Source organism: Salvia hispanica, chromosome 3 (assembly GCF_023119035.1).
Source record: "Salvia hispanica cultivar TCC Black 2014 chromosome 3, UniMelb_Shisp_WGS_1.0, whole genome shotgun sequence".
Lineage (NCBI taxonomy): Eukaryota > Viridiplantae > Streptophyta > Magnoliopsida > Lamiales > Lamiaceae > Salvia > Salvia hispanica.
The window spans coordinates 54,934,465-55,005,088 of NC_062967.1; the positions used below are offsets into that span (position 1 = coordinate 54,934,465).

Genomic DNA, 70,624 nt, shown 5'->3' on the forward strand with positions numbered 1-70,624 from the left:
AGAAGATATGTAAAATAAGATAAGAAATACGGGCTTCATGTCAAGATATGCAAAGATATGATTTTTTCCGCTGTTGTTTGATAGAAAAAAAATTATCTAAATTTGTTTTGTATATTAAATAACATGGCTTAACTTGACAAATTGGTGAGATACATAAACAAGGTTAATGTTATAATTTTGGTAAGATTAGATAGGGCCCTGGTCTTATATTGGACTTTGAGTTAAGCTTAACTATGATATCAAACAATTAGAAATGTCCATATATAATTCTATATCTTGGTATTACTAACTTATGGTGTTACGTCAAGCACTACTACGACTCAGAAAATATCCACTTAGTTAAGCAATTATGATTCGTAATAGACAAAGTATTCACAGAAGAGCAATAAAGCAATGTGCTAAAGTATATTATTCGCGTGGCTTAAAATATTTAGTGCTAAAGTATATTATTCGCGTGGCTTAAAATATTTAATTCCAAGCTCCACGAGATATTTAATAGCAGGTGTTACATTCTATCCAAATTAACAGCTCCGGTTAATTAGAATGGAGAGAGAGAGTAACGTTTGTATTCTCTCTCTTTCCACCCTAATCATACGTCCCAAAAGAATATGAACTTTGGATTCAGCGCGAGTTTTAATGCAAAATTGGTAAAGTAAGAGAGATGTAGAGAGAAAAAATAATTAAAGTATTATTAGTAGAGAATGAGTCTCACCTCACTGGAAGAAAAGAGTTTCCAAAATTAGAAAATGTATATTCTTGTGGAACGGACTAGAATGGAAAGAGTGCATATTCTTATGGGACGGAGGAATTATGATTTTCCAAAACGAGTGCAGAAAAGAAGTGACTCAAGTAATGTAGGACATGGGGAGTATAATTTTTCCAAAATGAGTATAGAAAAAAAAAGTGACTCAAGTAACGTAGGACAGATGGAATACAATGCAAAATCATATGGCATTATTGATACAACATTCTTGCTCAAATAAAAGCCACAACTCCAGAAACTCACAAGCTCATGTTTAAGAAATAGAGTTGGTTCATTACAATTCACATCGAGTTTGCAGAAGATATATCAATCATCGAACCATATTTATCAAAGAAATTTCACTTGAATTGCCCCAACAATTTTGAGAAATTAATCAACACAGGAGCAATGTGCCCATAAACTCTTAGTTCCAACATGTGGAGTAAGCACCACACCATTCAAATGAAACTTGTGAAAAACAACAAATATCATAAGATTCTTATAAAAATAGCACCATGCAATTGTTCCAATAATTTAAAAACAAGACCACAAGTCTTTGTGCCCGAAGCCATTTGGCTGAGGGCATATCTGCTGCCTAGGCGTCACACCTTATCCCGCGCTTAGCGGCTGACCGGATACCTGTTGAGTTTAAGCATATCAATAAGCGGATAAAAAAAACTTACAAGGATTCCTCTAGTAACGACGAGCGAACAGGAAAAAACCTAACTTAAAAATCAAACGGTCATGCCGTCCGAATTGTAGTGTAGAGAAGCATCCTCAGCTACGGACTGGAAAGGGGCATCAGAGAGGGTAAGAGCTTCGTTGGGCCCAGACCCCTATCGTATCACGAGGCATTGTCAAAGAGTCGGGTTGGAATTTAACCCCATTTAAGCGATAAATTCGGTCCAAAGCTATGTGCCAGAGAACTATAAGAGCATCTCCAATGCAAATAGCCCAGCCATAGGTCATAAAAAAATATTAAAAAAATACATTATATAGTTTTTCAAATATAAAAAAAAATTAAAAAATAGCGCTGGCCGATCGGCACGCCACAATGGCGGCCAGCGCATCGGCCAACACACCCGAATCGGCTAGCCCATGCTGCTTTTCTCGCCGATTCTCGGCTAGCCTGCTGCAATAGTTCGGCTAGCCGACTGGCTAGCTACGCGAATCGGCTAGCCGGTTGGTTAGCCGGCATTGGAGATGCTCCATCTCTAACATAAAAGAAAATATGGTCGCAATGTTATTAAATAATAAAAAAAATGTAATTTTAATAGGCGAAAAAAATAGTGCTAGGTTGTAGACTATCTAGGAAGAAAAAAAAAAAAATCCCTAGATTGACATTTCTGACTAAATTTGGCCATGGAACTCCAGTTTGCGGCTGATTCTCCGCCGCTCCATGCTATCGCCGCTGCCAAAATTGCCGGCATTTCTGTCAACGTTAAACCATCTCTCCCCTCTGGCTCGCCGCCAACTCTTTTACTAGAGACTGGGTATTTCCTCTCACAACGCAGCTGCTACTTAACATTAGTTTTGGAAGTTGTTAACAACGAACAACCATCTATCCTACACAATCTGGTTTTTGAGCTTTTACTAAGTATGTCGAGGATCTGGAAAATTGAACCACTGGCGTTAATCGAAGAGAAATTTAAATAGGGTTTTGGAGTTAGAATCATACTGCTATAGCATTAGATATTACTATAATTGAAGCTTTCTATTTGGATTGTGGATGCTGTCTGTGAAAGATAGATGAATCTCTTGTTTGCTTCTCTTCTTTTTAGCACTCACTTTATCTTTTCTCAATTTTCAGGAAGAGACTGTATGGAGCTAATGTGATTATTAGGTATATTGGTAGGATATCAAGCTTACCAGGTTTCTATGGACGAGATGCTTATCAGACGAGCCAGGTGCGTTTCTTCTGCAATCTAAACATGACTATTAGTAATTTATACTTATGATATTACTTATTTCAATTATCTTGGCTGCTGCTGATTTTATTTATTCATGAACCTTTTTATAATGTATATTTGGGTCATGTAGATCGATGAATGGATTGATTACGCCCCCACCTTTTCATCTGGATCCGAATTCGAAGGAGCATGCAGCTTTGTGGATGAGTATCTACTACTCAATACATTTCTCGCTGGTTTTAGCTTGTCAGTTGCAGATATTGCTGTCTGGACTGCTCTTGCTGGTAAAATTTAGGCATTTTTGTTATTCACTTTCTGTTTACCAATGATACATGTTTTGCTCTCTGAAAATTTATTTTTACAAACTTTTCCTGAAATTGATTACAAATGTTTTCGGTTTGCTATGGTTTTTTTCTTTTGTATATTTGCTTCATGGGACGCAAGTGCTTTACTTCTTAAAAAAATTGAAGTTCTTGTATACGTCCATGACAGGAGCTGGTTTGAGATGGGAAAGTTTAAGGAAATCTAAGAAGTACCAAAATTTGGTTCGGTGGTTCAACTCAATATCTTCTGAATATGATGCACAGCTGAGTGACTTTTCCTCTACATATCTTGGGAAAAGAGGTTCTGCAAAGGTAGCAGCTTCCAAGTCGAAGGAATCTCAAGCCTCTAATTCTCGGTCGAATGCAGTGGAGAATGGTGTGCATGCCAATGAAACTGCTGGCACACGAGCCTTTGAGGTTGATCTTCCAGATGCTGAGGTAGGAAAGGTGAAATTGCGGTTTGCACCAGAACCCAGTGGTTATCTCCATATAGGTCATTCGAAAGCTGCATTGTTAAACCAGTATTTTGCTGAGCGCTACAAAGGACAGGTTATTATACGTTTTGATGACACAAATCCAGACAAAGAAAGTAGTGAGTTTGTCGATAATCTGCTCAAAGATATTGAGACTCTTGGGATCAAGTACAGTGCTATAACATACACGTCAAACTACTTTCCCCAGATCATGGAAATGGCTGAAAAATTGATTCGTGAAGGTAAGGCCTATGTTGATGATACTCCACGCGAGAAAATGCAACAGGAAAGGATGGATGGCATAGAGTCGAGGTGCAGGAATAACAGTGTGGAGGAGAACTTGAAGTTGTGGAAGGAAATGATTAATGGTACAGAGAGGGGTTTGACTTGTTGTCTCCGTGGGAAATTGGACATGCAGGACCTGAACAAATCACTTAGGGATCCCGTGTATTACCGCTGCAATTTGACCCCTCACCACAGGATTGGAGCTAAATATAAGGTATACCCAACATATGATTTCTGCTGTCCCTTTGTTGATGCTGTGGAGGGTATCACACATGCTCTTAGATCAAGTGAGTACCATGACCGAAATGATCAGTATTACAGAATTCAGACTGATATGGGATTCAGAAAGGTCCATCTCTATGAATTTAGTCGACTGAATATGGTTTATACACTTCTTAGCAAGCGCAAGCTTCTTTGGTTTGTCCAAAACGGAAAGGTTGAAAGTTGGGATGACCCTCGCTTTCCTACTGTTCAAGGAATAGTGCGAAGAGGTCTGAAAATTGAAGCACTAATACAGTTTATTCTGGAACAAGTAAGTTGCAATTTGTACTATGTTAATAAGTATGTGATAGCACACTTTTGTGAATAAAGAATAGCTTACTCTTTTCTTGTTACTTTATATTTTGATTTCTTTGCAATGCTTGTGCGTAAGTTCGAGTTTTGTTTCCTCTTTCCTTTTTTCTCTGTGCTATGATGAATGAATCTAATATTTGATTTGCTTAACTCATTAGGGTGCATCGAAGAATCTGAATCTTATGGAGTGGGACAAACTCTGGGCAATTAATAAAAAGATAATTGATCCTGTGTGCCCTAGGCATACTGCTGTTATTGAGGAACGTCGTGTACTACTGATCCTAACTGATGGCCCCAAAGATCCTTTTGTACGCATTTTACCAAAACATAAAAAGTATGAAGGTGCTGGAGAGAAAGCCGTGACTTATTCAAATAGGTTATGGGTAGATTATGCAGATGCGGAAGCAATCTCTATGAATGAGGAAGTAACTCTAAAGGATTGGGGCAATGCAATTGTGAAGGAAATCAAGAAAGATGAAAATGGGATTGTGACTCAGCTGGTTGGAGTGTTGCATCTTGATGGTAGTGTTAAGAAGACAAAGTTGAAGCTCACCTGGCTATCAGATGGCAATGAACTAGTTAAACTCACTTTGGTTGACTTTGATTATCTTATTACAAAGAAGAAGGTAATTCTCAATATTTAGTACTCCATTTGTTAAGCTATATCTTTTAGTTGATTGGTTTTAATCTTATGTAAAATGTTTGATAACTAAAGCTTGAGGAAGATGAAGATTTCACGGATGTGGTCAATCCCTGTACGAGAACAGAGACATCAGCTCTTGGGGAGTCTGATATGCGGAACTTGAGGCGTGGCGATGTTATACAATTGGAGAGGAAAGGGTATTACAGATGTGATGTTCCTCTGATTCGACCTTCAAAGCCTATAGTCCTCTTCGCCATTCCAGATGGCAAGCAGCAAACTGTAGCGAAGTAAGAATAATCCCGGAATATCTCTTGGCATGAAGAAAATCAACGTTGATTACATGTCAAACACACTCGACTTGCTTAATCTTTGGTTATGTCTGATTTAACTGTTGAATGTTTTCCTCTTTTATCTGAACAATGATGCTTGTAGCTTGGCTGTGATGCCCTCATCTTTTTGAACAATTCACACTTCGACTCCTCTCATCGGTTGGAGGATTTGTTTTACCAATTAAGTTGCATTTCGTATGTAATCCTCTTTTGAGTGCATTAATTCAAATGAAAACATAATTCTGATCTTGTAAATTCGTGAATGGATAGAATAATAATTTATCCCTAAAGATAATCATTCGAAGAAACGATTCAAATTTTATTAGTAGAATTTATTATTTGGTTACAACAAAAAATAAAAAGGATGCAAGAAGGGTTGGAAATAATGAAATTAGTTGATCAGTTTTTAGGAGCAAATCTGGATTTGATCTTTTGCACTTCCTTGGTTCCAACCATGAAGGCCTTGGTCAAGACATTGTCAGGCACAGGCGGCGTTGCAGCGAAGAGCGTGGCGGCGATGGACTGAGTGCCGGGAAGCTGGCTGTTGAAGGCGGAGAGGACGGCCGCGGGGTTCTTGCCATTGTTCTTCTGGAAGTGGACGAGTCCCTTCGGAAAGGCGAACACATCGCCCTGCTTGATCGTCTTTGAGATGAGGACGTTTGCGGTGGTTATGAATCCGACGTCCAGCTCTCCCTCGAGCACGAACACCACTTCGGTGGCGCGTGGGTGCGTGTGCGGGGGATTCAGTCCCCCTGGCGCGTAGTCAATACGCGCCAGGGAGACTCCGAGGGTGTTGAGCCCTGGGATCTTCTGCACGTTGGCGCCGGTCACCAATGCCCCCATCGAGTTGTTGGTGGCGCCGGGCTTTCCTATTCCGGCGAAGAAGAAGTCCTCCGCCGTCACGTTTGACTTGCAAGGGTATCCGTTTACTTTCACACCTGTTTTTTAATCATTAATATAAATCACACATTGGCATCTAAATTCAATTCCAAAATCAATAGATTAATTTACCAGATTTGAGATCAGCAACACAGAGATCTTGAAGCATATCTGGATCGGCAGAAACGGAGTTGGTGAAGAGGAATAGAGCCATAATTAGAAGCAGCCTGCAAACAGCCATACCTCAGATTTCAAACCACAACTACACCTCTCTACTGTATCTGTGTGTTTGTAGTCTGTAGAAAAGTATGTAATAATGAGTAACAAGTTGAGACAAAAGTTATGAAGATAGGTGCTGTTTATATGCTTCAATTTCAATAATACTCTGAATAAAGGGTTTGGGGTGTTTGCTAAAGCACGAAACTAGGCTTCGTAGACAGAAAGTGATGAGGTCGATGGTATATCACAATATTTGTTTTTTTTATTTAGGTTTATTTGACTATAAATAATACCTCCTTCCGTAAAAATAGAAACTCTTCTATTTTAGAAAACATTTTTCTACCTTTTCTATTATTTTTTTTTTCTTTCTATCTCTCTTATTTTACAAAATTCCTACTCCTATCATTTCAATAGTTTTTATTTTCAAAAAAATGGAGGATTTTTACAAACTAACTTTATTTTGAATTTTTTCTATAAACTATTTTAATTCAAATACGATTTTGGTGTTAATTTGATTTTTTTTTCTTTAACATATTTGATTTTTAATTGATAGTGATGAGGATATAAGTTTTGATACTTTGGGGTGTATTGAGTTTTGACCAAGAAATAGATGAGAGCTTCGTGCCTTGCACGTGATTAAATTCTAATTATAGTAGTGTACTATACTCACATTTTTCACCAATAGATGCACACGACTTTCTATGTTTAAAATAATATTAATACGTAAAGCATAGCACATGAACGGCCTGACGCAGGCCTCGCTTTCATAAACTTTACGAAATGAAAATGTCTTCCAATTATGTTTCAAAATTTATAACTGAATATAGTCGATGGATATTGCATAAACATGTCATTGTGATTATCCGACCTACATATTAGTCTGTTTTGTGTCTTCCATATAAATAAATAAATAAATAATCCTAAACTTCGCCAAACATTTTAGTACTCAGTCCCGTCCTATAAAACTATGTCCGCTTTTCATTTTCTTCCGTCCTAAAAAAATGTGCATTCCATTGTTGCCTCTATCCCATAAAAAAGATGTGCATTCTATTTTTAGAAAATAATCTCAATTTATTATTCCTATAAATAAATTTATTTATAACTTATACCACCATTAAACATTATAATATGGGTGTTCCACTATCCACTAACACAACTGTAAATAACATTTTCTTAATTCTCTTATTTTATTAATTTTGTCTTATTTCTTGTGCTATATTAATTGTTCATATTTTTATGAGACGAGACGAAAGAAGTATTACCAGATTAATTGAAATTTAGTGTAAAGCTGCAAGTTCATGTTATTTTTGGACAAGACAACAAACACGATACTTATTTTTGTATAATTTTTGTAAGGCTACAAAGCGAGACACAGGTAGTTATAGGAGAGTGATCAATTGCTAATTCATCATTTAATTGCTAACTACAATTAAATTAAGGCCACATGATTTTAAAAAACGTGTGGTCTACAATTTGCCACGTGTAATTTTCGTTTTTATTAATTAAATCGAAAAAGATAAAAAAAACGCCAAATTAGGGTTTTGGATGAAAATGTCAATATAGTGTTTCAAAAATATCAACACAATGCTTTGAGAATGTCAACACAAATTTAGGATTGACATTGTATATGCTTCATATTGACATATTATCTTAGCTGCATTGACATTAACCTGTGTACGAAAAATACGAAAATTCTAGATTTTTTTTTCAAATTTTGACGTCGGAACATATGCATGTAGTATATCATTGGAATCCTTATAAAATTATCTTTAATTTGATATATGTTATATGAATTTAAAGTTTTGATATTTCTTTTAAAAGTTAGTCATAATTAACTTGACACTAATACCCCTATTGATATTTTTTCGAATTAATCGGCCTTATTGACGTTTTTTGTTGATCGTATTGACATTTCGTGGTTGATGATCTAGGCCTTTAATTTGAATATCTAATGACTATTATTGAGTTGTAGTTAGCAATTAAGCATTGAGTTAGCAATATAACACTCTCCGGTAGTTATAATGGTTGCATCAAAATGTAATTCATGAGTCTATTTAAATCGAAACTTGATTAAAGGTTGTCTTTCATTTTTCGAACTATTTTAACAAAGTGGAATAAATGCGCTTACAATCAACTTGTCAACATACAATTGTCAAGACTCAAGATTATGATGCATAAGCCTCCCCCTCCAAATCTCCAATATGAAAATAATAAACATCTCATTTTTTAATGTAAGTGTCAATTCCAGTGATATTCTCCGAAAAATAAAATGCATGTCCTTCAATTCTTCCCAACACCTGAGTTGGCCATTAAACATATTGAGCCCTAACATGAATATACTATTTCATTCGTCCCATTATAAATATAACAATTTCTTTTTTAGTTTATCCCACAAAAATAATAAGTAATAGTTTTTTCACAATTTAATATAAATATATTATTTTTTCTATTCACTTAACACATAAAATAACAACTCCTAAAATCTTGTGTCATTATGAAGTATGTCATATTATGGTATAAAAAGATTATTAAAGTTTATTGCAAGTTTAATAATGATTAGTTTGGCTTGGTTTAACGTGTAGAGATATTTTTTACTCCCTCCATCTCACAATAGGAGTTACATTTGGTGTGTGAAGAGTTTTAAGAAATGTAAAGGATAGTGAGTTGGAGAAGTTAGTGGAATATGAGGTCCACTTTTTTATATTGGTTTTATAATAGAATGCGAGTGATGTAGGACCTACTTTCCATTTATGGTAAAAGTGAATTGTAACTCTTATTGTGAGACGAACAAAATTAACAAAATGTGACTCTTATTGTGAGACGTAGAGAGTACTTTCTAAGAGCATCCCCAACAGTGCTCGTTGGCAAGAGCAGCCGTCGTGCCGTAAGCGCGACGAGTACCATGCTCGCCGCTGTGCTCTTGCCGACAGCACAGACATGCTCATTGGCAAGAGCACGGCCGTGCCAAAGAGCACACTGGCGTGGCGCATCCCCATTGGCCAACGGAAATTTCGTTGGAATTTCTTCTTTCTTTTTTTCTTTATCTCATGAGCAAGTTTGATATCAATCCCCATTCATAGAATAATTTTAGAAAATAAATTGGAATAAAATCAGCTCCAAGAGTCTACTATGAAATACTATGATTATGCACTATTTTGAGTAAGTAGGATTTGGAGGGATTTAAATAAATTAGATAAGAATGATTTGAATCAATTAGGTGCAGGTTTGGTGGGGTTATTACTTATTATATTGTAAACTACTATATATACTCTCGAGGTTTTGGATAAATGAATCCAAAAAAGATAAATTGTTATCGATCAGGCCTCGGTGAGAGGATTAATTGGCCTCCTAGAAGGATTGTCTCTTTCTTTTGTTTCAGTATTTCGAGTCATTAGAGCATCCACTATAGCACCGCTGCGCCGGCCGCCCCCTTCCCGGCTTAGCTGCGGCGATCTATAGGGTCGAAGGCATCCGCCCCGGGGGCGGACAAATTGGGTGGGGCGGACGGAAGTTCGCCGGCTTTGCGGCGAGGACGGGGCGTTGGAGAGAGAAAAGCGGCGGCCGCCGCGCCTACCTATTGCGCGGCGAACACCGCCGCGGCGGTCCGCCGGATTTTCCTTTTTTTTTTTTTTTAAATTCGAATTTGTTGGTTTTTTTATAAATATTCCTCCCATTTTCATCTTCTCTCCACACACTTCTTCAATCTCTATCCAAATTTTCTATCTCTAAAAACTTTTCAATTATGGATGATTTGTGGAATCAAGCATGGGATTCTTTGATTCAAGAGGTGCAGAGGGAGGCCGACGAGGAGGCGGCGGCGGCGATCCCTCGTGAGATTCGTCATCGTCGGACAATCCCACGAGACCATGTTGGAGCGGCTAAGCGGCTTATGGCCGACTACTTTAGCGATGAGCCTCGTTACCCGGCTGAGATTTTTCGTCGGCGTTTCAGAATGTCGCGACCGCTATTTACCCATATAGCGACGACATTGGCGGACCGGTTCGAGTGCTTCACACTCCGGAGTGATTGCACTGGCCGGATCGGACTGTCTACTTTGCAGAAATGCACCTCTGCAATTAGGCAGCTTGCCTATGCCGGACCGGCTGATATGTTCGACGAATACCTACAGATGGGTGAGACGACTAGTCTAAATGTGCTCCGGCAGTTTTGTAAGGGCATTCGGCAAGTCTTTGGTCCGGAGTTCCTACGAAAGCCAACCCCTGATGAGTGCCAGAGACTGCTAGATATGCACGGTGCGGTGCACAGTTTCCCAGGGATGATGGGCAGCATTGATTGCATGCATTGGGAGTGGAAAAATTGCCCGGTGGCGTGGAAAGGCCAGTTCACTACCGGTTTCAAGCAGAAAACATCCGTCGATGATCCTCGAAGCCGTTGCTGACTACCGTTTGCGGATCTGGCATGCATATTTTGGTGTTGCAGGTTCGAACAACGACATCAACGTTCTGCAGTCGTCGCCTATCTTCAATGATGAGTGCCGGGGAGAGGGTCCAGAGATCAGTTTTGTAGCAAACGGCACGCAGTATCGCAGGGGATACTATTTGGCAGATGGAATATACCCTCGTTGGCCCGTATTCGTCAAGACACTTCGCCAACCGGCTGGAGCGAAGAGACAATATTTTGCGCGCAAACAAGAGGCCGCTAGGAAAGATGTTGAGCGAGCTTTTGGTGTGCTCCAAGCGCGATGGGTCATTCTACGCTGCCCGGCACGAGTGTGGCACGAAGATGATGTCGCGGATATTATGGTAGCATGTATCATATTGCACAATATGATAATAGAAGATGAAGGATTTACGACAGAACGTTGGGCGCCAGAAGATGGTGCAAGTACAAGTCACGGCGTTGCCTCCGCGCCGATACAGATGGGTGTACCACGTAGTAATGAATATCTGATCCAACGTTTCGCTGATATACGCAGGAGCACAACACATGACCAACTCCAAGTCGATTTGATTGAAGAGATCTGGGCACGTAGGGGAGGCGGCGTAGCGTGAAGAACATTGTGTGATTTTCCGTAGATCAAATTTTCGTTGTAATTTTCCCCTCATTTTAATCCGACGAAAATTTAGTTTTCTATTTTAATTTTATTGAACTAGCCGTTTTTGCCTAATTATTTATAGTCCGATAATTTTAATTGTATTGAATTAAAATATACAACAAAAACAATAAAGTGAAATTTGTCCACTAAAAAGTGTCATCTATTGCTGCGAACACTTTTTTTTGTGGCTGTGGACAAATAAAATAGGGCTATGGACAAAAAAAAAAGTTGTCCACCAAAAAGTGTCCACCAACAGTGGATGCTCTTATATATCCCAATCTAGTTTCTATTCAAACATATTTTCCTCCTTCCTTTACTCTATATCAAAGTTTACCAAAATTAAAGCAGACATGCCATCTGAAGGTTTCGCGGAAATCATCCAAATAAGCCCAGTGTTCTCTTCACCAAGATAAACAGAACGTGAATGAGTACAAGTACTTGAAATTGAACAAATAGATGTGGTAATATCAAAGACATCACTGCCAAAAGAAACCTTACCCAAAACTAGAGAATCGATATTCCTCAGAAATGCGGTTACATACAAGAAATGATAGGATAAAGATCATATAAGAAGTATTTTGTCCTTCCAAATACATGTACTGCATAAGGAAATATCTAGTGAACATGAGAGCATTAGAACCTTACTCTGGTAGCATGATTAGGGGCGGATTTAGTAAAGGCATAGGATAGGAGGGGCATTTGAGTCACCTTATATTTTCTATTCCATGTATATATTACCAATTGTAAAATTTATTTCTTTAAATTTCTAAAATTTTCTTTATAGATAAATTGGCCCCCCTCCCTCCTGGCTCCACCCTGAGCATGATGGATTGTAAAAACATGAAATTATCCACTTGCATTTACAAGGAAAAAGTTAGCTGAAGCAATACCAAAGATAAATAAGATGCTACAGGATAGGAAATAACAATCTAGTAGAAAGACATTCCCTTCGCCCACAAAGAAAATGATCCTTTGAGGAGATTAGCAACCAATGTAAAATGACATATTAGCCTTACGCAAGCAATGTTTTGAACATTAGACAGCAATCCAGACTCTATTTCTATAAATCAATCTGATGCGTCCATTGAGATATCCAAGAGATGAAATTAGAGGTATGTTGGCACCCTAAATAAGGATGTGCCCTAGTGCTAACCTATTAATAAACTATATTTTGATTTAAGAGATTTTCATACTTTTGTAATTATTTGTTTGGATTTATATTTAATCGATTTTAGATTTTAATTAACTTTTCTCGTGTTAATTAAAGTTATTTATTTTTGTTTTTTTCTTATTTATTTTGAGATTAATTTAGTTGCAATATCGACTCAAGAATCACTCACAAAATGAAAAATTGGGTTATGGAGTGTATGAACGTACTTTTGTTGCAATATCAACTCAACAATCAAGGATGTTTTGCCTGGAGAAATTTCGTTCCACCCCGAGCACGATTCCTTTCGTGGTTTATTCTACAAGGCAAGCTCACTACTAACGATAGTGTTTCAAGAGTTGGTGTGAGTGGAATTGGGGATGATCGGTGTTATCTTTAAAGTTTGTCTGTGTGAATGGAATAAAGGGGTGATTGATGTGTTCTTTGCAAGATGAAGCAAGAAACAAAGGAGCACGTTATGTTTAGATGCAGGGTGTTAAGCAGTTTATGTGCTATCACTGTTGAAAGCAATGGCATATTAATATGAGTGTTCACAAAGAATAGATTGTATGCTTCTAAGCATGGAAAGGGTCTCCATTTGAAAGTTTGATAAGAAGCTTTGGATAACAATGTTCTATGTGATTACGTGGACTTTTTGGGACATAAGAAACAAAATCACATTTTAAGAGTCTCAACCTAATTGAGAGTTGAGAAGATATGCTTATTCCGGAGACTTGCCACTTGGACTTGAGGTTGATGTCTAAAATTTTCATTCTCACTTAGAAGAATGAATGAAAGTGAAAAGAAATTAGAGCATCGAAGAACCCAAGAATCCACGAAGGGACAAGAGCTCCTGACGGGAGCTGGAAAGCCAAAGCTGAACTCAAGAAAATGACGAGGGGTAAGCAAAGCTGTTTGATCTTACTTTTTGTGTCTGCTCGTGTCTTGATCATCGGATCTCTCTATTGGTGACTTAAGCCTTGAGTGTTCCTCTTGGGTAATTCTCTCTGCTAGTTCTTCTTTTTTTTCTCTTGTTGGTTTTGGGCTCAACGTCTCTATGCTTGCAGTTTTGGGTAGGATGGTGGTTAGTTTTTTGCGTTAGCTGTTTTATTAGTGTTTTTTGTTTGACTTTAGGGTTGTTGAATATAATTCGCTGCAACTGCAAGCTTGAGCATGTATTTTCTCTCATAAGAAAATAAAATAGTTACGATGACATTCATAATTTTTAGAAAATTATATAGATAGATTATGGATAAATCTATGTGACCACATATATTTACTAATTTGTGCATTAATTATTATGTCATCCCAAATATTTATATTTTTATGGGACGGATGAAATAAGTAATAACAACTATCCATGTTTATTTCCTATATTCTAGGATTCAATTTGTAAACAATATTATATTATTCATTTATAAATATAATATAAAAAGATTAGCATTCTTTTCTGTTATCGCGTTCTATAGGCATTGTCGCCTTTATGAATTTTAAGATTTATTTTTTTGTCTGTTCTATGCTACAAATTTTAAGATTGAATTTTGTTTCAAATTTTTATCCATTGTAACCTAGCTTCAACCACATCGTACCACTTAATATACATTTAATTCTGCTTGAAATATAATTCGTATATTATTATTTAATTAAATAAATTTTTTGAATGTACTTGAAATCTAACATTACAAATTTAGCTCAATTAGTAATTTATCATCATACGACCTTTTCATTCACGAGTTATGCTGCCTAGTTGTTTTATACTAATTGGTTCATAAGAGAAATACTAACTACATTAGTATTGATTGAGATCTAATGTTGGAAAGTAAATAGATCAATTATTAAATTATTGTCATCCTATGATTTGGGTTGTAAGAGAAATGCTAATAATATTAGTCTTGATTGAGATCTCGTATTAGTTTCGTTAAATGATTTTATAATATGTTAGAGATTTAATATTTTAAAATTGAGTTAGTGATTTACTTTTATCCAACCTTTTGATTTATTAGATAAATCCTAATGACATTATTGGTGTTTGATTAAATTATTATTTTGAATGTATTTGAGATTTAATATCACAAAAAAATAGATAGATTTGAGTGAATTATTCTCATTGAACTATTTGGATCATAAGAGAAATACTAAAAACATTAGTTTTGATTGATATCTAATATTACAAAGTAGATAGCTTAATGAGTAAAAGCCAAATATGATCCTAAACATATAACGTTTTTACGAATTTGGTCCAAGACATTACGTTTCGAATTATTTCGTCCCGTACATTTGAAATCGGGCTGAAATAAGTCCAAAATGGACAACACCGTTAAAAATAAACGGTCAACGACTATTTAGTCAATTTTGACCCATTTATGCATTTTAATTAAGAAGTTCAAATTTTTTTAAAATAAAAAATTAATTAATAATTTTAGTTTTTTAAGAATAATAATTAAATTAAATTTAGCCAAGTGACCGGTATCAACCCAAGCATCTCATTCTCCCACGATCTCTTCCGACATCGACTGATTGAGCATTACATTTGCTCCGGCGCCTCCTCCTCCTCCTCTGTTGGGAAATAAACACAGGCAATCACGAATATAAAAGGAGAATGAACACAACGAATTGTTTACCCAGTTCGATACAAAGTGTATCTACGTCTGGGGGCGATGCCAAGCCAGGGATTTCACTATATAATTTCAGGATGATTTTACAATGAGGGGACACCTCTATTTATAAGCAAAATAGAGAGCCCTAATTCTAGTCAACTAGGAAACATATTCCATAAGGAAATATCTTCTATGGAATAAATCTATCACAAGGAAATATACTTCTAGAAAACAAATCCTAAATATGGTAGGAGATTAGGCTCCATAATTAACAATCTCTCACTTGGAGACTAACAACTCCTACGCCACCATATCCTCGTGATCTCATCCCTGCATCCGCTTAGCATCTCCTAACCTTCTCATCAAGTTTCAAGGCCAATTGAAGCTATGCATAGCTTCAATTTCTCTAAGGTCACCACCTTAGTAAACATGTCTGCTGGATTCTCACTTCCAAGTATCTTCTCAAGTTGCAGGATTTTCATCTCCACTAGGTGTCGAATGTAATGATACTTCAACTCCACATGCTTTGTCCTAGAATGAAACGCTGGATTCTTTGCCAAGAAAATAGCACTCTGACTATCACTGTAGAGTCTGCTACTCTTGTTCTCCTTCCCAAGTTCATCTAAGAAACTCTGCAACCACACCATCTCCTTGCTTGCCTCCGTCGCGGCTACATATTCAGCCTCCGTAGTAGACAAAGCAACGGTCTTCTGCAACTTAGAAGTCCAGATGTCACGCTTAGAAAATGGCACGGGATTTTAGGAGATGTTATTTTGTGTGTTAAGTGGTGAGAGAAAATATAATTTTATAATTAATGTGAGAAGGGACTTTTTCCAAAAGAGGAAATATGACATCTTTTATGGAATAAAATAAAAAGGAAAGTGTGACTTCTTTTTGGAATGGAGGAAGGACAATATAAAAACATAAATTAAATTTAAATGGAATAAAAATGACATTCACTATTGCTGTATCATAAAAGTTAATAAGTACTCATTCAAATCAATTTTCAACGTAAATTAAATTATAGGATGCAATCATGTTATAATTGCGTCAATTTCAATGTACACTTTTTATCTATAAATATATATATAATTGATAGCTTATAATTTACTTTCTCACCTTCTTCTATTGAATTATGAATTCTCTGCAAAATGAAAAAAAAAATGATTATCGTATGGTTACGTCACTCTTTACCAATAGTAGTATATTCATATTAGTCTATTGTATGCATTTCTTTTGTATGATTATTATATTCCAAACATTATGATTTTTTTAGCGGAAAAAAAATTGAAATCACAAAATTCACATTCCTTAAGGATCTAAAGTATAGTAATACTAAATCAATCATCAGGGTCTGGTGTGTGAGTATTTTTTAAATGACTAAATATGGAGACAAAACAAATTTCATTTCCGTGGAATGTATTTTCCAATGCCGAATGGTATGGATTTTGTTTCTTATCTTATTACGTTTTTTTTCGTTATTTATCTTAAACCATTAATCGTTATTCTTTTCCATGAGGAGCAAATAGTATTGAAGGAATATTTTCCGGCACTTTATAAAAAAGGTTTCCTTAACAAATTAGGGATGAACCAATTGTTTCTGTTTCTCATGTTTTGCGAGAAGATATAAATTCAGCCCCTTATTACAAATCATGATATTACATGTACAATTACCATGTTCTCCAAAACACAAATATATGAAGTCACGATCGAACCACAAATTCTCAAAATTAAAATTCTGCTTTAAATATTTGAGCTAATTAAGCAGATAGAAAATGTTGCTTGGGCTTTTTGATAATTTGTATTATTATTTTATTATTATTGTTATTATTATTATTATTTGATTTTAATATTATCTCGGCTTCTATTTTTTTTACTAGAATCATTGGTTTATCGTTGACCACAACAAGGTTATTACACAATCATTTTGTTTTTGTTTTCTACTTAAATGTTTATTTGCTTGCAGGCATAACATAATTTGTCGTACATTGTGGGAAAAATATTGTAGATTCGTTACTTATCATAAAAATCCAACAAAACTTTTCACTTCCTTAAATTTATAACATTTATATCGATTATTTGTCTCTAGATGGGATATGTAACATCGTCAATTGTAATATGAGAAACTGACATATAGAACATTAATTTCAGCAAATGTAGCAAATTAAGAACGTTATTTGGTCAATTTAGTTTTACAACTTTGCATTAACTATAGTTAATATTGTAAAAAAATTATTGTATGAATTTAAATTAGTTACAATGATATAAATAGAAGAAATTATATAACCCGTTAGTATTATTTATTCCATACAAAAGGAAATAATCGCAATGTCCTAAAAATATTTAAGTAATTAATTCAAAATTAAATTTACTATCATGAAATTAAACTGATCCACTTGGTATTACTTTAACCATTAGATCTCTCCATCTAACGGTTAGGAATTGGTCTCAATTTTGGATTACTATTTAGTTAGCCACTGATAACACACTATATTATATACTCCCTCCGTCCTATAATAGATGTCATACTTGGGCATTGGCACGGGGTTTTAGGTAATGTTTTTTTGTGTATTGGGTAGAGAGAGAAAATAATATATTTATATTAATGTGAGAAGGAGCTTTTTCCGAGAAAAGAAATTTAACATCTTTAATGGGACAAACTAAAAAGGAAAGTGCGTCATTTATTATAGGACGGAGGGAGTAATGTTTTATACAAGTAACTTTATTAAATTGTCATAGACTCATAATAGTGGTTGCTATCCGAATAATAGCAATATTATTTTAGATTATTGCAATTAAAGATTTGTCATAGCTGTTGCTACAATATCATAGTATTAAAGATTGTTGCAATATTATGAGCAACTTTTCCAAATAGTCATACGGTGGTTGCTATAATTGGGGGTGGGAAAAATACTGGAATACTGAAATATGACACTTAACATATTGGAAAAAATATTGAAAATATCAGTTTTTTCGTTATACGGCAATGTTTGATACGGTATCATACCGTATTGAAATCTTTTGATACTGCACCGGTATCAATTTTCTTATACCGCTCTATACTGTGGTAAACCGAATATATGGTATATACTATAAAATCGTTAAACCGCAGTATTCTGAATACTTGGTGCATGCCGAAAAATCGGTATATGTTGAAATATTATATTATATTTAATATATTTATATATAGAACAGAAATGAAAAGAAAAAATCTCCAAAAATCCTACTTTTAAATTTTTGTGTATAAAATAGATTTATTTTTGCATAACGGTATACAGTATATCGTACCGTACTTCAGATACTATAAAAAGTGTGGTATACCGCAATAACGGCATAAAAAATTAACCATACAAAATTTGTGATATACAGAAAATTCGGTATGGTGTCGATATGGTATTTTGTCATACCGCAATTTTCGGTACGTCAGCGGTATGACGTTCTCGGTACCGACCCCCACCCCCTAGCTTATAATGTTACACTCCCCTCTGTCCCAATTAAATTGGTACAAAACTTTTGAACACATAAATTAAGAAATTGTGTTGAAAAGTAAGAGAGATAAATAAAGTAGAAAAAATAAAGAGAGAGTAAAGTAGGTGATGAAATAAAATAAGAGCGATTAGATATTTTGATTTTTGTCAAAAAGGGAAATGACTCAAACTTAATTGGGATGTGTATTAATTTTTTTTTTAACTGTAAAATGTAATTAATACATGTAACTTTAATTCAAATTTAAAAGATAAGAAGAGGGGGAATTCAGATTCAAGAAAACAAAATGAGTTGAAGGGTAATAAAGTCTTTTTTATTTATTCACTAAGTACCAATATTTTCTTATATAATTATTGGTTGAATTTACTTATATAAGCATCACTCAAAGATTATATTGTGTTTATTAAATGAGATGTACTTGATGTGTGCATCGAGAAATCCATGGAAGCAGCATCGAGTTGTCCGGTTACTAATAAAGTGTAAATGAGATGTACTAGTGAGTGTACATAATCTCATAGTACAAATCTCACTGTTCATTCACAAATTTTGATGAGATCTCTTTCTAAGGTTTCTCTCTTAGTTATAGGACAGACTGAAACTCACTTAGTCTCGGTTACGGTTCCTTGTTTGGACCTTTTTGTGATTGGTTAACTGGTATGTTAAATGAACCGGTCATCTAGCCAGCCCTCTAATTTGTAATCAATATGAACTAATTTAATTACAATTTTAAGGTTATTAAATAAACACTTCTATTTGGTCGATTAAATAAACCCAACAAAACATAGAAAATAGCGCGAGAAATAACATGAACTACAGATAAGAGTCACGATAAATACCGTTATTCTAGTGAAATATAGCTACCATAAACACCCTAAACATACACGAGAAGTTGCAGAGACGACACATCTGCTGCATAGAGTGCTAGAACACATCTTGGCAAAACTCCAACACTATTTCTTTTTCCTCCCCGTGCTTGCCTTGGCCTTTTTGTTAGCAGTATTCTTCTCGGATGTCTCCTGTCATTGAGATTAATAGGACGATCAATGCAAGAGACAACAACAACGCAGAAGCTCGCAAAATATAATATCAGAGCTAGCTACTTCTAAGCACTCACTATCTCGGAGTAAAACGAATTCTGACAGAAAAGATGAGGTATTACTTCCTTTGTCCCACTATAAGTGAGACGTATTCCTTTTTGGGTCATCCCACTATAAGTGAGACATTCTTTTTATGGCTAAAAAGCAACACTCTATCTCTCTATTACTTTATCCTCTCTCCTACTTTTTTTCTCTTCTTTTTTCACACTCCTACTTTATTCTCTCTTGATTTAACCACTAAACTTTACTACCTAAAAACCTTTGCCCAAAAGAAATGTGCCATATGCAATGCGGCGGAGGAAGTACTATATATGATCAAATATGTATAGCACCTGTGAATTTTGTTAGCATTTCATACATACTGATAAAACTTAGCAACACTTCTTTTACTACTATGCGACTTAACTAAAGCTGAAACATGGCCCTCTCGACATCATGAGACGTGCACAAACTTCTGCATAACATCATGGACAGCCTCAGGCCAAGACCAACAAATGCTGCAAATCAGCCTTAGGGTATGAGAGGAAGTGATGCTACAGTAGCATTCACCTTAGGAATGACATCGGTCCATTCAACCAATTAAGCTTATAACGGAAAATTCAAGAAAGAACTCTATTTGGTAATATTGCATTGGGATTGACGGTTTCTATCAGATAGATAGATTGGAGGATCAAGATTTCCTACATATGCCAAACCCAGGACACAATTGGACAAAATAGATCAAGAAATTTGGTAATGCATTTGAAGTCCACAGTAACTTGTTTTTCAAAATCTGAAGATTTCTCATAATTAATTTGTTTGCTCTTAAACTCTTCAACCCAAACTTATTTACATAGTTAACACGCAGTACTTGTGCTCTTATTTGCACTAGCAGATATCATGAGCATTGCAAGTAATATAGACATCTAATCAAAATAATCAACACATTAATGCTCATTTTATGCACAATGGAGTATAATAAAAGTGATCAGATGATTTGACCACAGCAAACATTCTAATATTCTCAAAGCAAACTTATTGTGAAACCTGTGTGGAATTAACTTTATTTTTTTGGTAATTCAATCACTTGTTTTCTAGCATATTATATAATCAATGTTGCATAATCTATGTAATATGTTACTTAAACATGTGTAAGTATCCAAAGAAGCATGGTTAAAAATTTATTCTAGCAGTTTTCAGAAAAAGAAACTAAACTTAATCATCAAGAAACAATCCATTTATCCAGCTGTCAAAGAACTCATAATTGAACTATTCAGTTAACTAGACAAAATTGTTTGATTCTTATTAGAAAGAAAAATACCTTTCGCTTAGCAGGTACTGATGTATTTGCAACTGGTTTAAAGAATGATTCCAACCTGCTCGCGGCAAAAGAGTAAGAACATGATCTATAACAAGGGTAAAATATTCACTAGTTCCCTTATTCATTCAATCAATTCATACCGGCCCTGGGAAGATTTATTCTTGGCTGTCTTGATTTTTTCAATTGCCTAGAAAACATGGATTCAAGAACATATTACAAATGTGCTAAGATTTGTCTTTCTTCTGGCAATTTTTTTGGGGTCGTTTAGTCATAATTGATAGAAAGGAGTGGGGATGTACCTTGGTTACTCTGTCACTGTTGAACCCATTTTCATTTACCAAAAAGCTTATCAATCCCTGAAGTAGAAATAGATACAATTGTCATATATCAAAATGCAAAAAAATTTAAGACCATTGCCAAAGCCAAATTACCTCTTCATCTGGAGAAGACCACTTAAGCTCATCATCATTAGTTAAAACTGATGGTTCTTTAAAGAGTCTTCGAGCTTCTTGATATGGCCATTCCTCTGGTATCTGGTACCTACAAGAATATAGTTGTATATAATCATTGAGTAAAACGAGAGAGTCTAAGGTACTACAAAGCTTATCAGAAAAGAATATATTATTTGCACAAACTACTATAAATACACAATGTAGCTTTCCTCATTATGGTGTTTTTCCACCCATTGACAAGTCAAGTTTAATATTGGCAAAGTATGCCCTTTGACTATCTTTCAAAGAGAACAATAAACATCATAATGCAATGAATTTCCGAAATCAACAATAAAGAGGTCAGCAATATCAGATCTTTACATGTAACTGTGTGGACTGTGTGTGTGTGAGAGGGGGAGAGAGAGAGAGAGATTAATACTTTAAGAAACAACATTGCTTTTGTTCAGTAGGTAATAATTAGCATATGCATACATCTAATTCTATAGATCACAACCAGCCAAGGAAGCAAGAAACTAAGACATGACATATATAGATGAGAAATAAGACGTATATATCACACATGGAAGGGTTTTCACTCTAAAACATTCATGTCCAACTCCTTTCCTAAGATCCACTGGAGTGTTTAGTTTTATATTTTACTCATCAAATAAGAGGTTAAACTTTATGTTCAATGCAAACTGCACGCTGTTACTCATGCTGAAGCTACCTATGAGAAAAAAAAATATATCCTCTTTGATACAGAACATCACATATCTTTTATCTATTATAGTTGAAAATTGTAAATTTTAGCAGTTGATAGAAAATCTGAAGCACCTTTCTTTATTGATATTCTCCAGAATGTTCTCAATTGAGCCATGTTGGCGAATCAGCTTCAAAGCAGTCATTCCTCCAATACCTGAAAAGTAGATCACATCTTTGATGAATTTATAGTAAAATCAGAGGTGTAAGTATTTATTTCAAAATTTAACTGGTGGTATGGGTTATGATGCCTGAACTGGAAGAAATATATATGCTGCAATGCGTTGGAATGGATACCCACTAAAGTGTTATCCAAGTTTATACTCCCTACGTCCCAAGCTACTCTCACTTTTCTCCTTTTAGGTCGTCCCATGCTACTCTCACTTTTCTCCTTTTAGGTCGTCCCAAGCTACTTGCACTATTACTATGTTAAGTAAAAATTAGGGTATTTAATTAAGATATATACTAAGAGTTAATTAAGTGTTCCCTTATTACACTTAAAATGCTAATTTAATTACACTAATTACTCATTCCTAAATTTTTGTGTCCAAAAGAAAAGTGCGAGTAGCATGGGATGGAGCGAGTGTTAAATTTCAGGACAGGCAAGTCATTTTCTTAATCTAGTAAAGACAAACAGAACAGAGCATTGAAGCAATGAGAGCGTTCTTTATGCAAAATAAAAAAGCTACAGATCCATTATCACAAAAGAGTGTTTTAAATTTGAAAAGAATAGATGTTACTGCTGAATAGGGAATAGTTCAGAGCAGGAACAGAAAATACAATAAGCAAGGAAGCAGAAAAATATTCTTCCAGAATGAAAGCTCATATTATTACACTGACTTCTATGGATTTCAGTGGTGCACTAACTCCATGTCAATGCACCTGCTTTGAGACTCAACTGAGTCTGATACCAGCATTAGAGCTTAATCATTGGGTTACATGGGACTTCCATCGAAGTGCCTTTCCAACTGAAAATGCCACCAAGCTGTACTTTTAACAATAACTGATTAAACCAATTCTTTTCTTAGGGTTGCACTTCAAACTGCCGCTGTGCCAGTGTGCCCTCCCACTACTTTACTACACACCACACAAAAGAGAAAGGGAGGAAAAATTCCTTGACACCACTTGGACAGATAATGCAAAATTACCTCTAATGCTATCACAGTAATCACAACCACAGAGAATGCAAAAGTCTATAAATTGGTCCATTGTAAGATTAAGTTCCTCCAGAACCTGTAAAAATCAGCGAATCAGGCACAAGTAGTTTAAAAAATGACTATGAACTCCTTAGTACCTTAGAGACTTCAAATTCCATCACTGGGATCTTTTTTGAACTAGGATCCATTAAATGGCGCAAAAACTTTGGAGCACCAAAAGTAAGGGAATCCATGTCCTCAGAGGCTACAGCATAAACCTAACAACCAAATGATCATTACACAGACATGCTGAGAACAAGGTAAATCATATCCCATTACTTAAGTGAATTGTCTTCTTAGTAGAGTTCACCATGACACTTCAAGAGCACATATGTAGGCACAGTAATCTTCTATACTAAAAGGAAGCTAGAAGCTATTCATGATGAGCTAAATTAATACTCCATCGGTCCCTTTAAAAATGAAACATTTTCCTTTTTGGATTGTCCCATTAAAATGAAATGTTTCCTAAAATGGAAACAACTCTACCTCTACTTTTTCATCACTCTTACTTACTCTCTATTCATTAACTCACAAAACAACTCTATAAAATCCCGTGCCGATTCCAAAATGTTTCCCAAATGTTTCATATTTAATGGGACGGAGGGAGTATACATATTAGTTCCACCATGGATGGCAGTGCTTCTTATCAGATGACCATACAATTAACATGCGTACCTTATCTGATTTACAAAGTGCAGCACATTGAGCCTCTGCTTCAGAAGGAGCCTAACAAGTTACAATAAATACTATCACGATGACTGGATTGTGGTCTGCGTCCCAAGACAAATACAAGAGAGTACATGAAGGAATATGTGGAAAGCAAGGAGTTTATTAAAGAACTTATTTCTTTGAATCACCTCAATCACCGGTACTCCCATGAGTCTAAGAAGCTTCTTGCAATCTTCATTGTGCTTTTTTGTGACCTAGGAGATTCAAAGTTATTGACCTAAGTTTTTCTGAATGAGCTCTAGTCTATTCTATATATACAACTAAGATGAAGTCATGTACGTAAAATCTGTGTGATTAAGCATGCTAAGATTAATAGTACAGAATAGTTCAAAGACCAAAAGAATATGTGCTCACCTTTACAGTTCTTTTACTGAATTTTTCAATATCCTCCTTGTTCCCAGTCTGCAATGAAAAAAGCAATATACTATGAGAGTTATCAGTACACAAGACTGTTACCAGACTTAAAGGGAGCAATTGAGCTCTAGATGGGTGGTAGATGTAAAGTGAATCTGTTTCATTTAATCAACCTCCTGCGCATTATTTAGCTCCTCAGTAGCATCAGCTCGTTTTGAGTATCTGCATTAAGAAATTCAGTAGTAATCCAGTAACCTACCTCCAAAATGAATAATTTAAAATAGTTAACTAAAAAGAGCATCTATTGGGCATCAAATACCGTTTTGCAAGTTCTTGTTTCTTCAGGTCTGGTGGTTGTCCATCAAACACATAGCTATCGTGAAAAGGAAAAATACCTTAGAAAAAGTTAAAGTTAAATAGCAATGTGATACAAGAAACACAAATAGGAGGGACGGAAACAAGTTACACTGGTTTAATTCCAGCCTCCAGAAGTCTGATTGTCCTAGAGAACATCCCTTGCAGGTGACTGAAAAACATAATACAAGAGGGGTGGGATATACACAAAGTCACAAACAATAATGATGAGTAGAGAATGGGAGAGCTCTGTATAAATTTAACAATTTAAATAAATGAAGATACATCTCCTCCAACGCATGCTCTTGCAACTAACAGCCATATAGTGTGCATATTCACCTCTATAGTATTAGCAATATTACAAATATGCCGATACTTTTCTTTTACGGAAGATATCATGGATATAGAGATAGCTACGTGGATATGGGTCATGGGTGATGATTTTATCAATTCATTTAAACTTAACATGGATATTACACATGTTAATACATAAAATTATTTAAACTATACATAGAAATGATATGTTTATGATGATGAATAGATAATAGATAGCATAAACATTGTCTTTTAAATGACGGAAAAAAAAAAGCACCGTCTGATACTAGAGTAAGATTCATAGTATTCTTAGCACCAAAGATGCTTTATGACGTTCAAACACATAAAATGGATACAATACAACTAACAAATATACTAGGTACTTTTTACATTTGCAAATACTAATATATTTGACCTTTTTCATTTTACCAGTAAGCCAATGCTATGATTTGAAATTACAAACATTTTCTGACATTTCCATGATATTTGAATCAACATTCATCCAATTTGAACCAAAATTATGTATTGATTGAACACATTTTTAACGCCATACTTGCAGAAACATTGAAAGATAAATATTGTCCAAAGAAAGTGAAGCTTTACTGCATAGATGAGAAGAGCTGTTCCAAATTCGTAAATTCCAACTTATGAAAAACTGCCCAACATGAGAAATTTCAGAGAGATCCAATACCTGGTCACATCACCAGCTTCATTAGTGAGCATTTCAGTGCCGCTTCTTCCAACGACAATCTGCCATTTTCGTTATAAAAAAAATTGTTAAGCATTAAGTTTTTCTCGATGCACAGGGCTCTGAGATTCCTTTAATTGTGACAATGTAGCCACCAATCATGTATCCACCCACACTATCAAATGATAAGTTCATCCCTCAAGCGCAAAAACTCAAACACACCCCATTTTCTTCAATTGAAGGAAGCAATTTTGTTCATTAGCCATTAAACACAGAAAAGAGGAATTTACGTACAAGGAATTGGTATATGCTCATGCTGGCATCAATTGCAATTTTTCGGCCGAAATAGCTCTCAAATTTCTGCTCTTTCATCGACTTGGGCGCATTGTCGGCCAAAAGCTTCGTTAAACCCTACAAATTTCGCGGAATACAATAGCTGAGATTGTATATACAATTATGCGGAGTTGATAGTGAACGAAAGAAACTGGTACCTTAATTCCCATTTTGATTAGCAGAAAACTGAAGAAATGACAAGAAATTTGTGTCAGCAGTTAGAAGGAAATGGACAATGGAGATGGAGTGTAGGGTTTTGTTCTTCCCGCCTCTTGGGAGTGCCGAGTGCCTAATATTTTGTGGAAGTGTGTACTCCAATCCATTTTCCAAATAAAAACACACTATACATCTATACCCAAGCTAAAGGACACTCTTAATCTATGTGTCTATACAATATATATATATATATATATATATATATATATAGGGGTGCATTACCCTCCTTATCACCCTCTGGCCCCTAGTATAAAACATAGGACTAATATAAGCCCTTGAATCTATTAATCTAATGGCTTTGATTAAAAGCATCGGCGTACATTATTATACCAGTTTCGTACATTAAAGGGCAATTTGGGTATATTACTGTTACATCATTTATATGGATTAGTACATTAGCTTAATCTGTACATTAATGTGTTAATAATGTACATTAATGTGCTTTAATGTATATGCCCCTTCTACGTAATGTAGATTATAATTTTTTTACTATGTGATGAAAGTTATATCCATTCCCCAAGGGTTTAGTAATCCATGAGGCTAAGGTGTAGTACCGACTCAGAAACACAATGTTCACTAGGGTAATCTCGTGGATACTATACCCTAGCCCTATGGATGAGTTAACCCTAGGGGATTGGATCTAACTTCCACCGGTTAGTGAACGTTATGTTAATATGATGGTACTACACCCTAGCCCCATGGACTACTAAACCCTTGGTGAATGATGTTAACTTTGGGCCCGATGTATAATACTCCTACAATGCTACATTATCATGGGTGTATTGTACATTATCATAGATATATCATACATTATCACGGGTATTTCGTACATCACTCTCCGACGGGGTATGGATTTGTGAATTTGTGGATGCTATATAGTATAGCTTCCATACCCCGGTACATTATCATGGGTATATCGTGTATTATCATGGTTAAATCTTGCATTATCACTGGTATTTCGTACATCATTCGCCGACGGGGTATAGATTTGTGAATTTGTGGATGCTATATAGTATAGCTTCCATCCGCGAATTCATACCCTGGTACATTATCATGGGTATATCGTACATTATCATGGTTATATCGTGCATTATCACTGGTATTTCGTACATCACTCTCCGACGGGGTATGGATTTGTGAATTTGTAGATTCTATATAGTATAGCTTCCATCAGCGAATTCATACCCTGTACATTATCATGGGTATATTGTACATTATCATGGGTATATTGTACATTATCATGGGTATATCGTACATTATCACTGGTATTTCGTACATCACTTTCCGTCGGGATATGAATTTATGAATTTGTGGATGCTATATAGTATAGCTTCCATCCGCTAATTCATACCCTGGTACATTATCATTGGTATATTGTACATTATCATGGGTATATCATGCATTATCACTGGTATTTCGTACATCACTTTCCGTCGAGGTATGCATTTGTGAATTTCGTAGATGCTATATAGTAGGGATGTCAATCGGGTCGGCCCATCGGGTTTCGGGTCAATCCTATTTAGGTTGCGGGTCAATCGGGTGCGGGCTTGCCGGGTTGTGATTTCTTTCGGGTTGTAAAAGTTTGGGCCTAACCCTAAAAGCTCGGGTTTCGGGCTAGCCCGACGGGTTAATCGGGTTGCTACCGATAAGGTTAAGGCTCGAACAATCCAATAAATCATGATGAAAATTAGTTATATTTATAAAATATAAAATATTTTATTATGATAAATTTGATATATATGCTTAAACTCAATCATAAAATACTATTATTTGTGATATTTCGTGAAATTTTAAAACATGTTAAAAATTTAAATATTTTTTTAGTGAGATTAATTTATTTATCAGTTATTATATTAATAAAAATTCAATATATAATTTATATATTTACCATAAAATTGAAAGTTATCTTTTTTTTAGTTTTCTACGTCATAAAATTAATCAACGACGTGTCGAATTAGGAGTAAAAAATTGAAAAATATACATTTTTCCGGGTTATCGGGCCAGCCCATCGGGTTTTCGGGTCTGGCCCTAACGGGTTGTGGGTTAATCGGGTGCGGGCTTATCGGGTTTTATTTTTATCGGACTAGAAATTTACGACCCTAACCCTATAAATTTAGCGGGCTATTCGGGCCAGCCCACGGGTTGCGGGCTACATTGACATCCCTACTATATAGTATATCTTCCATCTGCGAATTCATACCCTGGTACATTATCATGGGTATGTTGTACATTAAAACTTGAGACCTGTACATTAAAATACGATTTTCATACATTAACATCATGTACTAATAGAACATAATGTACAAATATAACTACATCATGTACCGAAATCATGTATAATTGTGCTTTACCATTTTTACCCTTTTCGATTATTTTATTAATTTTTAAATTCCACGTGGCTTCCATATCAACCATCAGATCACACCTAATCTATGGATGAGATTAGTTTTCCTTTTCAATAGATTTTTACACATTAATTTGAATACACCCCTATATATATATAGTATAAAAGTGGAGTTTTAGGGGTACTTAGGAAAATAAGGAGAATTTTGAGGGTATTTAGGGAATAGTCCTTTTGTTTGTAAATTTAAAACTCAAAATTTGTGACCAAATTTCAAAGAACAGTATTTTGTTTGTTAATTTAAAATTTAACATAAATTTGAATTCCATAATTGTACCGATGATACGTTCGGATTTTGCATTGTTTTAAGGCCATTATTTGGTCCGTATTTGGATGTCAAAGTCACTCTACATGTCCATTAATTGCATATTTTATACATTTTGGTATTTTGACGTGTTTTGTGATAAATGTGCATATTTGAGCCGAAAAAGGGAGTCAAAACGCAAAGTCTGGAAATCTGGAGTTAAGACGGCGATTGGCGACCGCCGCAAGGTGTGCCACACAGCAGTGTCACCATTCCATATCCTCAACGATTGAAGAGCAAGAAGCTTGACGCACAGTTTGCCAAATTCTTGGAAGCAATGAGCAAAGTCCACATCAACATTCCACTGAGTATAAGTGAGAGATTGTTAGGTTTGGTACACTAAAAAGCATGTTTCGAGCAAGTTTCGCTCGAATAGAATCTTGCTTGTATACGTAAAACTCTATAATCCACTTTTAACCCGATTCAGTATTATTCGAGCAGTTTCGCACGAATAGAATCAGTATATTATTACATTGTGTTTGCTTGTGCATTTATAAGATGTTTTATAAATATTTAAATGTATAAGTAAACAAAGCCTAAGTCTTTTGCTTAGTAGATCAGTTGTGGACGACGTCCACTTAAAGGTAACACGGTCAGTTCTATGCAATGCTTTGCAAAAGAAAAAGAAGATTTTCACAACCTAGATAGGCTTTGGCTACCTATCGTGAAAGGTTGCAATGTCAGTCCGCATATTTCTAAGCCTTACTGAAATAAGATGACATTGGTGTGGTGTAGCACTGAACGGATCTAACAGCAAGACGTATCTTTATGCTATCTATTGAAAGACTAGGTCTTGATAAAATACTATTTCTTAATCTACATATGTTAGCATTGAGCATACGGTATTGATTATGCACTACTTTGACTTATCAAATGGTGCGGGTTTTTCGCAACCCAATAATCCTGATATATTGGGTAGTGGTGATTAATATCTAGCGGTGCTAGGATTGCTATTATGTTGAAACGTGCGCGAGGTGAGTCTCGTTTGATAATGTCCTCAAGAGGAGCTCGAACAAGGTTTTATTATTCGGAAAACTGGCCAGTTGGAGTTTTATCGCTCTATGAATAATAATTAAGTATTTAATTCTTGCTAAGTCCACTCTTGGAATTAATAAGATATTGATTAATTAAGTCCATAGCAGACATTAATTAATTAATGGACATTTATATCTTAAGCGCGGGAAATAAATAATAAACATAACGGAAGCCCGGATTACTTGTAATTTCGGATTTGGATTGGGACAGTTCAATATTACTTCTGTAGTGGCTGCTCATAATATTCCAATATAAGCTTGTATTAAATTGTGGGTTCAATTTAATTAGTAAAAAGCTAATTAGGGGAGCCCATATCCAAAACCTTTCATAGATCTTTGTCTGGACCTAAAAGGAACTTAATATAAATAGGAGAATAAAACAGACAGAATTATTCATTAGTTCATTATTGAAAATTACGCCAACTCTCTTTTTGAGTGGGACGAATTTTTCTTTAATTTTTTCCTCCGTGAAAATTTCAGCTCCTCCTCCGCGAGGAATTTTCTGTCTTTTTTATTTGAGTCCTGGTATTTTAATAAGATCAACCCACCATGATATCGAGATACAGTTCGGGAACCAGAGAGAAGATCCGTGGTCTAGTATTGAAGATCATCACGTGGAGAAGGCGCGAGCAATCGACGATTCTTTAGAGAATCAAAATCGGTAACCCTAAACCGTAGAAATCATGTTTTAGGATTTATATTCTTTAAGCATGAATTATTTGTGTTCTAGCATGCAATTATCTGTTTAACATGTGAATTGATTAATCGCATAATCGGTCAAATAGATCCGTATCTGATTTATTTGTTTTGTACAAGTCTTCCGCTGTGCAAGGGGCACCAAACCCTAGTATTACCCACTAAACACAAAGATCCAGAGAGTTTTACTTTATCTTGTGTTTTAGGGAATGATGTGAAAGGTAGAGCGTTATGTGATCTCGGATCCAGTATTAATTTGATGCCTTTGTCTTTTTACAGGAAACATGATGTTGATAACATCCGCCCCACCTCAATTACCTTGCGAATGGCGGATCAGAGCACAACGACACCAATGGGGGTAGTGGAAGATGTCTTGGTAAGAGTAGGAGAATTTATTTTCCCAGCTGATTTTTTCGTGTTGGACATGCAGGAAGACAAGAAGGTGCCACTGATTCTTGGAAGGCCATTTTTAGCTACCGGGGGAGCCATGATAGATGTGCAAAAGGGGGAGTTAACATTGAAACTGCATGATGAGAGCATCACCTTCAACATGATTTCTACGGTTTAGGGTTACCGATTTTGATTCTCCAAAGAATCGTCGATTGCTCGCGCCTTCTCCACGTGATGATCTTCAATCCTAGACCACGAATCTTCTTCTCATTCGCAGACGGGCGGTGCAAGCAGCGGTGGCGGCGGCGGTGAAGAAGATGTGATGGATTCTATGATAGTATGGCCCTTACATGTGGCCCGGCCTGCTCCATCTGTATACTCAGCCAACTGCTTCATTTGGGCTTGAACCCAACTCATGGATACCATAGCTACGTGGCAGTTATTTTGTGGAAGCTTGAGTGTAACAGCCCGGCATTTCTAGGGTATAATAAATCGGCGACTGTTAACTAGGCGAACTTAAGGCAACAAGAAATGTAGACTAGGGTTTCATTTAAAGAGATTTGACCAAGTGTTTAATGAAGTATCAAGGCAATAAGTCAACGGCTTTAAATACGAAAAACAAGATTTAATAGCTAACACAGGCTAAGCTCAAAAAATCAAAGGTTTATTGTAGCTCCAACAAAACGCAATAATTCACCATATTCTAATTCGTAGAGATAAGTTCAAACCAACCAAAGATAATAAGTTTCAAAATATTCAGCGGAAGCATTCCAAGAGAAAGCGAAGCCATGTATGAGGACACGACTACACTCAAAATCCCAACCATCCGTATTATTCGATTCAACTGTCTCAACACCACCGACCGCCCATCGCCACTCAACCTGCACATAGGGAAAACACATGCAGGGCTGAGTATTTTAAACATACTCAGTGGACTCATGCCAAAACATTTTATAGTTATGCCACCCTTACCATAGTGAACTCGAGGTTTAGCATTTAATTTAAAAGATAGCATCGAGTATCACAAAATATTTCATGGACTGGCCAGTCAAACAATACATCCCATTTTCTCATCAATCAACAATTCATATGGTGCGACCAAATGTGGCCACACTTTCGCCCACGAGACCGGCCGACTAGCAAGGACGGCTCCTCGATCTCCCGTGTACACTAGCCTGATAGGGTTTGCGGCCCTACTCAGACCCGAATTCGTTTATATAGCCCTATAGCCTAATGGAGCGCACTCGCAAACTAGACATCAGGCACACACAATCCACCCTTATTGCTCCACTATCATAATTTGCAACATAAAAGAGAGTTAAGAATAAAGCCCACCTCGATTTCCTTCGATTTCAAGTACGTACTTCTTCTTGTTATCACACCGAGAACGCGAGCTATCACCTTTAGTTCATATATTTCAAATAAGTCCCAATCATGGATCAAAATCATGCATGTTCTCACGTTTTCCTTTTTCCCATCGATTATTTTCAATATTCCCATTCAAAATCAAAGTACGATTATCATATCGTTTTTATTCACACAACAACTCCAGATTTATCATCGAATCGTGACACGCATGAGTGTTTTCCACACACAACACACGCACACACACACACCTCACATGTGCACGCCTACCGAGGCATGCACACACACACACGGTCACAACACATACACATGCATCCAAATTCATCGATTAATTTCCCCCTTCACTCGATCTAAATGCATGTGGACTCAAGAACACCGATTGATCGGTAGAAGAAGAGGAGATCAAAACAAAAATACATTTTCAATAGAACAATCGGTAGAAAACAAGTAGGATCTTGATTCTTCAACGAATTCTCGAATTTCAGCTTCAATTCTTCTCCAAAAGATGAAGAATTAATGGAGAAAGTAGAAGAAAAATTTGAGAGAGAGAGTGGGGAGAGGGGGATCGAAAATTTGGGAGTGGGGGAGGCGTGATTTGTGATCTAGGGTTTAGGTCTTCTCTCTTATTTATAGAGTGCAAGATATAATATCTTTAATTAAATAAATTAAAGATTTGGAAAGATTTAGGAAGAGAAGTGGCGTTAATTTGGTTGAGAAAATAGGGGATTTCGAATTTCTAGGCTATTTAATTAGCCTATTATTTAATTTGAATATTTCACGGAGTAGAATAAAATATCATGGAGCAAGAAAAATAATAATAATCTCCCCAATAATAGTGAAAAGTGGCGTGTAGTTTGACTCTTTTAAAAGGGATTTAATTAAAATCCTATTTAAATTAGGATATGGTAAGATCTCCTTAGATTTGATATGCTAGAATATTTGAATTTATTTATGGAAGAGAATAAACAAGGGATCAAATAATATAATAAAAACAATCCCTTCTCCCATAATAAGAGATTTTCGAAAATCTCTTTAAAGAAATCATAGGGGCCGAAAATTCATGGTACAATTTAGGGATATTCGGACTTTGGATTTAATTCGGATAATTATCCCAAGCAACAATTAAATCCAAGAAAAATAGGATTTCTTCCTCAATAAATAGGAGGGGTCGAAAATTCCACATACTTAAATAATACTCCTATTAAATTCTCACTCATCCCTTAGGAAAATAATTCACCACAATTATTATTTCTCCCCACATTAAAATATCCACATATTCGAATTTCACCTCCACTTCACATTTTCCAACGACTTTGACCATTCCACGGCCACGTCATATTTTCCACAATATTGACTATTCAATAGCCACGTCACATATTCAACAAGTTTGACTATTCAACTCAAACTCAACTCACTATCGCAATTAGGTCACAAAGAATATTGCAATTAATTCACTCATCATTTAATCCACATATCATAGCATTAAAAGCATTTAATGCAAAAAATTTCACGTCACAAAATTAGGGTTCGAAAAAGCGGGGCGTTACATTGAGGTTGTGTCATTTATATACTCCCAGACCTCGGTTGCCTCTACACTTTGATTTCTGCCTCTCTTCTTTCTCTCTACGTTGAGCGATGTTCTAGGATTTCCTTTTTTTCTTCATCCTCTGTGTTCTCTTTGTGCTATGAGCTTGAGAGTGTCTTCTTCTTCTTCTTCCTCAGTTCTGCGTGTGTTGTTACACTGAGTCAGTGAGGGAATAGAGCGTGGAGAAACCCCTGGTTTCTGGTCTGGTGCGATTGACCGAGTGTGTGGTGGTTTCTTGGAGTTCTGAAGAAGTGGAAAGTGGAGTTTGGCCGTGGCTTTGATCCTAGGTTGGTTTGGCAGTAGATTAACTGCTGGATCTAGGGTCTGGTGGGTACGGTGGAGCAGTTCTGTCAACTGCTGCAGTTTTCTCCCGTTTGTGGCAAATCAATTGGTGAATAATGGATTGAGGGTCGGATAAATAGGCCTGTGCAGTTGTATGTGGTGCAACTTGAGCCTATTCTGATTGTTCGATTGATTTCCTTGTTCTTGTTCTAATCTAGTTCTCTATATCTTTTATCTTGCATCCAAACACATTTAATCTGTGTATTAAGTGTTTCAGGGATATACTTCCAAGATCTGGAGCTGCTTGGAGATTGAGTGGTTAGATCACTTGTAATCTTGTAACTCTTTGGCTTTATCTGAGTCTGTACAGACCTTACAGATTCCGATGACGACGCCGAGTAGGCGGGCGGTGGAGTCATTTTTTTGTTGTTTTTAAAAAATTTTCGTTGTATAATTTTACCCTATCTATAATACGACAAAACTTTGGTTTCAATTTGTTCTAGTAATTTTTAAAGAATGCATTTTTTTTAAAGTATGCATTTTTTAATTATTATAGGCATATAATTTTTATTCTAGTAATATTAAAATATAACAAAAAAGTATGAAAATAATTTTAATTGTTGAAATATAACAAAAAATGGTGGCCATTGTAGTGACCAAGTATTTATGGGCAGGGCCAAGTTTGTTGGGCATGCCCAAGAAATGGTGGCTTGAGCATGCCCAAGAGGGCCATCATTGTGGATACGCTAAAGTGGGACACCCAAAAATGGTAAATCGGGAGTAAAATTTTATGGCATAAATTGGGCTGTGAGCACCTTAAGTAGTGTGAAGGTATTTCGCAATTATTTGCAAACTGCTTCTTTAATTTTTTGGTAGCTCGATGCAGACCTGTTTAATGGAATACTTATTTCAGTGTTGCATTTCGTCGTAATAACAGTGGATGAAAACTGAAATCAAATTTGCTTCACACGTATGACTTCAATTTAAAGGGTACTCAGACATAAATTATAATTTAATTGTTGAATAGGAAAAGAACTAAAGCAACCTATGACTTCAATTTAAAAGGGAGCTCAGACATAAATCAAAATTTAATTGTTGAAAAGGAAAAGAACTAAAGCAACATGTTATCAAACCTAAGCTAGCAATATCCAACCATTTTAGCATTCCAAATTAGTAGTTTCTTAATGTGTCACATTTAAAAGTCCCAATCGAGGGCCGTAACTTGGTGTTTGGCCGCACCAACCTCCATATCTTTATCACTAATAACTTTGGTGTCGTCTTCTTCGGTGTTCTTGTTTTCAAGAAAATTTAGCAACTCATTAAGGGATAAATCGACATCATCAAATTTCATGAGCTCTTCGGCAACTTCAGCGGGAGTGGTGTTCTTCATCTTGATTAGATTTTCGATCTCGGAGAGACGGGGGTGGTGGCCGTGGATGCCGAGATAAGTGGAGGCCAAGAGGCGGAGCCCATCGGGCGTGAGATAGGACATCTGTATGTGCATGTCCATGCGCCCCGGCCGGAGCAATGCCGGATCCAGCTTGCCTTTGTTGTTTGTAGTGAATACGATGATTCGCTCGTCCCCGCAGCTCGACCACAGCCCGTCGATGAAGTTCAACAGCCCTGAGAGTGTGAACTAAAACAAAATCTTCATGTTAGTAACATTTTTATTGTACCCATGTTAACATGTACAAAAAAAAGGCTTTGAAATCAATCTTCAATGCATTTTCTATCATTAAATGTTTATATTGAAACTGGGTTCATTGAAAAATATCCAAAAAAAATTAAAATTCTTTCAATACTACTACTTTTTAAAACTATATTTTCAACTCAAACACACAACAAAATGAAATTGAAGCAAGAAACAAATACATAATGTAAAAAATCAACCTGATGATCACGCGGGCGTTGGAAATGGGCATTACCAACTTCAACAGCGGCGGCGAAGCCGTTCCTGTCGGGAAGTTGGACGGTGCAATCAATATCCTCAATGACAAGAATGGACCTATTGGCGGTGGTGAGAAGCAGTTTCCTCAAATCGGAATCACGCCTCACATTAGTAAGCTCCAAATCGTAGATATCGAACTTGAGATAATTCGCCATAGCCGCAATCAAGCTGGATTTCCCCGTCCCCGGCGGGCCATACAGCAAGTAGCCTCTCTTCCACGCCCTCCCAACTCGCCGGTAAAAGTCCTTCCTCCCCACGAACCGGTCCAAATCCTCCTTGATCCTCGTCTTCAAATCCGCCTCCATTGCCAGCGTCTCAAACGTTGAGGGGTGCTCCAAATTGATGGAGTCCCAGACGAAGGAGTTGAAGGAAGCAGCGCCGGATATGGTGTGAATCTTTACGACCTTTTTCTCCTCCCGAATGATTTTGGCTCGGTCGAGGATGGACGGGATGTATGAGTCGAGGACGGTGTCTTTGAACTTTTTATTGAAGGTGAGTTCGAAGTAACGCTTCTCGGATTCGAGGACGAGGTGGTTGGAGTCTTCGTCGAGGACCTTGTTGGGTTTCTTGTTTTCCTCGTTGACGAAGCGCCAGTGGAGGGGGACGCCGAGGTGGGAGTCGTCGACGATGGTCTGGGAGTTGGCGAAGCGGAGGGAGAGGGAGGGGTCCTTGTGGCGCTTGGTGACCTTGAGGCGGTGGAAGTCGGGGCGGAGGTGGGAGCAGAGGTAGGTCTCGGCGGCGTAGAAGATCTCGTTGGAGGAGAGGCCGTCGCGCTCCTCGATGACCACGGTGGCGTGGGAGGGGCGGCGGGAGAAGAGGCGGTGGAGGAGGGAGAGGAGGAATTGCTGGGCGGGGCGGGGGAGGAGCTGGTTGATTGTTGTGTGGAGGAGCATGATGACGGCGGAGACGGAGGCGTACATCGAGAAGATGGACGAAGCCGGGGGCATGTTCATCGGCATAGCCATTGCTTGCACAATACTATTATCACAAATTCACAATACACACACAAAGGTGAAGAGAGGAACCTACTTATATAGGAGTAGTATATTTAGGGTTATATGAGAATGAGAAATACTCCTTTGTTCCATAAATAAGAATATTGTTCCCATTTAAAAGTTGTCTACTTTTACTTTTGGTAATTCTTTTTTTTATTAATGAGTTAGAGATCTTTATTTTTTATTAACAATATTTCAATTGCGTATTTTTATGTTAAACTTGTATCATTCTAAAATCTTTTCTTTTTACAAAAGTTCTTACCAAATTTAAAAATATAAATTGTTTAGACTCTTATTTTAATTCACTTTGATTTAACTAAATTTGGCAGCTATACAGTGGAATGAATAGTAATGGGCTTCCCGCCTATGCTATTCATATATACGGCACCCAAAAACTCTACCTTCCTCAATAGAGAAAAATCAAAATTCAAATTGAGCCCTAAAACTAAAACCCTCTTTGATGGCGGTTGGGGAATGCCAGGATTGCGGGTCGGGTCCCATCCTCGTCCACAACGTCCCTCACCACGGCGTTTTTGCGGACCTCTGCACCGCCTGCTTGCTCCGCCACAAGCGCGGCACCTTCTGCCCCGTCTGCTTCGACATCCACGACGACACCGCCGCCCGCATCATGTGCCTCCGATGCCCCGCCCTCGTCCACCTCACCTGCCTCCCTTCCTCCCACTCTAACCGCTACCTCTGCCCCCACTGCTCCGATCCCTCTTTTTCCTTCATCCATTCAACCAAAGTATCTCTCTGCGCCGCCAAAATTGCCGCCGCTGCGATGCACAGGGCGGCAGCCCTTGCTAGAGCCGATGCGGAGCAGAAAGTGATGGGAGCTCTGCTGGCCAGACGAAACGCCAAGGAAGCAATTGAGAGAGTAGCCTCCTTAATGTCCAATCAGAACCATTCCGATGTGGATGACGGGTGATCTCAATCCAATTAGTAATCAATTTCAGAGATTAGTATAATTTACATTATAGATCTGTTAATTCTATTTCTCGCTATGTTATTGCATTCATTATGTTTTCTTCATGTTATGTTTTATACTTTTAGGAATAGATTGACCAGTTTTGCTGATTGCTAACAAGATACTCCACATTCTCTAACAAATTTTACCAATTGTGGACTTAGATGCTGATTCTCTAGGAATTGGGTTAGTTGACATTCAGTTTTGGAATAACACTCTTGCAGATCTATGACTAGTAAATACATCTCAGAACCACCTATTATATTAATGCAAACTTCAACAAATTTTTGGTCCAGTTATGTAACTATGTAGATATGCATGTTATGTAGCTGAAACATTACTGTTGAAATATGGAACAAGGAATTTTGGCCTTGTGTCGCTTCAAATAACCAATAATTTGCTTTTACATTTATCTTTTCCTTCCCCTTTCTGGCTGAATGTATGGATAAATCTTAAATACATATGTTATGATAGAAACCTTGGAGCGGTTAGACTTTTTTTCTAATGGGTTGGACCAGCTCTTTGTCGATTGGGGTCAGGCATTTTCAGTTTTCAGGTTGCAACATGGCTCTGATGCCATGAATCCATGAAAGATTCCCATCTTATAACCAATTGATTTTAGAATGAAACCCTATGGTTTTTTATCATGTTTTTTACTCTGGTACAAATATCGTGATGCAGTATTTTATTATGGTTGTTTTGTGAGGTAATAATATGAAACATTTGCTTTTCGGCATAATATTTTGTGCAGTGTTGTTTTGTGAGGTAATGAGGAGAGAATAAAGTAAGAGAGAGGAAACACAGATAGAGTATTTGGATATGTAGGAACATCACTATGCTTGGGCACAGTAAGGTATTCAAGGGTAAAAAGACTGAGATAGGGACATGTTTATAAGCAGTGAATTTCAGGTAGGAATAAACATTATACACACACTTAATAATCTAAAACGCTCAAGTGGTAGTTACGTAATGGCAGAAAAAAGTAGGATGGTTATTGCTTGCTGCTTGTAGCATGGGCAAAATACAGATTCTAAGGATTGCATGTATGAAGCCAGGATACTACTACTAAAGATTTAATAATTATCAAGTAGATATGGGTTCATACTTGTATTTCTGCAAACAATGGATTGGAAGCTGTCAGATACTATTCACTTTGCTGTTATTGAGCTTCAAAACCGAGAAAGATAAGCCTTGTTGGGGGGTACTAAATACAGCCATGAACACAGAAAAAGAATACAAATATAAGAAGCTGGTGGGCAACATCTAACTGAACCTTGGGCAACTTTACTAAATTTCATTGGATATAACTATACATTTCTGTCATTTCTATGTGACAGCAGTGCATGAAAAATTAGATCAACGAATTTACAGCAATGGCCCCAGATTGAGTTCGCAGTACATGTATAATACAAATGTGTTAACAATTTTAAACAAGCAAATGACAATGCGATCCCCTCTGAGCATTAATCCTCATATGTCTACAATATTAGGTTTATTTGTACAAAGTAAACACGAATAGACATGTTAAAATAAAGTTGAATTATAATGAATTGGAAAATAAGGTATTGGATTATTTCCATTACAAAGGCGCTAACAAATTACCTTATTTTGGATTTTTGGCAAATTATAGTACTACATATTTTTGGGTTTACACTATTACATACCCAAATCCCAATTTGAGATTTGAAGAATGTAAAAAGTGATTTGATGTTTTAGAATAAAATGAGTTTGAATATTATGTAAATTGTTGAAGATGCTCTAAGATAACTCGTGGTAATGAATAATTTTAGGCAAAATTATGAAAGTAACTATGCTTAGTTATGTTTCGTTAAGTTATTTTCTTAGGCAAATCAAGCGTACATTCTACAACAGTAATGCTAATCACCTATTTTGTCTTCAACACCCAGATTCAACATAAGCAACAAAAGTGGATTGAGCATATTTAAAAATTTCAGTGTGATTGCATTGGAGTGATCTAAGTGAAGGAGAAGACAGCTATATATGGCCGGATCATCAACTCGTCCGATTGGCAACAAGAAGTAGTATATGCCAATAATTGACGTTGCATACAAGGTTGTTAATTTCATCACCTATATATATATATATTTATATATCATACACCTTTAATTACCCATCATAGTATTCCTTGTCACATTAGTTAATTTGAAGCATGGTGAGTGTGTTAACTAATTATACCTCAAGTTGATAAGTTTAATGATCTAATCATATAGTATATGATCTACACAGGGAGAAGACGACGCAGAGAAGGGTGCGACAATGCCATCGGAGATGAAAGGGAAAGGAGGTGTCCGAGCTGCATCTTTCATTTATGGTTTGGCTGCATTGGAAAATATGGGTTTCGTAGCGAACATGATGAGCTTGGTCCTCTACTTCATGTTCAAGCTATATTTCGATCTCCCCACAGCTGCTAACACTTTCACTAACTTGATGGGAACTACATTTCTACTATCTGTAGTTGGTGGCTTCATCTCCGACACTTTTATTAACAGGTTCCACACCTCCATCATTTTTGGGGCACTTGAACTCATGGTAACTAATCTACCTATATAAATAATCTTCATTATTCAAGATCTTATATACTCCCTCTGTTCCCATTTTCCTAAAATGGAAACAACTCTATTTCTACTTTTTCATGTCTCTTACTTTACACTCTCTTCATTAACCCATAAAACAACACTTCATAAAATCTCATGTAGAGAATACTCAATAGTTCCATAATAATTTTCAATTAAATAATTCATTGATTCAGGCTCTAGTAATGCTGACCATTGAAGCTCACTCCGAACATTTGCTACCTTCATTTTGTGGAATCGGAGAGTCGAGTTGTATAGGGGGAGGCAAGGCCGTCTACTTCTACACGACAATGTTCTTGCTGGCGCTGGGCGCGGGTGGACTGCGGGGGTCTTTCCCGGCCCTCGGGGCTGACCAGTTCAATGAGAACGACCCCGAGGAAGCCAAGTCGCTGGCAAGCTATTTCAATTGGCTGCTGCTGAGTATAGTTGGTGGTGCATCAATCGGAGTCACAGTTATCGTTTGGGTTTCTACAAACCACCCTTTGAAAGACAACTGGTGGAAGGGGTTCCTCATAGTCACCATTGCCACCTTCTTAGCTTTTGTGGTACTTATACTTGGGAAACCCTTCTATCGCCTCAAAATCCCTAAACACAGCCCACTTGTTAGAATCGCACAGGTATGCATATTCACACAAGTTTGTCATCTTGTTTACGTCAGATCTTAAAATCTACCGGTCCAAATCATAGCTTAGAGTTTGTACAGTATGTAGTTACATTTGATTACATCTCTATTTAACAATCCATGCTTCATTCTTCCTTTTCTCAGGTAATAATAGTAGCGGTAAAAAATCGTGGGCTGCCTCATCCTGAGAACCCTAATGAGCTCTACGAGCTGAGCAAGAAAGATTTAGACTCCACAATTGCAATAATTCCTCATACCCAACAGTTCAGGTAATGATCGTATTATTTATCGTTTGGTAGCTATGTTAGAGCAAAGTAAACACACTTATTTGAACTTCACTGTATGCTAACAACTAGTTAAAGTTAATCTTGAATCTTCGAGTGGTTACATTTTGTTAGGATAATGAGAATTATCTTGCCTATACCTGTTATTTTATATGCGTAATAAATTATCATGTTGGTCAAGTAAGCGTATACAAGCAATTATTACTGTATCATATGATCTAGTCGAAACATGACTGATCTACCAACGGTATAAATATATAGGTGGCTAGACAAAGCAGCAATCCTAGGGGAGAAAACAGAGGCAACAGAATGGGAAATCTGCACAGTGACACAGGTAGAAGAAGTGAAGGTGCTAACAAGGATGTTACCAATCATAGGAAGCACCATCATCATGAACACATGCCTCGCCCAGCTGCAGACCTTCTCCGTCCAGCAAGGCAACAGAATGGACACTAAGCTGGGGTCATTCAAGGTCCCACCGGCCTCAATCCCGATCATCCCCCTCCTCTTCATGGTCATCCTCATCCCCATATACGACGCGCTGTTTGTCCCCTTGGCACGCCGCCTCACAGGGCACCCAACGGGAATCACCCAGCTCCAGCGCGTGGGGGTGGGGCTCGTCCTGTCAGCGGTGTCCATGTCAGCAGCCGCCCTGGTGGAGGTGAAGAGGAGGCGGCAGTCGCTGGAGAACCCCTTGGCGCCTGTGAGCCTCTTCTGGCTGTCGTTCCAGTACGGTATATTTGGGATAGCGGACATGTTCACGCTGGTCGGGCTCATGGAGTTCTTCTACAAGGAGGCGCCCGCCGGGATGAAGTCGCTGTCCACCTCCTTCACGTGGATATCGCTCTCGTTGGGCTACTTCTTGAGCAGTGTGTTGGTGGAGGTGGTGACGGCGGTCACCAAAAGGGTGACGCCGAGTAAAAAGGCGTGGGTGTATGGCCTGGATTTGGATAGGAATAAGTTGGATCTGTTTTATTGGCTTCTTGCTATTTTGAGTGTCATCAACTTCTTCCACTATCTCTTTTGGGCAATGTGGTACAAGTACAAGACCAACGCCGATGACAACGGCGGTGTTGTTGTCGTTGAGGCTGCCGGAGAGCCTGATAAACTTGATTGACTGTGTTATATTTTTTTTTTCTTTACTTTTGTTTTTATTTGGTTTTATGTTCATGAGTTGTCAACGGATTATTACATTGGAAGGTCATTTGAAATAATAACTACATTTTCTGCAAATTTCAATTTATAGTTTTAACTTTTATTAATTTTTTGTATGACCTAAATATATGGGGAGGCTATTTCATTATAACAAGGTCACTCAATCCTTTAAAAGGTATCATACAAGGAAATCAACACTATACTTATATAATGAACATCGGACTACACATGAGATAGACAAGACAAGAGACAAGAGATCCATCATTGAATTGGGCCGAAGTAATAATACCGGACTTCCACTCGTTGCAACAAAAAAGGCAATTCTGTCGCCTTGGCGGGCCCCACACTCTGGCCCGATATCATGTGAGTGGGTTAAATCAGGGTATATAGTAGCCCGTTAAGGGGAAGGCCTTAACCCACTGGCTGCCAGAAGCCCGTCTTGCCATCTCTCAAGACCTCACACTTGTGTCTGAGATATGGAAGCAACTGCACGACAGCAGTGGGATTTGAACTCAAACTCATTGCAGCAAGATCTGCCCTTCCGTTGCCAACTGCGCTACGCCCCTGTGGGCAAAAATAATCAGTTGGGAAGCTACTCATATCGGACTTCCACTCGTAAGATAAACAAAATAAGAGATAGAGATAAATAGATCCATCTTTTACTAGGATTTGTTTTGATACTATATAGAAATGGGTCACTCATCTCCTAAAATAATATTAAATTTAATGTCGTATGTGCCAATGACCCATCTACTCCCTCTGTTCCCTATTATATGTCATGTCCGTGAATAATTGTCCCATTTCATGTTTACTACATTTGGTAGTGGATTCCACATTCCACTAATTCATTTTACTCACATTTTATTATAGTACTAATACTAATATATAAAAGTAGGATCAATATTTTAATACTCCCTCCGTCCCACTTTAGGAGTCCCGATTACTTTTGCATATCCGTTTTGTAAAAATCCCAATAAATAGTTAAAGGGAATAAATAGTAAATTAAGAGAGAGAATAATGTAGAGAAGAGTCTTGTAATGATGGTGGGGGATATCGTACTCTCATCCGTCGCACGAAGACAATTCATCCGATCGAATATGGGCATGCCCCTACCACTAACTAGGTAAGTCATGCATGTAAAAGAACTACGTGAGCTTTGATTCCCCAATGCAATTGAGCATTGGGGATACGTAGGCACCTCAATTTAAATTTAAGTTGAATTTAAGGTTTTTTTTTTCCCTTTATTTTTCCTTTTTTTTTATTTGTTTCAACTTTAAAAATATGCAAATATAATTAAATAACTTTATTTGTATATACTCTAGTCGGTGAAGGAGACTTCTCTATAAGACTAATTCTAGGAAATTTATAACAATTCTACCATAATTGTTGATTGTTAGACTAAACTCAACATTTAAGGTTGAATTGCTAAAGGTGTCCTCAACTTAGTTATGTAGAAACATCTCATTCGCCGACTAAAAGTATATACTTATAAATTTGTTGTTCAAAACTTCAAGTCATTTTTGTAGGTCTAGTTGAAATTTACAAGTATATTTAAATTTATTGTTTAAGACTTCAAGACTTCAAGTTTTTTGTAAATTGTAATCGTTATAATTGTAACTCGTAGTCTCGTTGAAATTTATATCTCAATAAAATTGCAACTTTCATCCTTATTGTTTGAATTTTATTTATGCGCCTTTTGTAGATAAATAAAAACTAAAAAGACAAAAAAATTGAACTGTAGAACCAGCCCGGAACCGCCGGTTTGGCCCAAAAACCGGTGGTTTTTGAACCGGAACGGCCAACACCTTGTCGGGCCGGTTCAGGTTCAAGGTTTTGCTGAACCGTGAACCGTCGATTTTGAACCGGAACCGACGGTTTTGAACCGTGTGCAGGTTTAAGTCTATCCATTGATCTGACATTAAGAAAGGCAAACTAGTTGTGCAATTGAGACACTATTGAGTTACTTTGTTTTTCCAATGGTACATCCGAAAGATTGTATCTCACGATTGAATGTGTTATTATATTGGATTCATGAGACTGAATCTCACAACTTATTCTTATATGAATAACACATGATAATAAATTATAGTATCCCATCTTATTAAACTAATCTAACAACATAATTCTAAATGAATAATCATATGATAATGAGTCCTAAATTCAAAATACTCCTAAAGAAATGAACAAAGTGGAAAAAATTGTCAAGTTCATGGTTTATATATGACTGAATTTGAAAGTTGCAGATCCAATATTCATTACTCCTATTTTTTTGACAATTTAACTTTAATTGTAATACTAGAATTTAGTTAAAATATGATTTATTTATTTTGATAAAGTTTTACATTTCGCCCGCAAAGAAAAATTTATCATAATATTTTTGTTTTGTTCATAAAAACTTATCATGTATAGTAAGATGGTAGACATGATCTAACCTACTCTTACATCACTTACATATGGAGTAATATTTTATTAAAATTCGTGTCATTTATCACATGATAAATTTATTCTGCATATGCACATATATGCAGTTGTTACGAAGAATCCAAACCCATGCAGTAGCAGCACCGACTAGTGGAGACAAAAAGCCCCTTTCAGTATACAGCTGTGCCGCAAGGTGTTAGGCCATGTTTGGTGCCCACCATACCAATTCATAAATCATCAGCCACAATTAATAGATTAATATACATATTATATAAATAGCAAGTCCTTTTGTATGGTAGTGAAAAAAAGTCCTTTCGTAGGAGTATTATAATTTCATAACCCCTCTCTCCGTCCATAAAAAATAAAATAATTTATATATGACACAGATATTAATGTAAAATTAGTAAAATAAGATAGAATGCAAAAAAGTAAGAAAGAAGGACAAAAAGTAGTTGAGAAGTGTGTTTAGTAGAATGATGTGTAAGATTATTATTTATTAAAAACTTTCCATAACTGGACGTGCTCTATTTTTTGTGGATGGCTAAAAATGGTGATTGTGCTCTATTTTATTTGGACGGAGGGAGGATTAAAATTAGTCCTTTCTAGATTAAACTCATTCATTTATGTGTTCCAATTTGAGAATTAAGACCATTATATGGACATGTTTATGTACATGACGAAGTAATTTAATTTCTTAACTTGTGTATATTGGGCTCAAATCTTATAAATCTGGTTTAAAAATAAGATTTAATCCTATAAATAAGATTTAATTGTATAAATAAGATTTTAATCGTGTAAATTAGAGTTTTATCGTATAAATCATACTCCCTCCTCCGTCCAAAAAAAGTAGGGCACATTTACAATTTTTGGCAGTCCACAAAAAATAAAGCATATTCATTTATGAAAAGTTTTCAACAAATAATAACCTACACATCATTCCACTAACACTATTACTCATTAATTTTTTTCTCCTTCTCTCTTACTTTTTCCCTTATCTCTTACTTTACCAATTCTACATTAAAATCCGTGTCATACACCAATTGCCCTATTTTTTGTGTACGGAGGGAGTATTTAATTGTGTAATATCATGTTTGATTAATCGTGTACATACGATTCAGGTCATTTTTGTATCTTGTCAACCATACTATACATATTATGTCGTGTCTGAGTCGTATTCAAATTTGAAGGTAGTTGATCGGAATTGTGTTCGAGTTGAGAATTTCATTTAACAGGTCGAATTCGAGTGACTTTGTTGGGTTATATCGTTATGAGATTAATCTAATAACTATCTAACCCGAATATTAATAGGTCGGGTTCGTGTTCGAGTTGAGAATTTGGCACATGTGCGTGTTAACCATCAATTTTCACTATAGTCAATTATTGTGTTCATATATAAAAAAAAAACTCTATTTATTTAACCAGAAACTGGAATTGAATAACCTTTGACTCTTTTGTCAACATTCCTCCTGTAAATTTCATGTATGACTGTATGAGTTCAAAAAGATTACGTCACTTTTGTCATAAGTGAGATGAAACTACAATAAATTTTTTGAAGGAAAACAAATTTAGTCAGAGAAGCAGGCAATGTATGCGTTAGATCTGCCATACAGAAAAAGTGAATGGAATGAATTAAGGTAAAAGAGACAAAAAGAAATAAATTAGGAGTCCGAGTCAATTTTCACAGATAAATGTCAATTTCCATAAATACAGAACCAGATTTTTAACATAGATTTGGGTGATAAAAATAGTTACCAGAAAAAACCAGATTGACAAAATAGTGTGTTTTCACATTCATCAACTCACCTAGTATAACGACATCTAGAAAATGACATTCATGATTCATGTCTATATATGTTGCCTGCCTCTTTGTCTTCCTTCTCCTTCTTCTTCTTCTTCTTCTTCTTCTTCAAATGGAGGTGATGACAGGCTTATGGCTTGTGCTTGCTGCTGCAATTTCAGCTGCAGTTGCCTTCCCATCTCAAGAGGTTCTCTTTGTTAATGAAACAATTGAATCTCACTCTTATTTAGAATCTCTGTATGGGATTGCTTCTGCTGCTGCCTCTCCCAATGCTCTTATGGTGCCTCTTACTCTCATCAATGGAGCTGCTGCTAAAGGAGCTGGTGGGATTTCTTGCTCTTCAAAATGCTTTCTAATGGCATTTGATTTTGTGTTCAATTTGTTCTTCATAAATGAGGAATCTATTTTTATTTTTCAATCTTGGAATAAAACTGGAGGCATGTAAATCGATAACCTTTCTTGAACCACATTGCAGTGTGTCTGGATGGAACTTTGCCCGGTTATCACTTTCATCGTGGATCCGGGAGCGGGGCGAATAGTTGGATTGTTGACTTAGAGGTTTGTGTTTGTTGTAACAATGCTCATGTTTTTTAATATGTATGGTGCTGTTTGTTTCTTTGATACAATCTAAATTGTTTCATTTTTGGTTGATCTACTTGTAGAGGAGAAAAGCTGTTGTTTTAGTTTTAAGTCTTTGAGATAATTTGATGATTAGAGGATAGTACTATTGTATCATCAGTAAATCCCAATTCATGATTTTGTTCTAATAAATGACTTGGTTCTTGAAAAAGCAAAGCATGAGCAAGATTTAGGTGATGAAATTCGATTGAATATGTATTCAATCATATGGTGCAGGGCGGCGGGTGGTGCAACAACGTTAAGACGTGTGTTTATCGCAAGAAGACACGCCGAGGGTCATCAAATTACTTTGAAAAGCAAATTGCATTTACTGGGATACTTAGTGATAAGGCTTCGGAAAATCCAGGTACAAATATAGTTTTGTTAAACTGATTTCTCATTTACCACAACAACTCTTCTTTGGGTAACTGTTTGATGACTTTTGCTATGTCAGATTTTTATAACTGGAATCGAGTGAAGGTACGATACTGTGATGGAGCCTCCTTCTCAGGGGAGGGCGAAAATAAGGTATGATGTGTTGTGTTAGTGTACCTATTATCTCATCTACCGTTACTCCAAATCATGACTAGACAACGATTCCTTGATTTAGGCCGCAGGGTTGCAGTTTAGAGGGCAACGCATCTATCAAGCTGCGATGGACGAACTGATGTCCAAAGGAATGCACAATGCCAACCAAGTAATCATGATTTGTCGATGGTATTCTGTTGCTTTGTAATGTCGTTGTATTGATTATTGAATGAGTTGTGGTTCAGGTACTTCTGGCCGGTTGCTCTGCTGGTGGTCTAGCTGTTATTTTGCACTGCGACAGATTTAGAGGTTTATTCCCATCAAGTACCAGAGTGAAGTGCCTCAGCGACGGTGGACTCTTTATGAATGCGTAACGTCCTAATCCTTGGAACACTTGTAGATGTAGGTATATCTAAGTCTAGTTTTGCAATATGCGCAGTCCAGATGTCTCTGGTGGCCATACTATGAGGAATTTCTTCAATGGTGTTGTTAACCTACAGGGTGCTGAGAGGACTTGCACCAACCACGGCGATCCAACTTCAGTAAGTCTCGCTCGTGCTCAATGAGTTGGTGTTGGTTCAAGATTTCGGGGTAGTACTAATATATATATATCCATCTGTTTTTGTATCAGTGTTTCTTTCCTGAGAATGTAATAGCCAACATAAGAACTCCTCTCTTCGTCCTAAATGCTGCCTATGATGCATGGCAGGTATGCAATATAGTGAAGTTTCTCAACACATCTTCTACTATAACTATAACATAATTTTTGTTTTAGGTCCAAGAAAGCTTGGCTCCGCCATCAGCTGATCCTCGTGGCAACTGGCGTCTCTGTAGAAACAATATTGCGCAATGTTCACCTTCACAGATCCAATTCTTGCAAGGTCATCATTCTACTTTACGTATCGTTAATTAATTCTCTAGACCTCGTCTGTGACAATACGCCACACACCAGGTTTTAGGACTCATATACTGAACCAGATAAAAGGCTTTGCATCATCAAGGCAGACTGGGATATTCTTGAATTCTTGCTTCGCTCACTGCCAATCCGAGAGGCAGGATACGTGGTATGCTAATAATTCTCCCAAAATCGGAAACAAGGTATGCACTAAGACCATTCCGTATTCTGCATTTCAATTTGTTTCTTGAAAACTAATCAAGATTCTAGCTTGCTTTCTTGTTTTGTTTCGAACAAGTTATATGTCCCGTTGCTGTGATTTGCAGGGTATTGCAAAATCTGTTGGAGATTGGTACTTTGACCGGGCAAATGTGAAGTCGATCGACTGCCCCTATCCCTGTGATACAACTTGTCATAACCTCCAATTCCACTGAACAATAATGTGCTCTCCTCTTACATTTTTTTTGTTACATATAGTGATCTCAAGTCCCATTTATATTGAGAAAATAAGACTGTTGAGTTTGTTGAAAAGAAAAAAGAAAGGGTTTTTACCTATTATACTGAGATCTCATGTCTTGTAACTTTGGAAAAGGATATGAGGATATTGGTCACAAAATTTTATTTTATACTATTATTTTGTTTATAATTTTGCTGTTGATTATGGCTAAATTGCGACTGTTTGTGGAACTTACACGACTAATTGCTTCTTAAGAAAATTTCCTAATTATTTACTTTTGAGTTAATAATTATTTAAATTATGAAATTTAATCAAATTATTTAGTTTTGTAAAAAAATTTAATAAAATACTTCATTCGTCCAATAAAAGATGTCACACTTGTGGGACGACACGGGATTTTAAGAGATTTTTTGGTGTGTTAAATAGAGAGAGAAAATATAATATTTATATTTATATGAGAGAATTTTTTCTAGATATAGAAATGTGACATCTTTTGTGAGACAAACTAAAAATGAAAGTGTGAAATTTATTACGAGACAATGAGGAGTATTAAATTATGAAATCACATTTACTATTATTACTACTTAAACCTAACTTCTATTATGATATTATAATACCATAATATTAAAAAATCATTTCCCTTGTTTATTATAGCGTGTGATATTTTATTCATTCTTCGTTAACTAATAGTTCTCCTGAAAAATGGCCATTGGAAGTTACAGGGGAGCATTGACCAAATTTTAAAATTACTACTCCCTCCGTCCCACAAAAGATGTCATACTTGTAGGATAATACGAGATTTTAAGAGGTTTTATTTTGTGTGTTAAATGGAGAGAGAAAATATAATTTTTATATTCATGTGAGAGGGAACTTTTACCCAAAATGGAAATGTGACATCTTTTGTGGGACAAACTAAAAAGGAAAGTGGGACATCTTTTGTGGGACAAAGGGAGTAAAAAATAGAATGCCTGATCCGGGATGTAAAGATGATAACCCTTATTAAAGTGACAACGTCACTAACCTCGTGCTACCGCGTAGCACATTATCCTGTAATATTAAGGGCGTATATTACAATATTCATTAGTAGACGTTTTATATGGATTTCTACAGATTGCATGATAATAATAAGTGGATTGCATTGTAGATTGTTGAGTTATTGCATTATAGGCATAAAATGTTTAATTAGTATTATATATATAGACTGATTGCTTTAAATCCATCCGAAACGCCTACTAATAAATATTGCAAGATAACGTACCACATGGCAGCACGAGGTTGGTGGTATATTGTCATTTAAAAATTGGTGTTACCATAATGACCCTGCCAGGTTTCTCTTAGTTAAGAGAACTAATTATTTTATTTAAAAACAAAATTATTGTCTAATCTGCTTCAGAAAAATAATCATCATAATTAACACCGACACCTTAATCACGATCATTGTCTTATTCATGTGTTATGCAGGAGGTTGTGTCTTATGTTCAGGCTGCCATATTCTTTTCGTTTGTTCCTCCCAACTTACTTATTCTCATGAAATGGGTTATTGGGCCAATCAATTTTATTTTAGTACGTGGCCCAATAAGTCAACGATCATTTTCTCTAGTGTTTTCTAAATTCTGGTTTATCCGTCTAATTTTAAGTGGAGCATTATATAATGTTAGTTTATAAATTAAAAGGTGTCTTATTTTAAGTGGAGCATTATATAATGTTAGTTTATGAATTAAAAGGAGAGAATAAAGTATGAGAGAGAAAAAAGATAAAAAACTTGAAATTTTCATATTTAAAAATTAGACTATCTTGTTGGAACAGGGGATTATATTATATGTGGATTTTAAATATTTATTGATTGTATTTCTAATATATGATGATTGAATTTCCAATATTTACTGATTGTGGTTATAATATATGTTCATTTAAATTTATAATATATTAATTGTAAATTAACACTAGTTACACATCTATAATATTCGATTACATATTCCATATATCTAACGCCATCACTCCATAATAAGTGCTGTTGGAATTGGGTTGTGGAGCTACCGATGACTGACCGTGGCTCGGTTCCGACCCCACAATTAATCTAGTCTAAGTAGTACTCCAACATTGTGGCTGAAATTGAACTAGATGACGTGACAACTAAAGATGGAATTATGGCTGAAATAGACTTGTTTTAGGCTTGTCTATGTTATTTAAACCATTGATATTGTAATCCAACTAATTTAAATACTCCCTCCGTCCCAAGATAAGTGACTTATATTTCTTTTTGGGGTGTCCCACTATAAGTGACTTATTTCCATTTTTAGCAAAAAGTTATCTCTCATACTTTATTCTCCATCTACTTTATTCTCTCTTCTCTCCTCTACTTTTCCCTCTCTCATACTTTACTCTCTCCACTTCAACTTATTTAAATACCATTCCTTAAATCCCGTGCCAAAAGAAGTAGGTCACTTATCTTAGGACGGAGGGAGTAAATGTATTTGAAACTATAAAATCTTACAATTTATGTTATCTGTAATATATATATTGAAGGCATCGTTTGGTAGCTATGATACAATAAGATAATCAGTTTTTCGGGTTAAACTGTGTGTTTGGTAGCTATGTTACATTTCTATGTGGCCCGTGTCTTGTATCTGGCCCATATAAAGTCTACTCAAAAGCCTATATTTCATCCGGTTAATTAACTACCACATTTGCAATGTTACATATCTTAACTTGAATTTTAAACCTATATAATAACAGAAAATACATTATTACCCTCCTCTTCTAATATTACAACTTCCATGTTTTTTATTCTCAAAACGTTTTATTAAATCATCTCTGTTTACTATTCGCAAACTTTTTATTAAATCATGTTATGTTTTTTGTTGTAGTAAATTTATTGTTTTCAAGCACTTTACATTGTAGTACTTATAAATTTCATACAACTTGATGAAAACTGTTGTCAGAAGACATCCTTTTTTTCTTATTAGAAATAAACAATGTTAGTTTAATCCTCAAATTAAAGTGATAGTATAAAATCCACACGTAATTTCATACATACTAGTAATATAACAATTTGTAATGTTTTTTTTTTATATAATTATGTATGTTATTTTTAATGAAGTTGTTGCATTTTTCCCATCCGATTCCATATCAAACTTTTCATTATGTAACGTAAATTGAATATTTGTGAATTTGTGAATTTTTTTTTATTGCGGAAAGTCCGCGCGGGAAGGACAATGGGAAGTCCGGATTGTGCAGTGAGAAGTCCTTATGACATGGCAGAAGGTGTTTTTGGGAAGTCCGATGGAGATGCTCTAAGTTGGTCTGTCAAATCAAAAAATGTTTGATTATGTACCCTCAGTCAGCACACTCTGCACGTAACTTTCTCAATTTTAAATTTAGTGTAAGAAAAAAAGCCATAGTAAAAGTGAAGAGCCAGAGAAAATGGAAAGTAGAAAAGCAGAGTGGTTCAAACCCTTCCCCCGCCGCATCCCTAACCGGGTATTCGCAACGGTATATTCCGCCGCCATCTTGGCCCTATTCTACCGGCATGCAACCGCAACCACCCACCGCGGCTTCTTCATATCCGCGTGGATGGTTGCTGCCGACATAACCTTGGCTTTCATGTGGCTAAATTCACAGGCTTTCCGCATCAACCCCGTTGCCTCACGGCTTCATTCACACCCCTTGCCTGAAGACCTTATCCCGCCCGCGCTCGACATCTTCATATGCACTGCCGACGCCTCCAAGGAGCCTCCTCTCCGGGTCGCCGCCACCGCCCTGTCGGCCCTGGCCTACGATTATCCGCCGGAGAAGCTCTCGGTGTATGTCTCCGACGATGGAGCTTCGGAGCTGACTTTGTTTGCTTTGATGGAAGCTGCCCGGTTCGGGAAGGTGTGGCTGCCGTTTTGCAAAGAGAATCGGATCAAGCTGCGCTGCCCACAAGCCTTTTTCGGGTCGGGTAGTGTTACCTTTGACTCTCAGACTTTGAAGATTAAGGTAATTGGTCTACAATTTTTCTTTGTTATAAATAATATTATCATTGAGTTTAGGTCCACAGTCTGTCAAGCAATTTGATCCACTTACGGCTCTTGTGAGAAATTATTTCTTAATTTATTATGTGAAACAAACCAATTGGTGAAATGTTGAGATATTAAGATTCTCTGTTTTTCATATTGGAACTTGTCATTGTCGCATTGGTGAATAATATTCACTTGTTTGGAAGATAAAAACTTTTTTTTGTCTTACTAGGTGAAATGGTGATAAATAAGATTCAATGTGTTTCACAATGGAACTTGTCATTATCGCATTGGTGAATTTTTTTTACTTGATTGGAAGATAAGCCTTTTTTTTGTCTTACTATTTGAAATTTGGTGTTGAGTGTATAATTTGTATATTGTGGCAGTTCCACTATCTATCACGGTAGAAATACAAATGTGGTATTATTTGACAGATATCCAAGTCGTTGTTTGTTTCTTTTATAAGATGACATATATGGAATTCCGTTGTTGATAATAAACTGGAATATATGATCAATGATTAATACTACTTTGTTATAACTTGTACTCCCTTCTTCCCATATGTGTCCAACACCCCGCATTGATTTTAAGAAATGTAATAGAAAGTTGATAAAATGTGAGTCGTACTTTTATGTACTTTTGTGTGATAAATTGTGAGTGAGAAAGAGTTAGTGAAATAAGTCTACGACAAAAAATGGTAAAAATGAAGTGCAACAATTAATATAATGGACCAACATGTAAAATTGGGACATTATTGGAACACACGAATGGAAAAATAAATAAAAAGCCTTATTTGTTCATACTAATATCATTTTTGCATATAATTCAATTTATATATTTAATTAAATTTGGACAAAACTACTACTAGATCAAATTTTGTGTTACCTGCATGTGCTTTTTTACTAGTAATACAAAAGGGATACATTTATATATGAGAAATTATATATAATAACCACTATGATTATCCAAATAAGTCGAAATCTATCATTTAATTAACCACAATATTTTAATGCAGGAGCTATATGAAGATATGAAAAGAAGAGTAGAAGATATACTTGAGAAAGGATATGTTGGAGATGAATACAGAACCAAAGCCTTTAGCAGATGGGGAAAAGATTTCACTTCCATCGATCATCCTTCTGTTGTTGAGGTAACCCAATAGCAACATTATAATCTTAATCATGTTGAACTAAAACTCTTAGGAAACCAACTACGTCGTTTAATACATTGTGAACATCATATATATGCAACAGGTTCTTCTACAAAGTGGTGAAGACATAGATGTTGCAAGTTGTTCCATGCCTAATCTCATCTACGTATCTCGACAGAAGAGACGAACATCAAACCATCATTTCAAAGCCGGAGCTCTCAATGCTCTAGTAAGAGATACTACTCCATCTGTCCACGATTAATTGAGCCCATTTGACTTAGCTCATGTTTTAAGAAATATAGTTCAAAGCGGGTTGAAAAAGTTAGGGGAATATGAGTCCTAATTTTTTACTTGAAATGTGAGTGTGAAGCTGGTGTAATGTGAGGTCCATTACCAAAAGTAGTAAAAAGTAAGAATGTCAATTAATTGTGGATGGATGAAAAAGGAAATTGGTGTCAGTTAATCGTTGACGAAGGAAGTAAAACTCAATAATATAGAAGTACTCCTATATAATATGATATGTTTTGTGTTTGTGTTTGAAGCTACGGGTCTCAGCAACATTGACAAATGCTCCAATAATCTTGACCTTGGACTGCGACATGATCTCCAACGATCCATCCACACCCCAAAACATTCTGTGCTACTTCTTGGACAAATCAGTTAATCCCAACTTAGGATATGTTCAGTTTCCTGCCCGATTTCATGGGATCAACAAAAGAGATACTTATGGTTCCGAGATGAAGCGCATGTATCAAATCAACCCTGAGGGAATGAATGGGCTTGCAGGCCCCGACTACTTTGGAACTGGCACATTCTTCAACCGGAGAGCTTTCTATGGTGGCCCATCTTCCATGATCGGGCCGATAGATCCCGATCATCTTGTCAAGAACCACATCAATGATCAAGCTATTTTAGAGCTAGCTCATGATGTTACTACATGTGATTATGAGAAGGACACCAATTGGGGCTCCGAGGTTAGATCTAGTTCACTTAATTTAACCCAAAACATATACTTCCTCCGTCCACGATTAAGTGTGTCAACTATTTTTTTCGTCCATTCACAATTAAGTGTCACATTTACTTTTTACTACATTTGGTAATGGACCACGCATTCCACTAACTCATTCTACATGTATTTTAATTTAAAACTAATACTCCCTCCATCCCAATATAAGTGAGACGTATTCCTTTTTAGGTCATCCCACTATAAGTGACGTATTTCCTTTTATGGCAAAAAAGCAACACTTTATCTATCTCTTACTTTGTCCTCTCTTTTATGTTTTCTTCCTACTTTATTCTCACTCCTACTTTATTCTCTTTACATTTAACCACTAAAAGCCACTACCTAAAAACCCATGCCCAAAAGAAATGTGTGACATGTCACTACCCATGCCCAAAAAGAAAACCCTATTATGGAAATGGATGAAGGGAGTATATAAAAGTAGGACTCACATTCACTACCCACTTTCCATTACATTTCTTAAAACCCATGCCAAGTCAACTTACGACACTTAATCATGGACGGAGGGAGTAATTAATTAATTAATTTGTAGGTAGGGTTTCGATATGGGTCATTGGTGGAGGACTACTATACCGGCTATATGCTACATTGTGAGGGATGGAAGTCTGTATTTTGCAACCCTACAAGGCCGGCCTTTCTGGCTGAGATGCCGATTGCCCTAAACGATGTCTTAGCTCAAACTAAACGATGGAATGTTGGCCTTCTTGAAGTGGCTCTTTCGAAGCATAGCCCCTTGACATTCGGAAGAAGATATATAGGCTCATTCATGGCTCATTGTTACTCTTACTATGCCTTTGGACCCTTTTGGTCAGTTCCCATCATGTTCTACGCTTTCATCCCTCAAATAACCATGCTCAACAACATCTCCATCTTCCCCAAGGTACGTAATGCTCTAACTAATATACTAGAAGGTGTTTGCATTGTTGGACTAATGCATTGGCTTTGTTTAGGCCTCAGATCCATGGTTTTTCTTGAATATTTTCCTATTTCTTGGTGCTTATGGACAAGACTTGATAGAGTTCACTTCGGTTCGAAAATGGTGGAATGATCAGAGAATGTGGCTGGTGAGGGGGCTTTCTTCCGACCTTTTTGGAACATTAGAATATATAAGCAATCTGTTGGACATTGGTAGGAGATCATTCAATGTGACAAACAAAGTAGATGATGAAGAGATGAGGAAACGGTATGATGAGGGGATGTTCGAATTTGGGGTTTCGTCTCCCATGTTTGTGCCGTTATCAACGGCTGCTATCATAAATCTAGTGGCGTTTTTGGGGGGAGTCTTACAATTTCTCAAAGATAGAGGTTTGGAGGAGATATTGGGGCAAATGGTAGTGACGAGTATGGGCGTCGCGAATAGCTTGCCAATTTATAAAGCCATGGTGTTGAGAAGTGATGGTGGAAGAATGCCTGCCAAGATTACCATCATTTCACTTGTTCTTGCATCGCTTCTGTTTATTGTCATTTCTTCCATTGTCAACATCTGAAAAAGTTTCTCTCTCTCTATCTCTAGTTTGTAGTTTGTAATAGTTGTACTAGATAACTTTGAAGGAATAATATTTACATGATGATAGCTATTAAGAATCAAAGGATGTTGTGTGGATTCTAAGCCCATCTTTGGAACGATGGAATGGAAAAATAAAATAATATGATATCTCCATGTTGTCGCTTTATTTCATACTCCCTCCGTCCCGCTTAAGATGATACGTTTTTCTTTTTAGTTTGTCCCAACTAAGATGACACATTTCCTTTTTTGGTAACGTTCTCTCTCCAATTAATACACCCAACCACTTTTTCTCACTCCTATTAAAATATTCATCTTTCTTTATCTCTCCACTTTAATACTTACACCCACCTTCTCTCTCCAATTAAACACTTTAACCAATAACTCCTAAAATCCCGTGCCGGATAAGCAATGTGTCATCTTAGCCGGGACGGAGGGAATAATATAATACTCTCTCCGTTCACTAAAAACAGAACAAAGTGTGTATGATACGGGTTTTAATGTAGAATTGGTAAATTAAGAGAGAAGGGAAAAAATTAAGAGAGGATGAGAAAAAGTAAGAGAGAAGTAGTATTAGTGGAATGTGGGGTAAGAGAGAAGGAGAAAAAAGTTAGAGATAAGGAGAAAACGTAAGAGAGAATCTTTCCATTAATGATTGTGATCTATTTTTTTTGGACGGAGGGTGTAGGTTATAGTAGGGATTTTTCAAGTGGTATCCTTCTTCTTCATTGTATGACGAAGAATGACAGCAGTAGTACGGATAATCCAACTATGGCGTCAGTGAGGGATAGCGGCGGTACGGCTCCGGCTTCATCCCGACACAGGGGCAGGGGGCTTGTATTTGGACTGCCATAATGTATCGAGATGATTTTTGTGTTGTAATCGATGTGGGCAGCACACGGTGGTGCTGTCGTGTAAGAGCACAAATAGGGCGGCTAGCTAAGATTTGGTGGCGGCTCCTGCTTGTATGGCACCGCCCTAAGGAGGAGCCCAAATCTATCTCGCAGTGCGACGTTTGGCCGCGTACAATAGCCTCTCTAGGTTGGTGACTTTTAAGAGTAGGCGATTGAGCTTCACAGCGTCGAATCCTGCCACAAAGGCATCTCGAGCTGCTTCTGTAACATCCCGGATTTTCGAACCCTAATTTTAGAGCCCTAAAATTTATTATTGATGACGTGGGAGACGTGAATTAATTTATGAAATGCATTTATTGCATGAGTTGCTATGGCCGAGTCGAGTCTAGGGTTTGCGTTGGAAGTTTGAAAAGTCAAACTTGTTGATTATGTGATGTGGCATGTGATTTATTAAATTATGAGGTGAATTATTTGTTTAAGGGTGAGTGAGAATATTAGAGAAAATTTCCATAAAATCTAGCCACCTAATTCTTGAGATTTTCGAACCCTTTGACTTTTTGAAGAAGGAATTCTATTTTTCCGGATTTAATTTAATTCTTGGGATATTTATCCAAATTAAATCCAAAATCCAATTTATTCCTTATTTCTATGAGAAAAATCGGCACCCCCTTATTTATTGGTGATTTTCGAAAATCACTCATGTTGGGAAGGAAGTATTATTTTGCTTGTTTAATTGATCCCTTATTTGATTTCCTTCCATACCTAGAATTTAAGTATTCTACCAAATATTTCCATACCTCAAGAGATCTTGTCATACCTTATTTTAGTTGATATTAAAAATCCATTCCTTATTTAAAAAGGCTACTACACGCCTATTTCAATCCCTAGTTGGGAGAATTCCTATTTTTATTTTGCTCCGTGATAGTTTATTCTACTCCGAAAAATATTCAAAAACAAAATCTTGGATAATTAAAAAGCCCTAATTTTCGAAAACTACATGACTTTGCCCTAGAGCTATTTTTGTTAATTCTTCTTCCCTACTCCACAATATTTTATTGTGTACAATCAAATCTTACCAAATATTCTATTTATTTACCTAAAGATCTTTTTGAGCACTATATAAATAAGAGAAACCCCTGACCCTAGCCCCATAATTTTCGCCCCCTTACCCATAGTACACGTCTCCCTCTCTTCTCTCACTCTCTCCAATTTTTCTTCTATTCTCCAATATTTTGTCATCTTTTGAAGAAGAATTGAAGTTTGATCCAAAAATCTTGAAGAACCGAGTCTAATACTTAGTTTCTACCGTTCGTTTTTCTCAAAAAGGTATTTTCATATTAATCTTCCTCTTTCTACTCGATTCCTCTTCTTTCTAACCAATTAATCGGTATTCTTGGACTCCCATGCATCTTGTTTGAGTGAAAGTGGGATAAATGGGATATGGAAATATGTATGCATGTGTGTGGCGTGTGTTTGTGTGTGTGTGGCGTGTGTGTGTGCGTGTTTGTGTGTGTGTGGCGTGTGTGTGTGCGTGTTGTGTATGTGTGTGTTGTGTGTTGGCAAAATACTCTTGTGTGACATATGTTGATGGTAGATCTAGAGTTAAGATGCTAATAGAACTTATGCGATGAACATGACCTTGATTGATTAATGATGCTAAGATAAATCGGTGGAAAAAGGGAAAAGTGTTGAGACATGCATGAGTTAGGAGTTTGTGTTGAATCTGATTTGTGATATATGCCTATGTGATTAAACGGTGAAACCTCGGTTGCGAAGCAGGATAACAAAGGAAAGAACATACTTGAAATCTAAACAGTCGAGGTGGGCTTTACTCTTAAACTCCTTTATGCGCAAACTAATGAATGTGGAGAAATAAGGGTGGTTTAACTGTTATGCCATGCCTATGTCTGTTTTGTTGTGATATTGTGCGCCTGATGCCTAGTTTGTGAGTTCGCTCTATTGGGCTATAGGGCTATGGATATGTTTATACGAATTCGGGTCTGAGTACGGGCCGCAAACCCTACCAGGCTGTGAACACGGTGGGATCGGGAGCCGTCCTTGCTAGTCGGCCGGTCTCGTGGGCGAAAAGTGTGGCCACACTTTCGTCGCACTATGGAAAGATTGTGATCGATAAATTTTTGAGAAAATGGGGAGATTGTTTGACTTGCCAGTCTATGATAATATTTTTGTGATACTCGTTGAATATTTATTTTGATAACTGTAAAACCTCGAGTTCACTATGGTAAGGGTGGAATAACTTATAAAATGTTTTGGCAACGAGTTCACTGAGTATTTCAAAATACTCAGCCCTGCATGTGTTCTTATGTGCAGGTTAAACGACGACGAGCGGTGGCGGGTGTTGAGCATATTAACTAATTAAGATGGATGTTTTCGAACTTCAAGCGTAGTTGTGTCTTCATACATAGCTGCATTTTCTCTTGGTTGTTTCCGCTGAATTTTCTTTGAAACACTTTAGTATTATTTGGATGTCTTGCACTTTTTCTTTCGGTTTAGAGGCTTTAGACTTCTTGTGGTTTATCTTGGAAACTTTGTCAAACTCTTAAGATTTTTGATCGTCAATTATGGTACCATTCTTTTACTCACTAATGCTTCTAGATTAAGATATTGATTTAAATGCTCTGATAGTCCCTCTGAATACTTTGGTCAAAACTCTTTAAATGAAACCCTAGCCTATGTTAAATTCTTTAAGTACATTTTGGTAGCAGTCACCGCATTTATTGTACCCTAGGAGGGCGGGCTGTTACAGCTTTGGTCGACCTACTTCGGCGTTATTTTGGCCCTAGATATCGAGGGTGATTGGCGTTCGTAGATTGACGATCGTTATATGTCCGTCGTTCGAGTCTTCCTATCGAGCAAAACTTATGCTAAACCAGGGTTGTTCACGTCGGAGAAGAAGAGAACGAAATTGTGAGGGCAAACAATATCCCACACTGGAAAATGAACAAAGATTGCAAGCATATATATGAGCTTCCCCAACTCCATTAGTATGAGACCATTTGGGGAGTACCCCATGAGCAAAACCGTGAGGGCTTTTGTAACGCTCCACTTTTTGAACTCTAATTTTTGAACCCTAAAATTTTACATTTAATGTTTTTAATGCCACGAGGTCCCTGAATTAATTGGCGAGTAAATTTTGGTTATTTGCGATTCTTGTGACCTAATTTGATTTAGGATTTTGACTGTGCGTTGACCGAGTCGACTTCGTTGATTACGTGACGTGGCTTTGAGCAACAGGTGCTTGGTGAATTTATTTGCTCGAATTGGTGATGGTGTAATAGCAAATTAAAAACTTTAATAATTCCTTTCCGTGAGGAATATTTAATGGACTCAATTCCGCAATGAATCCAATAAAATTAAAGAAATAATACAAGTCCGATCTTGTGAAACATAATTTGTGAGCTACGTAATTTAAATGAAATACAAAGGGTTTGAGCCCAAATTAATTTAATTAAATTGTAATATCTTTATCTTGATTCCAAAGACTTTACTTTCTTTCTACCCTAATCTCACACAATTCTTTCACAAATCAAGTTCTACTCCTGTTATTCCCCATCGAAACAGATTCAATGTAATTTCATGTGCAGATTTTTCCCTCTCTCCTGTTATTCTACAGTGTCTTAGAAATAAACTCTTTCATTCTTCTAAAGAGAGGGAGTTCCTGTTTGTTCGTTCAGTTGCAAATCTATCAATCTAAGGTATACACCCCACTCCTATACGCCAACATCCAATTCTATTTCTTTTCATTCATACATCCTCCTGCACCATATACTGTAAATCTGGAATCAATCAACTAATTGAAGAAACCGAAGCAACCGAATTAAGAACCGGATAGCTAAATCAAGAACGAACCTTTAATGGGAAAATGGGGTTGTTTCGGGGTAGAATTGGGGCTGCCGGAGCAGGTGAGCAGCGACTCAGCGTCTGCTGTTGCGCTGAGCGACGACGGCGGTGTGTGCGGGGTGACGAATTGGATCCGGCAGCGGCTGATCCGGAAGCAGCGGCAGATCTCTAATTTCCTTTTAGTGTTGTGTTCTTGGAGTATATAACAGTATAGGGAGAGAGGGTACCCGGCGGGATTTGAGATGGAAATGTTTGTTTACTTCTTTAATATTATTAAATGGGGTTTTGGTTTAAATGAAATGGCAAGTGAGTATGTGTGTTGTGAAATGGGAGTACTAATTCTTTTCTCTCTTTGGGTTAGTGGCTATTTGTTTTGGGCTCCGGAGTATGTGTTACATAATAATCTAGTAGGCTGCTTTGTTAATTCTTTGGGCGGACGAAATTAATCAAAATAACCAAGTTTTTAATTGGAAAAAAAATGTAAGCTTACCGATAAAAAAAATAATCGAAACCTTAGGATGTATGCATCTTATTTATTTGTTTGATTCCTTGTGTTGATCTATGCGTTATCTTAAAATTCTAAAGGTGATATCTCACAAGGGAATCGTGATCGCATGGGAAAAAATATATTGTGGATTACGCACTCAATGTGAGCTCTCTTTTTAAATAAGGACAATGTACTAACTATTTTATCGGTGGGAATGAAATGCAATTTGTTTATCATGCCGTATTTTTTGTTTTAACGTGCCTATCTGAAATGGATTTGCCATTTATTATTTAAATCGAATTTGGGTCATTCTAGGGCCGCAAGCCCTACTTGGATTAGTGTACACATATGGTAAACCGTGTGTCAACGTACGTGTTGGCCGGTCTAGTGACTTGGTTTGTGGCGTTAACAACTAGATGCAATTAAAACACATAGATAAATGATAGAGATAAGGGAATTCCAGGGATGTGCGTTCATAGTTATGGTTATACAAATTCCAAACTACATACCCTAGCACAGTAATTACTTTGATAGGACGAGTCATCTAGCTTATGCTCATGCGATGCAAACGTTGATTATAAGATTAGGGTTGTCAATCCTAACACGCAACTCCATAAAGCTCCTAAGACGCTTGAAAAGTCCTTACTCTCAATTAACAGTGTCGTTTGAAGGGAAGCTAACTGTAGCGTCTACTAAGTGGATCTAACTCGCTAGAACTCTCTCACAGTTATGAAGCAAGCTATATTAAATCATACATAATTGTGTCACTCAATCATGTAGCATCAGTATTACTTAGGGAAGAAACAAAGTAAAAACATAACGGATATTAAATAGAACATTGGAATTGTATAACCAAAGTCGTTACTAACACATCCCTAGAATCTTATGAGTTTAGTTACACATAATGGAATAAGCTAAACACATAGATTGAAGGGAAAACAATTTGAACATAAAACTAAAGCAAATAAAACCCGTAGGTTGAATCATTGTCGTTCTTGATGTTCTTGAAATCCTTCTTCAACTCCTTGCATAATGACGTACTCTAGCTTTTAATCTCTGGGAATTTATGTTGCAAAAAGAAGCTCTATGTTTGATGAAGCTTGAGGTCCTATTTATAGGGGAAAGCCAATCCTCATTGTAGAAGGAAAAGATCTTCAAAATATGGTAAACCTTGGAGCAGATCTAGGACAAGTAGGATTCGCCGCCTTTCTCCAGCGGGCCGCCGCAACTTGGCCGGCGGTCGCCACATTGGAGTCCAGAAACTCTGTCGTTTCGGCGGCGCATCGCCGCATGACTTCCGGCGATCGCTGGGCGAGACTCCTTTCCAAGCGTAATTTTCTGAGGCGGGCCGCTGCATCTGTACAACCTTGCGGTGGTTGCCGGTCGCCTTCTGACTCCAGATTTCCAGACTTTGCGTTTTGACTCCCTTTTTCGGCTCAATTATGCACATTTCTCACAAAACATGTCAAAATACCAAAATAGATAAATTGTGCAAATAATCGACATGTAAAGTGACTTTGACATAAAAAATGGACCAAATAATGGCCTTAAAACCGTGCAAAATCCGAGCGTATCAACTCCCCCAAACTTACATTTTTGTTTGTCCTAAAACAAAACAATAAAGACACAAGAATAGACGCACGGAATGCACAAGGACTAGACGTCAAAATTGCCTCAAAAGATGAAAGAACAGATTAAGCATGTATTAACGCAATCGAATCAAGCAAGGCTTATTAGTGCACTTTCATTACTAACTCGTGGAACACCTTGAATTCAAGCTCTCACATGTGGCAAGATTTCAAAGATGGGAATTGTTCTCTCACTCTCAAAGTGTATAAGGTAATGTGTATAAGCACTCAAATCATGCATCATGCAAAGTTTACCATAGGCTTGCTCAAAGTCTAATCCCTCCTCTACTAGATGTGATTAAGTATCAAAAGTCCGAAAGGTCTTTATTTTTGGTTGTAATGTAGGCTCTTTGGTAGGTGAGGAATTTGGCTAAAGAGTGACTAAAAATAAAATATCCCAAGGAGAGTTAAATTGATTCCACTTTTCTAAACCCCAAGACACTTTTAGCACTCTATTTTTCTCCTTCATCTCACTTTCCAAAGCTTTAATTTCTTTTTCTTTTCACAACCTTTCACATGTTTTTGTTTTCTTTTCTTTCTTTTGCATAAGCATCCTTTCTAAGATCAAACACATAATTTGGATTTTCACATTTTCACAACTTGTACTTTCTTTACATTTAAGCACACTATTTTTTATACGTTCCCCCTTATCTCTCCAATTCCTTTACAAAATAAGATAACAAAAGCTAACTAACCCAAGGAATTGTCCCCATTATTTTGGCTTCCGAAGAAAAGGCTTAAAGGCTCAAAATTGGCTCCAAAGGGAAAATTTGGAAAATTTGAGACAGCTGCCCAAAAGAAAAACCGCCTGGAAGTCCGAGGACCTTTAGTACTGTACTCTACCCCCGAACCAGCAGCCTTCGCGCCAAGCAAGACCGCCCTTGTCCCTTTCCTTTCTCCATTCCGCAATTCAACAGTGAGCTTCCTAAACGACGGCCATTTCCTCTGGAATATGTAAACGAGACCGTTCCCATTGCCCACGTCGCATAACACCCAAAAATCCTCCGATCCCCAAAGTGTTGAGAGGGAAATCGTGGGGATATCTCGAGGGCGCCGTCTCTCTCGCCAACACCTTCTTCCACACAGCCATTTGCTCATCTGTGGCAAGGCTAATGCCATAGTTCTTTGCGTTCTCGGGCATTCCCGTTGTTCCCCCAAACTTGCACTCACATAAGTAAAAACCAAAAATCAACAATCATGTGCAAGTTTATGTAACATAGCATCCTAGATGGTATCACGTATACATGTAGAGCATAATCATCCAATCAACAGCGAGAGCTCTCAACCGCCTCCCACCGAAGCGTCACGACCTGGAACCGTCTACAACCGGTCGAAACCCTCAACTGCCCACTCCTCTATAAAAATCCCAACTGCCTATTTCCCTTCACTTTACAAACCCTTACCTGCATTCTCTCACCCAAAACCAACCGCTCCCGATAACCACCGTAAACCACCACCGGAAAACGAAGAACCACCCCTGATTCAAATAATGGGAAAGAAAAAAGCAACCAACAAACCAGCCCCGTCAAAACCACCCTCTACCACCGGCGAAAAACCAAACTCTACCACCGGCAAAAATTCATTCTCAAGCGGTGGAGAGAGCAGTAGGGAATTCATCAATCTCCTCACCAAATCCTAATTTCATCACGGTAATCATCCTCCCATGTTTCTTCCATGTTCTTCCTCATAAGACGAATTCATGCTTACCCTGAATCCGTTCCAACAAAGATTAGGAGCAATTCGGAAGGGAGAAAAACCAGGAGCCTCGACCTTTTACCTGAGTCGATTTGTTCAGTGAAGGTATAAACCTTCCCCTTTACTCAAATTTCTGAACATCAAGCATATCACTTTGTTGCATCAATCGAAACTCGAAACCGAATTAAACCGAAGCATACTAAACTAAAGAATCAAACTTTAATTCACGAAATAAAATTTGGAACTTACCTGCGGGTTCTTTGGGGCGAATCGGGGGCGAGATCGATGCGGTCGGAGCGGCGACGCAGCGGCGCCAAGCGACGTGGTGGATGCGAGCGATGAATTCGGAGCCGGCAGCGGCGGCACAACGGAGGGATGCCGGCGGTAGCAGCGAACCTCCGCGACCACTCGTATTTATTAACCCTAAAGGGCGGTCGTGACAATTATTGTGGGCGATGTCCGAGAGATTTGATTTCCTCTTTCTTCCCCACTTCTTCAATCCCCCATTAGTCGCGATGAAATGAGAATTTTATCCTTAGAAAGTGCGGTCATTACAACTCAATTTTTACAATATGGGCTAAAACTCATGTCAAGTCAACTTATTTCAATTAGTCATGGACAAAGAGAGTAGTTCGGAAAAAACTACTATCAAGTGAAAATTACCTTGTACTAACAACTTTTTTTCATTCATAATAATTTCATATAAAAAGACAATACTTCTACTTAATAGCCTGTAATATACGTTGGCTATCTTTGGTGTGTGTGTATTTTTGTTAACCAACACGTTGTTGGTAAAATAATCTGTTAGTTTAGATAAGTTAATGGTATATAAAGAATATTTATTGTGGATGGTAAAACAAATTAATACCTCTTATTCATCTCATTACAAGTGAGGCATAAATTGTCTAACTAGAAGTGAGATATTTTTTTTAATAGTAAAAAGAAACATTATATCTCTCTTATTTTATCTTTTCTTCTACTTTTATCTCTATTTTTTTTACAGTTCGAAAAACTTATACCAAAAAAATGTCTCACATGTAATATTTTTTTATAGATGTATTTATCTTAAAATAAATATAAATACTCCATAAAATTGTCCCCACTCTCCCTCTTTCTCTTTTCTAATTTGCCACTCATTTTCCACTGCCCTCTCACTTCTGTCACTCCCGCCGTCCATGCACGATGCGCCTCATATTATGTTTGACGTGCAAAGAGGCATCACCATGGTCGAAAGGAGAAATAAGAGGCGACAAGAAATTGTGTAGCAATATTACAATGGTTTTTTTGTCATAAAATATGAAGGTGAACTGAGAAAAGAAAATACTGATACTCCATCCGTCCTACAATAATTGTTCACTTTAGTTTCAACACGTATTTTAAAAAAATATATAGAAAAAGGATTGAAAAATTAATATAATATGAGTCTAACTTTTATATATTAATTTTATAATAAAATATAGTGCAACGTAACGTAAGACTTACTTATTATTTATATTAAAAAATAAAAATGGATAATTAATACTCCATCCATCCTATATAAATGTCACCCTTGGGGATTGACACGAGATTTTAGGAAGTATTATTTTGTGTGTTAAGTGGAAAAAGAAAATAATATATTTATATTAATATAACAGAGAAATTTTTTTAAAACAATGAAATATGAAATCTTTTGTGTGACAAAATAAAGTGTGACATTTATTATGAAATGGAATGAGCAATAGATAAAAGAAAATGGCAAAAATTGATAATTAATGACGGGCATAGGGAGAAATAAAGTATAGAAAATGGTGGCAATAATGAATTCCATATACTCTGGATTACTTAATTAATTAGTTAGATCACATGGAGTTGTGTGCTGGCTCACACATTAATGACAGGTACATGTCTCAATCATAGAACTGCCTCTGCTGCCAACTGGGAAGTTGCTCATTTAACTATTCGTTACTTTTCTTGGAGACATTTTTGTTCTGCATGGAATTTAATTAGATAGTCAAAAAAAGTAAGAGAGAGTACAGTAAGACAAATGAAGAGAGAATATTGTAAAAAAGAAAATTGCTTTTAGTTAAAAATGGAAATGACTCAATTAATTTAGAGCTTCCCAAAATAGAAAAGTGACTCTATTAACATGGAACAGAAGGAGTATTATATACTAATATAAAATAATACTACGGTTAATCCACAACTTGATGCAGAGTTAAGAGTTAATGCAAAATTATTAGATCAAATAACTAATTGACTCTAATTTTATCATGCGAATATCAATACAAGTAGATTGGAGTATCAATATCAGGGTAAGTTTAAAAAGAGTAAACCACAAGTTTAAAAAGAGTAAACAACAAATTTTGTATCTATGAATGCATGATGCATATTTGTGGTATTTCATTAAAATGAATTAAAATTCTAGTCTCCATAGTCTCTAGATTAGAATTTTAATTCATTTAAGGTACTTTTTCATTTTTTTTTACTATATTCTAGGTATATTAAAATATTTTTAATTAATCTGAATCCTTATTTCTCTCATTGATCTCTTATCTTCTCATTCTTCTCTCTTAGCATGTGTTTTAAAATAAAAATAATCTTATATCATCTTTAGGTATAATTATATATAGTCTTTAAAATGGCTCATTATACGGATTTTATATGGTTCAAACTTCAAATGTTATGTATAATGTTCGATGATACAAATATATATATTTCATATTTGACAAAAAAAAACTAATGTTTCATATGCATGCTTATTTAAAACTAAAATATATACTTATTATAAATAAAGAACAATTAAACGATTAACTTCATATATTCCACAAAGATTGATGGAATAAAAAAAATTAATATTATCATAAGCATCAAATGAATTAATTTAAACAATGTTCAAGGACTAAACTAAAGATGACTTTTAACATAAAAAAGATTACTAATTAAGAGACTGAAATAAGATGATAATAGAGAGAAAATTAGAGAAGAGGTAGCAAAGTATCTCAAATGAATTAAAACTTTAGTACAGGGATCCCCTGGTGCAATTTATTTTCATGAAATACCACAAATATGCATCTAATATTCACCACAACCAAATTTGTAGTTCACTCTCTTTAAAATGAAAACATTTTGTTAAAAATATCTCATAAACTTCAAATATCATATAATTCTCTTTAATTAAATTAATAACTATTGTTTACAAACACTTTTATGGGACGAAGTGACGAAGAGAATATATATATATAATATATACACGAAAACTATATCAGTCAACATGTAATTATGCTTTTTTCTATTTAAATTAAAAGGAATATATTGTCATGTGATATATTTTAATACCATTAGGTCAATAGATCAGATAGATATTATTGATTCATAATTCACATTTGAATACGGTTCTCTCATCAGATTCAAACTAATGTAGGGCTTTAATTGGACATCAATATCGTGTTTAACAAATATCAATAAAATGGTAAAATAGTCCAACAACCTATACGTATAATGAGTTATTGAGTTATATTGAGAATATTCAATTTAGGGGATACAATACAAACTCTATGTTTGATTTTCTAATTTGCATTCTACTAATAAAAGGTTTTGTCGTCTTTCTTTTTCTCTCACTCTATCGTCTCTTTTTCTCAAACTAATCACACTCCTGATTGAACCCTAGTTTGAAGAGTTATTGAGGAGGCGACTGTGACGGAACACAAAACCCTACTGTGCTCACATTTTCATCCTCAGGATATCTCAATGTAACACAACAAAGATATTTTCTTTTATAGATTAAATATGCACAATGACGACGGAGAAATAGAGGAAGCAAATTATCTTAGAGCATCTCCAATGGAGGCTAGCGGGCCGGCTAGCCGGTTCCGGGGCGCTGGCCGGTCCGCAAGCCTACCATTACGAGCGGCCAGCGGCAAATCGGCGAGCCGGTCGGCTAGCCCACGCCGACTCTCGGGCGCTAGCCGGTCCGCTGGCCGCCATTGCAGGCTCCCGATCGGCTAGCGATCGGCCTGCGCCATTTTTTAAAAAATTTCTAAAACTCTATATATACGCGATCTGCACGTCATTTTCATTCGCACCAATTGTTTTAACGAGTTTCTCTCTCTCTTAATTCCTGTACAAGAGCAATATCGCGAAATGAGTGATGCGGGTGGCAGCGGCGTGGGTGGTAGTGGTGGTGGTAGTGGTGGGGATGCTGAGGAGTTCAACCGGCGATTTAACGAAGAGTTGGCGGCCTATACGTCCCGCGAGATAAATCGGCTGATACAAACGGCCTTGCAGCCGCAGCAGCCGGCGGTATCTCGACCCATTGTCCACCGCCGAAGTGTGGTTGATCGGGATCACGTTGCTGCACATCAACGGGTATATGTCCGGAGCGGCGGTTTGGGGTCAACTGTTTCAGGCGGTGTTTTAGGATGAGTAGGCCACTATTTATGCGTATCGTTGACGCTTTAGAACGTCAATATAAGTGTTTCCGGTTCAGGTACGATGCGGCTGGCAGACCCGGTTACACACCTATACAAAAGTGCACTGCGGCGATCAGGCAGTTGGCATACGGAGGCTCGGCAGACATGTGTTACGAGTACCTCCACATAGGTGAGATGACTGCCCTAGATTGTCTGAAGTTTTTTCTGACAGGGTGTCATTGAAACATTCCGTGAGCAATATCTT

General features: G+C 36.7%; 9 protein-coding genes across 9 annotated transcripts; 6 read left to right on the top strand and 3 right to left on the bottom strand.

Moving 5' to 3' along the window:
* The first annotated feature begins 2,052 nt into the window (after nt 1-2,052).
* On the top strand, nt 2,053-5,459 carry LOC125213290 (glutamate--tRNA ligase, cytoplasmic-like). The gene is made up of 6 exons (XM_048113748.1): nt 2,053-2,235; nt 2,553-2,649; nt 2,783-2,936; nt 3,145-4,265; nt 4,465-4,932; nt 5,022-5,459. The coding sequence occupies exons 1-6, from the start codon at nt 2,105-2,107 to the stop codon at nt 5,238-5,240; spliced, it is 2,190 nt and encodes a 729-aa protein (XP_047969705.1). The 5' UTR covers nt 2,053-2,104; the 3' UTR covers nt 5,241-5,459.
* Nucleotides 5,460-5,570: 111 nt separating this feature from the next.
* LOC125213291 (germin-like protein subfamily 2 member 1) lies at nt 5,571-6,601 on the bottom strand. The gene is made up of 2 exons (XM_048113749.1): nt 6,290-6,601; nt 5,571-6,216 (listed from the first exon to the last, which is right to left on the bottom strand). The coding sequence occupies exons 1-2, from the start codon at nt 6,396-6,398 to the stop codon at nt 5,678-5,680; spliced, it is 648 nt and encodes a 215-aa protein (XP_047969706.1). The 5' UTR covers nt 6,399-6,601; the 3' UTR covers nt 5,571-5,677.
* Nucleotides 6,602-10,118: 3,517 nt separating this feature from the next.
* Nucleotides 10,119-11,388, top strand: LOC125210544. Its single transcript, XM_048110087.1, has 2 exons — nt 10,119-10,728; nt 10,817-11,388. The coding sequence occupies exons 1-2, from the start codon at nt 10,119-10,121 to the stop codon at nt 11,386-11,388; spliced, it is 1,182 nt and encodes a 393-aa protein (XP_047966044.1).
* Nucleotides 11,389-19,451: 8,063 nt separating this feature from the next.
* LOC125216760 (flap endonuclease 1) lies at nt 19,452-26,535 on the bottom strand. Its single transcript, XM_048118525.1, has 17 exons — nt 26,377-26,535; nt 26,180-26,296; nt 25,889-25,947; nt 24,995-25,054; nt 24,848-24,901; nt 24,702-24,750; nt 24,529-24,576; nt 24,303-24,368; nt 24,121-24,171; nt 23,544-23,663; nt 23,398-23,482; nt 22,325-22,406; nt 21,491-21,599; nt 21,359-21,415; nt 21,200-21,246; nt 21,060-21,114; nt 19,452-19,678 (listed from the first exon to the last, which is right to left on the bottom strand). Exons 1-17 carry the CDS (start codon nt 26,386-26,388, stop codon nt 19,613-19,615), a joined length of 1,137 nt encoding a protein of 378 aa, XP_047974482.1. The 5' UTR covers nt 26,389-26,535; the 3' UTR covers nt 19,452-19,612.
* A 9,102-nt stretch (nt 26,536-35,637) lies between these two features.
* Nucleotides 35,638-37,404, bottom strand: LOC125210052 (AAA-ATPase At5g17760-like). The gene is made up of 2 exons (XM_048109625.1): nt 36,382-37,404; nt 35,638-36,127 (listed from the first exon to the last, which is right to left on the bottom strand). Exons 1-2 carry the CDS (start codon nt 37,402-37,404, stop codon nt 35,687-35,689), a joined length of 1,464 nt encoding a protein of 487 aa, XP_047965582.1. The 3' UTR covers nt 35,638-35,686.
* A 417-nt stretch (nt 37,405-37,821) lies between these two features.
* LOC125214429 lies at nt 37,822-38,466 on the top strand. Its single transcript, XM_048115454.1, has one exon. The coding sequence runs from the start codon at nt 37,895-37,897 to the stop codon at nt 38,360-38,362; it is 468 nt and encodes a 155-aa protein (XP_047971411.1). The 5' UTR covers nt 37,822-37,894; the 3' UTR covers nt 38,363-38,466.
* Nucleotides 38,467-38,615: 149 nt separating this feature from the next.
* LOC125214427 (protein NRT1/ PTR FAMILY 4.5-like) lies at nt 38,616-43,134 on the top strand. Its single transcript, XM_048115453.1, has 5 exons — nt 38,616-40,474; nt 40,649-40,951; nt 41,172-41,612; nt 41,762-41,886; nt 42,163-43,134. The coding sequence occupies exons 1-5, from the start codon at nt 40,448-40,450 to the stop codon at nt 43,016-43,018; spliced, it is 1,752 nt and encodes a 583-aa protein (XP_047971410.1). The 5' UTR covers nt 38,616-40,447; the 3' UTR covers nt 43,019-43,134.
* A 4,233-nt stretch (nt 43,135-47,367) lies between these two features.
* Nucleotides 47,368-49,962, top strand: LOC125212110 (pectin acetylesterase 10-like). The gene is made up of 11 exons (XM_048112167.1): nt 47,368-47,598; nt 47,751-47,833; nt 48,131-48,260; nt 48,348-48,421; nt 48,504-48,590; nt 48,667-48,791; nt 48,861-48,963; nt 49,053-49,130; nt 49,197-49,302; nt 49,374-49,519; nt 49,643-49,962. The coding sequence occupies exons 1-11, from the start codon at nt 47,388-47,390 to the stop codon at nt 49,748-49,750; spliced, it is 1,251 nt and encodes a 416-aa protein (XP_047968124.1). The 5' UTR covers nt 47,368-47,387; the 3' UTR covers nt 49,751-49,962.
* A 3,187-nt stretch (nt 49,963-53,149) lies between these two features.
* On the top strand, nt 53,150-57,620 carry LOC125212022 (cellulose synthase-like protein G2). The gene is made up of 6 exons (XM_048112025.1): nt 53,150-53,751; nt 54,787-54,921; nt 55,025-55,150; nt 55,464-55,895; nt 56,475-56,822; nt 56,893-57,620. The coding sequence occupies exons 1-6, from the start codon at nt 53,197-53,199 to the stop codon at nt 57,427-57,429; spliced, it is 2,133 nt and encodes a 710-aa protein (XP_047967982.1). The 5' UTR covers nt 53,150-53,196; the 3' UTR covers nt 57,430-57,620.
* Nucleotides 57,621-70,624: the final 13,004 nt, after the last annotated feature.

Excerpts from the sequence above, each read along its gene's own strand:
- LOC125210052 (XM_048109625.1), bottom strand. The coding sequence starts at position 37,404 with ATGGCTATGCCGATGAACATGCCCCCGGCTTCGTCCATCTTCTCGATG. Across the intron at positions 36,128-36,381 it reads AACGCCCGCGTGATCATCAG|TTCACACTCTCAGGGCTGTT; the intron begins GTTGATTTTTTA and ends ATTTTGTTTTAG.
- LOC125216760 (XM_048118525.1), bottom strand. Across the intron at positions 21,416-21,490 it reads GGTCTTCTCCAGATGAAGAG|GGATTGATAAGCTTTTTGGT; the intron begins GTAATTTGGCTT and ends TTTCTACTTCAG. Across the intron at positions 19,679-21,059 it reads CAGTACCTGCTAAGCGAAAG|GAGACATCCGAGAAGAATAC; the intron begins GTATTTTTCTTT and ends TCTCAATGACAG.
- LOC125212110 (XM_048112167.1), top strand. The coding sequence starts at position 47,388 with ATGGAGGTGATGACAGGCTTATGGCTTGTGCTTGCTGCTGCAATTTCA. Across the intron at positions 47,599-47,750 it reads AGCTGCTGCTAAAGGAGCTG|TGTGTCTGGATGGAACTTTG; the intron begins GTGGGATTTCTT and ends ACCACATTGCAG. Across the intron at positions 48,261-48,347 it reads TAAGGCTTCGGAAAATCCAG|ATTTTTATAACTGGAATCGA; the intron begins GTACAAATATAG and ends TTGCTATGTCAG.
- LOC125214429 (XM_048115454.1), top strand. The coding sequence starts at position 37,895 with ATGGCGGTTGGGGAATGCCAGGATTGCGGGTCGGGTCCCATCCTCGTC.
- LOC125210544 (XM_048110087.1), top strand. The coding sequence starts at position 10,119 with ATGGATGATTTGTGGAATCAAGCATGGGATTCTTTGATTCAAGAGGTG. Across the intron at positions 10,729-10,816 it reads GAAAGGCCAGTTCACTACCG|GTTCGAACAACGACATCAAC; the intron begins GTTTCAAGCAGA and ends TTGGTGTTGCAG.
- LOC125213291 (XM_048113749.1), bottom strand. The coding sequence starts at position 6,398 with ATGGCTGTTTGCAGGCTGCTTCTAATTATGGCTCTATTCCTCTTCACC. Across the intron at positions 6,217-6,289 it reads TGTTGCTGATCTCAAATCTG|GTGTGAAAGTAAACGGATAC; the intron begins GTAAATTAATCT and ends ATTAAAAAACAG.
- LOC125212022 (XM_048112025.1), top strand. The coding sequence starts at position 53,197 with ATGGAAAGTAGAAAAGCAGAGTGGTTCAAACCCTTCCCCCGCCGCATC. Across the intron at positions 53,752-54,786 it reads CTCAGACTTTGAAGATTAAG|GAGCTATATGAAGATATGAA; the intron begins GTAATTGGTCTA and ends ATTTTAATGCAG. Across the intron at positions 55,896-56,474 it reads ACACCAATTGGGGCTCCGAG|GTAGGGTTTCGATATGGGTC; the intron begins GTTAGATCTAGT and ends ATTAATTTGTAG.
- LOC125213290 (XM_048113748.1), top strand. The coding sequence starts at position 2,105 with ATGGAACTCCAGTTTGCGGCTGATTCTCCGCCGCTCCATGCTATCGCC. Across the intron at positions 2,650-2,782 it reads ATGCTTATCAGACGAGCCAG|ATCGATGAATGGATTGATTA; the intron begins GTGCGTTTCTTC and ends TGGGTCATGTAG. Across the intron at positions 4,266-4,464 it reads TACAGTTTATTCTGGAACAA|GGTGCATCGAAGAATCTGAA; the intron begins GTAAGTTGCAAT and ends TTAACTCATTAG.
- LOC125214427 (XM_048115453.1), top strand. The coding sequence starts at position 40,448 with ATGCCAATAATTGACGTTGCATACAAG. Across the intron at positions 40,475-40,648 it reads TAATTGACGTTGCATACAAG|GGAGAAGACGACGCAGAGAA; the intron begins GTTGTTAATTTC and ends TGATCTACACAG. Across the intron at positions 41,887-42,162 it reads CCTCATACCCAACAGTTCAG|GTGGCTAGACAAAGCAGCAA; the intron begins GTAATGATCGTA and ends ATAAATATATAG.